The sequence below is a fragment of the Pocillopora verrucosa genome, chromosome 8, assembly GCF_036669915.1.
Source record: "Pocillopora verrucosa isolate sample1 chromosome 8, ASM3666991v2, whole genome shotgun sequence".
NCBI lineage: Eukaryota > Metazoa > Cnidaria > Anthozoa > Scleractinia > Pocilloporidae > Pocillopora > Pocillopora verrucosa.
In genome coordinates this window covers 14982591-15043999 of record NC_089319.1, presented here as the reverse complement: position 1 = coordinate 15043999, position 61409 = coordinate 14982591, and the positions used below count along the sequence as shown (strand labels likewise).

The window sequence follows — 61409 nt, the reverse complement described above, 5'->3', positions numbered from 1 at the left end:
ACATCTTTAAGGAACAAAAAACAACATAAAATGATTTTTTCACATCTTTAAGGCACAAAAAATTCAAAGTCCAGCTAAACAGTTCAAGGAATTGTTCAGTTTGGTTTGTTACTTCTCTGCACCAAATTAACCCTCTTTTGCTTTGAATTACCTGAAAACTGCATTTATCTTAACCAGTCAGAACTGAGTAATTTTTGTCATGTATCTCATTAAAAATGTTATTCAATTGATGTATTTAATCCTAAAGCTTGACTTACCTGTCTGATTATGTTAACGGATTCCTTACATACTGTATTTCCTCAAATAAGCACCCCTCTCTCTCAAGTTAGTAGGGATACTGTTGGAAAAAACCTGTTTCAATGACCAATTTATTTATAATTTTTTTACCTTCAACTACAATGTAACCAGTCTAAGAGAATAGTTTATTTTCTCCTTGCAGTTAATTCTATCTCCACGTGCTTACAGAGTTCCTTTGATTGCATTATCTATTCTTTTGTTTTTTTTGTGTTATTTTGCGCTCTGAGTAAATGCAGTTAACTTTCCAAGCACAACTAGACCATTCTCTATCCTTTGGTGACCAGTAATTTCTACAGTAATAAAGTTAATGAGATGCGTTTGAAGAAAACAGTTGATAATGAGTTACAGCTCGATCGAAATGTGCCCAGCAAGCTCAAAGCTGTCAGTGCCATGCATAAGACTCACTTTTTAAATTCCAATTGCATTGTCCGGTTATACTTCTTTGCTTACTCCATGTCGCTTTTTTAAGCAAATATGTATTTCCCTTGTGTAAACAGACGAAAGGTATTAAAAATGTTGAATCAACGTCTTCGTGGATAATGTTTTAGTTTCTGTTTTTCTATTTACGATTTAACCAGAGTAAAGTTGCAGTTCGTTTAAAGGAAAACTCGATAAAATTTTAATTAAGCGCCTAGATGCTTATTCAAGGAAATACGATAGACTCCAAACAAAATAGACCATGCATTTCGATAGAGTGCCGTAAAACCGGAAGTAGAGTCACAGCGATCCATTAGAGTGAATGAGAAGGTCCCAAGGAATCACTATATTCAGATTAGAAACAAGCCAACTGACTGAAGCACAGGAAATCGCGAATGACCAAGTTACCATTGTTGTCAGTTTGGCAGCATCTGATTAGTTGAGAGGGTGGTCCAAGTTTTCTAAACTTATCACGAAGCGAAGTAAAGCATATAATTAAGTAAGTGAGTAAGTAAAACCTTTATTTAAGTGTCAATGTCTTTAGCCTAGATGGACTAATTGGGAACACCAATAAAATAGTAATACTAATTAACATATGATACTTATATTATGTGGTATTATATTATACTTATATATATGGTACTTATATATATGGTACTTATTCTAGTGGTTACAAAGATTACAGCAATTGCTGTCGTTGGTTAAAATGTCCGTAAGATCCAATTTTTTCTTATCTTTTTAATAAAAACGGGTAAACTGGGGGAATTCCTCTGATTTACGGTAAGTTTTGACCATAAGAAAGACCCAAGATATCTAAAAGAGTGTTCGCCGTATCGTGTAGTTCTAAAACGTGGTAATACGAAGTCACCATTAAGCAGCGAGTGTGTAGAACTATTGCAGACAAATATATCGGAAACGCAATAAGGTACGAGACCATGTTTAACTTTGTACATAGGTGTAGTGATATCTTGAAGCCGTCTGTTATATAAAGAAGGTATATCAGCACGTCGTAAAAGTTCTTCATATGGGTCAGAGTGGGATTTATATATCACCCTTAGGGCTCTTTCTTGTATTCCTTCTAGCTTCCTTTTGTGGGATGACTTGCAAAAATGCCAAGTTAAATGGCAGTAAGTTAAATAGGGAAGTATAACAGATTTATACAGTAGTGGCTTAACCTTGCAGGGTATTAAGTTTTGAAGACAAGAGAGTACTCCGACTTTCTGGCTTGCCTTAGTACATAATTTGCTAATATGCTCAGTAAAATTGAGATTATCATCTATGTGAACTCCTAATAATTTGATTAGTTCCGTGTTCGCAATGTCCAGATCGTTTATATTCAGCATCTTGTCTCTCTTGTCCTTATCGAGTTTCCACGGATTAATGTTTAGAGACTGAAACTTGTCTGGATATAAAAACAAAACCATCATAAACCCCCCTTGGTCTCGTCGTGCAACATTCTCTCCCCCACCTAATTTAAATTTACAGACTATCCGCTGGTGATCGGCCGAAAACTTGGTTACCTGACAAGAAACGAGCTGTGACTAGAGAAGAAGTCTTCGCGCGGCTAGATCGAAAAACTATCAACCGCAACCTTATTAACTACAATTGGGAAAGGAATGTGCATCTGGTTTAAGAAGCTGTCGGTCGGGAAAAGAACGTTGCGCGACGAGACCAAACGACGGCTCCGAAGGAGAGTACCACAAGGACAAATTCTAAGCACTCTCCTTACCCTGTGAATAAGGAAATTATTACATCTTGGGTGACGTTGATAGAGTCTTGATGAATAATTGAAAAATATAAGTACCACTCTCGGTTACGAGCACTGGTTATTATTGAGTGATGAGTTGTACTTTGTCAGGCTCTTGTTTTATTATCAAAGAGCCATCTCTTAGGAGCCTGCCAGCACCAATCTAAGAAACGAATGGGTCGACAATCTCTTATCTTTTTCCACCATCCTGCGCACTGGATCTTGTACTTGATTTCGCCCAGGACATCCAGCCAGAAGTCGAACCAGATCAGCCGCATGAAGAGGATGAGCAGTAAATGTATTGGAGAGAAAGTCCCAGACATCTGGTACCGCAGGTGCTGTAACGCCTTTTCTCGGTATTCTGGCTGATTTAAGCGAAATGAACAGCTATCGTATGGAGCGCATATCGCCGTTATTGCTTGACGCGGATTTCTTTTGAACATTGTCCAGAAATCAGGGAATATTCCGCATAACCTAGCGATGTCATCTCCGTAAGTGTAGGCTTCCACCAAGGTAGAAAGTCTACGGGAGGAATCTTTAAAGTAGTCGTCCCAAAATAACTTGTCTTTCACAGCTATTCTCTGCCTTTCATCTCGGGAAGGAAGCTCACACAGTCCCGAGAAAACTTTCGCGCTAAAAAACGATTGAATCTCAGCCAAAGTGATCAACGATCCGAGCACTGGCCGAACATATCCGATGAAAGCCAATGTCGGGTCCTCGACGTTGAACAGATACTTGTAGTTGTGGGTGAGAGGAACCGTCTTTATTTCCGCGGGGAGCATGGGAAATTCTGCCTTATAACCTGTGCACTGAATGATAATATCAACCTCTTCTTCTGTGCCGTCACAGAAATGTACTTCGTTACCCTTCACGCTCTCAATTGCGCCTTTTGGAATACAACGGTTGTAGTCAACCATATCAAGCACATGACCATTTTTGTTGACGAAACACTGAAAAAATTTGGTGTCATTTTTCCACTCGGATATACCATGGCCTTGATAGGCGAGTAGTGAACCGTTTGACGTCCACTTACATACCCACGCCAGCCCTGCAAGGGAAGGAGAACTAACATTATTGGGAGCCAAATAGTGGGACGAACCGACTAAAAAACGATCACCTGAAACATCCCCGATAATTTTGAGGAGTTAAGATAACATTACGTTGTGTTTTTCAATGGTCACTAGAGCGACAGGGAGGATACCCCTCCAGAAAATAGGGACAAGGAAAGAGGAGAAAGCGAGAAAAAGAAAGGTGAATGAAGATCAAACAAAATGCAAGAAGTAAATCTGTTAACACTGATATATAATCAAATAACAAATTCACATTAATCCTACGTTATTATAGTCGTGCTTTCAGCAAAATGACCCATGAAAAGAAATAAATGCACAAACTTTGATCTCTGTAAACTCAAGAAAGAAAATCTAAACTCAAAAGATGACATATTAGTTACTGGGATTACCTGGTTTTCCCTTTGTGAAAGGAGCGACGAATTTCATTGCACGAGATGAAGCCTTGTCCAGGACTTGGGGCTGTCGGTTCGGCAGAATCTTTGCAAACTTACGGAAGAAATGCATTCCACGTGGTATACTCCAAATAAGGCGATCTACGTTGTCACACCATTCTTCAACCACGTCACTGGCAGTCTCGCCTCCACCAATTACCATCACTCGTTTGCCTTTATGCTCAGGGACAAATGACTTGAGCTCAGAGCTGTGGTAGATTTTGCCAGCGAAATCTTTAAGGAGAGTCTGTTCCAGAACTCGATTAGGCTTCTGTACACAGCCTGTGCAAATTATCAAGAATTTGCTGGTGAACACGCTGCCGTTCTCGCATTCAACTCGCCACAGGTTGTCTCTCTTCTCTACTGACTTCACTCCGTGATCCAGTCGAATGTGAGGCCACAACTTAAACTCGTCACAGTAGGATTTCAAGTAGGCGAAGATGTCTGCGTGCTTGGGAAAGCATCCAATCTCCTCCGGCATTGGAAAATCTGACATTTCTGTCACGGATGATGATGAAGTCGTTCTTGTAGTCTGCATGACTGTGACAATGTTAGGGTCCTCTGAGAAACACCACAACCCACCTACCTCTGAACGTTTCTCTAACGTGGCAACAGTCAGTCCAAACTCCAGCATGTACTTACACGCCATTAACCCTGACCAACCAGCCCCAATGACGGTCACATCGTGAAAAATTGACTCAGATTCAGACATAATGATGATTTTGCTCTGCTAAAGTAAAGGGAAAATTTCTAAGTGACTACTTCGGTTTGGATTGGCAAACTCTTAGAGTGTCCTGTTACAATACAGGCTGAGTGGGAGGACCAGACAGGAAATATTAGGCGCGAGGTCTTTACTCAAAGAGCGAGCGCAACGATGTTCTTGCGTAATGACCGAGGGCCAAACATTTTCCCGTTGGTTCCTCCCTATCAGTCGATAAGTATTTCTACATACGGCCACTTACTCATAAAAATATTGAAATTACTTTGAACCTGATTAGGGTGCGATTACTCATTTAAGCCTAACGCGCGATGGGCAACTATAAAAAAGGTTCCATGAGAGAAAAACTTCATTCTTTTTTTTTCAAAAACTAGACGCTCACAACTAATCGAAATCACAACTTGTTTTCTCGATTCGAAGGCTGAGGAGAGGAAATATGTTTCCGATGTCTTAAGGGCGAATGGCTATGCAAAAACTTTTCTCCGCAACTGCTAAAAACCAGTTATAACGAGTAGCACTCCTGATGAAAGGGAACCAGCGACTGGTTTTGCTGTTATTCCTTACATTCGGGGTGTTACGGAAGCCATCAAGAGAATTTTGAATAGCCACAACGTTAAAGTTGCTCAAAAACCTTTTCAGACTTTAGGGCATATTTCTGCCAAACCTAAGGATCCTGTCTCGAAAGAACAACGAACCGACGCCATTTATTCTATTCCTTGCAATGACTGTGAGAACGAATGCATCGGACAGACCAAACGTCAGTTTGGTACACGTTTGAAAGAGCATCAAAGAGTGGTTTTCTCTTGCAAAAAAGAAAATTCAGCTTCATCGGAGCACACATGCCTAACTAACCATACAATTGGATGGGACAAGTCTAAAATTATCACCACTAATCGGCGTTACCACTAGCGCCTTTGTTTGGAAGCTTGGCATATTAACTCCGCCCACGCTCCTTTAAATCGTGACGATGACGGCTTACTTCCTGACGTCTATTTACACCTCGTCGCAAAAAAGGCAGCTAATTAGTGATCGTATAAAGGACCTCTTGTTGCGTATGTAAACTCGCATTTAGCTGACGGTGTCTGTCAAAAATTTGTGAGGTAATTTGTATGAATACCGGTAAGGTAATAGGCATCATAAAACCAAAATTTGTTGAGACGAGCAAGCTATGGTGCAGGTCATTCAGAGAAGCCGGAATTTCAAATATTCTTCCTTATACTGAATACACATGATAGGTGATGAGGTCTAAAAACTTCATCACAGATGTTACAATGGACTGGATAAAATGAGACCACGGTTCTCCTCCAGGCCTGCGTTTGCATTTGAACGTACCAATACCAACGTTGTTTCCGAGGGCGACAGTAGAGAAGCGATGAGAACCGAAACATCACATTACACAGGGCTCAGTATAAAGATGTCGTAAGACAAATACGTTCATTAAAATTGCTTCAGTTTAGTTTCCTACCTTCAAATTTAACGGATTAATTGGGTAAGCGCGTGGTCGCCAAAATTTTGCATTTTCTCTTGCAGGAAAATAAACAGAATTAATATGGATGTTTTCCATGTCTCGTACTAGCTAAACATCTTCTAAACAGAAGTCCACAGCTCTCCTATGAGATGGTGCATCACTTTAGCAGTTTATGGCTCAATCAATTTTGCGGTGCATGCTAACTTGTCCAAGTTGAACTTTCCGTTTGCAATTTTTTTCTTAAATTTCAGAATTGCAGAAGCACTCAACTGTGACTTAAAAACATTCTTGGTTTGAAAAGGTCAAGACCGAAAAAAGATATACAGACAACGATCGGCCATTTTACTCCTCGAATGCCTAACTTCCTCGATCACTGAATAGCTTACACCGTCGTACACAGTGACGACACATGTTATATGTGTGCCCGGTGAAAAAACAAACTTACTATAGAGACTGTGAAGCAAACCTCCTGCTAATAATGTGATCTTGCTTGATTTAGCATTCAAAACGATCTGTCTGCAACGTGAAATAGTTTCCTTGTGACCACGACTTTAGCAACTAACACACTCAACTCACTTTGCATAATGTTGACAACTTGCAACCCTACTGACGATGAAGAAAATTTGCTTCCAGACCTATGCCCGTGAGTATCATGACCAATTCAGACTTTTCGCTGTAGACTCCCTCAGTAACCTAGCCCGGTTAACAGCGAGTGCATCATTAGTCATATATGCAAACTAACTTACTGTTCGAACCTCTTGACGGTATTTAGCACCCGGGTCTTTGTATGGTGAGCGTACGCTCACCAAAACTTCTAATTCAGCCATGATTCAAAACTAGATGCAATCTATGGCCTCAATTAATGTTATGGGCCGTTTTTATTTTTTGAGCGGGTGTACAGCTTCAGGCTCATTCTTGAATTGCCGTACTATTCTTTTTTAATATTTCACCGTATCTTAAAAATGCGATTTTACATTTCCAACGCGTATCAAAGTGATGTTTAGGTTAGATAATTGAGCTCCAGCCAAGAACTGCTTCCCCTTTAAAAGAACCCCAACCTCTATTCCTGGTATCATAAGGGATATCATTCACCTAATGCTAGGGAGAAAAACAATGCGTAAATTCGTATTCTAGGAGCCTAGAACCTTTTACGACCCCATAAGCCCTCAGAGTCGACCCTTCTTCATATTTGTTTACTTTTAAACACAAGTTTTTGTTTTTTTTTTTTTTTTTTTTTGCGTGTGCGTGTGTGTGTGTGTGTGTGTGTGTGCAAAATTGTTGTCAAACCTTCTTGATAATGACCATTCAGAGAAGAGCTACAACAATCCGTTTCTTTAAATACATTTTCACCCATTTTGAAACCATAGTTGGAAAGTTAGCAAGCGTGTTACGTCAACGCAAAAAGAATGTGTTGGATCTTGAAATTTTCCTACCCACTTCTCGCGCTTATTCTTTACCCATTCCCAATATTGAACATATGTTTAAGAGTGACAAAATCATTGCAGGCCTTGCTGTTTGCGTTACAATGCAAATATCAAATGCTGATACCTGCAAATAGTAAAATAAATCATTACACCTGACAAAGTAATACTGGCATGCGTTATTACCTATCCGACAAAACTTGGCAAGTTCCGTCAGCTTATACAGATTACCCCTAATACCAAAACAAAACATATTCCATAATTCATACTGAAACATAAGACCCGGAAGGTAGCCATAAACATGAAATATAGCTTTGGCTCGTCTCTACAGAATCGATTACATTGTATGCAGCATTACTTTGTGATCTACACTTACTGTTGATCGATTGATCTGAATATAATTATTTAATTTGAGATTAGATGATAGGCTCGATGATAGTGCTTTCTGTTGCATAACTCGTGACTAATAGCTTTAGTTCACTCGAGTTACTTTTTCTCTGCCGATCTATTCGCCTTTTTTCAAAGATTCAATCTATTTGAGATTAATTAAACTGTTAAATTAAGCCCTTATTTTATCAAATTTCAATAATTATGAAATGTTATCGAGGAAGAGAGTTGTTCATGCTGATGTGATTTACGTTGTGTCTATATTATTGTCCTTAGAATTTTGGTTCTACAGAAAAAGTGATAGGGTTATGAACAGATCTTGATCTTAAATATAGTTAGAACTGCCTTACCTTGCAAATAATTTTTGGAAGAAATATCTTTGTGTGAAGATGGACTTTGACGAAGTTTGACGTCAGTGTTGGTCACAAATGACTTTCGGCCAGCTTTGTGTGTTCTTTAAAGCTCTTTCCATGATCTGCGTTTCGACATGTTCCTTCCACTCATCTTGCGGTATGCTATTCAATAGTTTCTTCCTTCCTGATCGTGCCTGCCTTGGTTTTTTCCTTCTTTTCTAGTAAGCGCTCTTTCCATGTGGAATCACATGCTCCGCTTTTTGTTCGAAAAATCTGCTCAGTTAAGGGACTGAAATAATCAAATAAATTGATCCTTTGTTTGATAAATCAAGTCAGCTGTTCAACAAAGGTCATCTCTCTGAGGGTCTCATGAATCTTAACTATCACTCATCACCCTGCTTCTTCGCTTTCGGCGTGTACGTCATAAGTGTGTGCCGGCGGTCAGCCGTTTCAGCTGAATCGACAAGACAAACATATAATCCTGAGAAGAAAGTAACGAAATGAATTAAAACGAAATAATGAACTGAGAACTGAGACAATTTCAAAAATTTTAATAATCATAAAAAACATTTAGGTAGTGCCCACCAGATAATGACGTTTGTCAATTTCAGCACAGGCGGCCCAAGCTCCAGCTGTGAGATGATCATCTTACGCAATAACGGTCATGGCGGAATTTTAAGAGTTTGTATGGGAATATTTACGAGCGCTCTAAGGAATAAAAAAATACGTCAAATTCTCAAAAAAAATACCTCACCTCGCTTCCACAGCGTAGTGCTTGTTATCTGACCTGAGGGAACCCGTGGTTCTAAAACAATTTATTGATAATAACGGACGGTGTGGTCCCCGGCGAGGCTCAGTTTGAAAAGGAGGTAGGGTTTCAACGGTCGTGTGTCAAGGTTGATGTGGTCGCGGGCTGTTAGAAACCTCTAAACTGGAAATTTTTGAAGCAAACCGCGGCTAAGCGTCGGTTGCACGGGGAAGATTGAGTTTGTAGTGAATTGAAATGAAACTACATTATGTGTGCTTGGATTCTGTGTTGGATTTGTGGCCGCCCTATCATTTTGAGCTTGGATTTTTCGCTTCTCGGATCAGGCGTTCGGAAATGGAGTGTTTAGCCTTGGGCTTTTCTTATGTACGTTGAAAACCTCGAAATGAACAACTCGCTCAAATGGGCTCTTTTCATCAAAGTAAGCGGTCAGATAACAAGCAATACGCTGTGGAAGCGAGGTGAGGTATTTTTTTTGAGAATTTGACGTATTTTTTTTTATTCCTGAGGGCGGTCGTAAATATGCCCATACAAACTCTTATAATTCCGCCATGACCGTTATTGCGTAAAATGATCATCTCACAGCTGAAGCTTGGGCCGCCTGTGATTTCAGTAATCGACACGATAGTTTTTTTGAGATGGAACTGTTGTAAGACAATCAGACCTTCTTGGGAACGGACTGAAGACTTTTCCCTATGATGGACTGATACAGTTAAGCAGGATCATATGGTCGGTTTTGGCCTACGAAACATCTCATCAAAGAAAGCTCTTTCAAGAATGTAATTTGTGGACTACTCTGATGACATAAGTAATGTCAAGTCGGCTTACATAGATGAAAATTGATATCATAAACCAAAACCCCGTATCGTGATACATAATAACATAGAATGATAGCTTAATAACAAGGATATTTGTAAATGCGATGTTAATCTTGTAACTGTCGGTCGTTTTCCTGTAGCCTAGGCAAGTACGCCTCAGAAAAGCCGTTGCGGGACGATCATTTAACAGCCCCCCCCCCCCCCCCCCTTTAACAAATCCTGGCTACGCTGCAGTCTAAAAGTTTAAAAGCACTCGAAATATACAACACGAGGGAAGTTTTCGTCAGTAAGCACCCTAATAATATAAATGTTTTCAGTTAAGGTTCGTAAATTGTTAGACTCTTGCTTTATTATCAGAGAGCCATCTTTTAGGAGCCTGCCAGCACCAATCTAAGAAACGTATGGGTTTCAAATCTCCGATCTTTTTCCACTATCTCGCGCATTGAATCTTATACTTAATCTCGCCCAGGACATCCAACCAGAAGTCGAACCAGATGCAGCCGCATGAAGAGGATGAGCAGTAAATGTAATGGAGAGAATGTCCCGGACATCTGGTACCGCAAGTGTTGTAACGCCTTCTGTTGGTATTCTGGCTGACTTAATCGAAGTGAACTGCCATCGTAGGGAGCAAAAACCGCGGTCATAACTCCACAGGGATTTTTTTTAGCATCCTCCAAAAATTAGGAAATATTCCGCATAACCTAGCCTTGTTGGACGGTTGGATGTGTCTTCGGTAGACTGGGTCGATTGAGTTTTATCGCAAGTACTTGATATTTCAACTCTAACGATCGAGTTTTATCATTAGCGATTGAAATTTTAGCACTAACGATTGAGTTTTATCACGAGCGATTGATATTTTAGCACTAACTACTGAGTTTTATCACGAGCGATTGATATTTTAGCACTAACAATTGAGTTTTAGCACAAGCGATTGATATTTTAGCACTAACAATTGGGTTTTATCACGAGCGATTGATATTTTAGCACTAACAATTAACTTTTAGCACTGGCGATTGATATTTTAGCACTAACGATTGGGTTTTATCACGAGCGATTGATATTTTAGCACTAACGATTGAGTTTTATCACAAGCGATTGATATTTTAGCACTAACGATTGAGTTTTATCACAAGCAATTGATATTTTAGCACTAACAATTGAGTTTTAGCACTGGCGATTGATATTTTAGCACTAACGATTGGGTTTTATCACGAGCGATTGATATTTTAGCACTAACGATTGGGTTTTATCACAAGCGATTGATATTTTAGCACTAACGATTGAGTTTTATCACAAGCAATTGATATATGACTGACGAGTTTGAACATTCTTATCTCTATTTTCTAAATGTAAACCACAGTTGAGAGCAGAAATTGGGTGGAGGGGGGGCTTGAGGGGGTTGAGGTTATAGCAGAACGACCTTTTTTTAACTCAAGCTAGCTTCTCCCGCTTGTTAACCCCCCCTGGGCTACTTTGTAAAGACTGACGCCTAAGTATGCCTTTAAAAATTTCACTGCAAAATACAAGCGCACGTTGACACATAACAAATACATCTTCAAGCAGATAATCTGTTTACTGAGAACGAACATGTGACCTCATATGTCCCCGTATATTACTAGCATTGAATTGAAAACCAAGAATTCCAAGAATTAACTTTCTCACTTCAAAGAACGGTAAAATAAACAATAGAGTAAAGTGACAAATGAACACCTTAGTTCAGAGGCACGATGCCTCCCTTAGTTAGAGCAACATTAAGAAAAATTAAACAATCCAGTTTGTCTATTCAGACACTAAACATTTATACTTTCTCTTACTATGTTTGGTCCGTGATGAAAACGAGTCAAGTCACAAGAAGCCAGCAGCTTATTCAAACCAACCCCCTTTTCTTAGTAAGAAAAAAGGGACGGTAAGAGAAAGGAGGAGAAGGGCCAAATAAAAATTAGTTTAAAAAATTGAGTAACAACATAAAGAAGATATGACCGTGTTGGTCTCCAAATTTGCACAATGTTAAGGTCGCAAATGTCTTCTTTCAGTTCTTTTCCTCTCCATCTGCAAACGAAAAGAGATTATTAATGCGAAAGGGTAATTAATGTACAATCTTCGCCAGTCCATTCACAAGACGTCCTTCCACAGACCTTCCGACGAAGATAACATCATTTAAGCAGAAAAAGTGTCCGCTATAGGTGAAATGCACTTAAAAGAAAAAAACAGCAGGAGTTTGTTTGGTTTTCAGGTGACTAAAGGTCATCTATTTTTTTCAATCTCAAGGCTAATAACATCTTATGTTTATGGAAAATAACCACCTATAACGTGCCAAATAATTTAGCATCTCAAACGGAATATTCAACGCACCTTTATCGTCGTCCTCCTCTTCCTCCTCATCGTCGTCCTCTTCGCCGCTTGATTCAAACGTATTATCAGGAATGTCGTATATTCTCACCACACCCTTAAAATTCAAGGAGGAACATAATCAGCAATGCAAAATACAATGTAATGCAAGTGTCGAAGGCCCGCCAAAAGGTTCGAGGTGACGGGGGTATGGAGATATCCACAGTAACGCTCTTGTGATAGACTGACACAAGCAAGGATCAACGCCCAGGCGTTGAGAACTTGGTGATTTCGGGGCTTCGACTACGACTTTGAATACCCCTTTGAAGAAGACTTCCACTTCGATTTCGACTAAATTCCTATTTTGTTCTTATATGCGACCCCCTGATCTGACCAAGCCTGCTAAAGCTAATGGCAACACTTTAACTTGCAACAATTCCCTCAGTTGGCACAATTACCAGGCTGAAAGATTTTTTTAATTTCAATGTTTGTTTCATAGAGGAAGGCCAAACGATCAACTCAGTTGGAAAAGTCTTGTGTTGGTAGCTAAGTCGAAGTGCGAATATAAGATAACTGAAGAAACAGAAAAAAAAAAATAAATGGATGAAACAGCACTACAAGACCTGTTTCTGGATTCGATATCAAACCATGTCTGAAAACTGTCATGGATAGCGAAAGGATCCAGAATTGATTTCCCTCGAATTTATGATCACCACAACTGAATAACCGTTTGTGACGTGTACCATCCGAGGAATAACATAAGAACAGGCTATATATGGTAAAGACGTTAACTTCACCAGCGTGGATTCTGCCTGCATTTTAATAATACAGTAGCACTGTACAATGATGGACATGAAGTTACCTTTAGGGGGTCTTTTAGTATGAGGTACTTTCCGTCATTTAATTTCATGCAGGTGTCAATGATACATCTCAGTATTCCCCAGGCATTATCCATGTTGAGGGCTATCTGAGTTGCAAACTCCTTAGGACGGAATTGTTGTGTACCAAGGATCGAATGCTTTGAAGAATCCATGAAATTTACGCGAGACACATACCTGATAGGACAGGAAAGAGAATTTTAAAAAGTACTCGGTTAAATTGTTAAAGCTACCTCGCAAAATTCATAACACTCTGAATAACAGACTAACAATGATCTGGGAGATCATGGGGTGCAGAAAACAGTCTTCAAAAGCACTGCTATTGGTTACAATGAATAACTTTGGAAAAATCTCAGCTGGAGTCATCATGTGACTAAGAGTAAACAGAAGAATTGATTGCCTTAAAAAGAAGATCTTAATTTTTGACACTGAATGATCAGCTACGGCATGCTGTTAACATTAGTTGTGCACAATATGAGGATGAAGACATAGAATTTACTTATTATTAGGATGAACGTTACTCCTGGGCTCAAACAATTTAGAGTGAAACAGTTAGCAAACATTCAGATAAACTAGGACCTTTAACTTGGGCTCAATAACCAGTGGCTGTTCAGGATATGAGAAAAAGCTTCTCCTCTTAAGAGGGAGTAGTAAAGAATGAAATTAAGAGGGTCTCCAAAGCCTCTTTTAACCCCCTCACCCCTTGACAAGATTCTTGCAAGTATTTCTCCCCCCCCCCCCCCAAATAAAAGAAACTTGAAAATATAAACTTCCAGACTGAAATGAACAAACTATTTAGCATAATACATAGTTGAATCAATTTACCTTACATAAAATGAAAAATGTCTTCATGTACATGTACCAAGATCAGTGGTAAACTCTGTTTCTGTCACTGGCGATTTCATTATTGCTTTCCAGGTGACTTATTGATTTATGGTGGGGTTATCATAATCATAAGGGTTAATGATTCCCTCAATAAAGCAACATTAGGGATTGAAAAAAATAATTAATAAGAAGAATATGCAGGCACCAAGTAACTTAAACCTTGTTTAAGACCTGGTCGAGTCTGATTTCTCAATAAACATTCACTATACAAACAAACAATTATCCTTGTTCCTTACAGTTAAGGCTTTGTCTTACCCTAGTTTGAGATATTCTGATCCAGCTAGTATGGAACTAGCAGTCCACTTTGCCAATTTGCAGCTGTTGTTTCTTAATGCTGTTGCTAGTACAGCACCACGCTGAGAATCCAGCTTCTGACGCCAATCTACACCAATTGCCTGCCAATTTTAAATCATTGCTCAGTCAGTAGTACAATTTGACACTATTCAGAGAAAATATTAACAAAACAACAGAACAACAATAACAGAACAAACAGTGATAAACTTATGAGATTTTAATGATAAAGATGACTTTAAATCACAGCTTGCTAACTTGAACTGAGAAATATATAATACACAGAGTACAATGTAATTCAATAACAATGAAAGAATCTAACCCATGGAACAGTTTTGGTATATCTACAGGAAAACTACTAGTGATTATGTTTATGTCACTAGTACATGTAGAAATCAGTGTTATCACACTGCAATGCAAAGAAAAAGGATATAATTCTAAGTAACCTAACTTTGAGGTTTCTTCTCCATTCTCAGTAAAATTAACTGAAAAATTATCCCATAATGATAATAATCAGTGAATTGATGTTAATGGATAATAAAAGCACATCAACATCAATTAATATTGATAATCAATGATCATCTATTTATATATTTATTGTGAGTAATTATGGTTATCCATTGCCAAACATTGATGAAATATTGGTGTCAGTGGCCTAAGTGGTCTTTGAGGAGTTGCATGATAAGTTTTCTGTTATGTTTGCTTTCCATACTCAGTGCCTCAGAGATTTTTTCTTAAGTTGAAAAAGATGAGTATTAGGAGGTGAGGTAACCTGCCTAGCCGTGGTCAAAAGACAAAATGCATTTACATGCAATCATACAACCCTGGGGTGTTGAGGTTGTTGTTGCGTTTGCAATTAAGGAATTTGCGGAAAGGCATCCCAAGTTCACATCTCGAAAAAGATGAAAGATTAACTCTTAGACACATATGTATTTATTCATGAAAGCATCATGCATTGTTAAGCGGTGTTTGGTTTCATGAGGAACCATTGACTTAATACATTATATGGAATAGTTTGGGAAACCAAATATGGTCGATTTACAATGCTAAATATTCCAAAATGTGAACACTTTATACTCCTTGTGTGTCCGTTGTGGTTTATGGTGATTCCTGCTATGAGATGGCTAGGAAATGTACTAAGTTTTAAAACAAACATGTTTCACTTTTGAGCTTTTTGCCATGAACATAACCCCAGCTAGGCGGTTACCCCACCTTTACATGTTTACGTGGCAAATTGTCATCCCAGCTAACAGTGTTACCCTACTTGGCAGACCGGGCAACCTGCCTAGGCAGGTCACCCCAACTATCATGTAAACATGATCAATATAAAATAAGAAATTATACGGACAGGCAGGTTACTCCACCTAGGTGGGTTACCTTACCTAACTGGGGTCCCCCACCTCCATGTGAACAAACGCTTAGTCAATGTTTTGAACAAAATAAAGTCTTTACCAGATAATCAGCCAATTAAAGGTCTGTTTTTGATTGCTCATTGATTAAAGTTCCCAAACTACTCTTACATCATTAAATGCTACCTTATCAACAATGATTACATCTCCTTACGAATTCTTCACTTAATTAAGTGAATTGTGCTACAGGGTAGGTACAGGTGCAGTTATTAACCACTAACCCTTGGATCCCATTCATTCAATGTCTTGATATTGATGTACGCTTCTTCTCCATTTGGTCCCAGCATTACAGCATCATGTTCACATCTCACAATCAGCTCAATTCCATCGCCCAGGTTCCATTTGCGATACCTGAGTGACCAGAACATAATTTATCCTTACAATGAGAATACAATATCAAGCAAAGAAGTGGTGGAAATAAAGAAAAATACCAATAAGTCAGGGGATGATGGTGACTCCAATACCAGATTCTCAAAAATAACATGAAAAGAATGTATGACAGACAGTAAGGAAACTACTGGTGAAAGGGTTGATTTCAAGAAGCAAAATCAAATAAATGTTCAATGAAATTATCACTTAGGGCTTTTTAAAACAGAACATAAGTAGGTCAAACAAATCCATGAAATTTGTTTCCCTGCATGACACTTCAGAGCCAAAAGCACTTGTTACAGTGTACACATCACCAAGAGACACAATGGAAACCCTTAAGAATGGGTAGAATATCCTCAGAGAGAGAATGAAAAAGAAACAATATAATCAACTGACACAAGACACTAGGAGATTGGCAAAGGGGTTTATACTTGTCATGTCATTAAGGCCAAAACTAAAGCATGAATTTTACAGAAAGGCCAGCCTGATTCATAAATTCATGAACCAGTGTAAGGCAATATTTGCCTCCCTGAATATATGTGACTCATGAATTTTTCTTTCATTACATGAAACTTAAAGATTTCCCTGAAACCTCCCAGGTTGAGAACCTTGTTAAGATCTTTTATGATCATGAAAGATCTTGGATGATCTTGTCAAGATCTTTATCTTAGAAGGATCTTGCCAAGATCTTGGCAAGTTGAGACCACTGAAAGATCTTGCTAAGATCTTACCATGTAAGATAGTAAAAAATCTTGCCAAGATCATTCCCTTGCAAATCGAATTCTCTTGACAATACTTTTAGTAGAAATTTCATGCTGTAGACAAACAAATTCAACACCTAATTAATCTTTCTTTTTTCATGATTGTTGTTGCTGCTTTTTTTTCAGTTTTTTTGCTCTATTTTCATGACTAATTGCTGTAATTTGTTTTACTGTTTTTATTCTTACAAAACATTTTTGTAAGAGTTCCAATACTTGTGGATCATCCACACACTGCAAACATTTGGCATGCAGACAAGACAGAGGTAGTCAATGTTCCCTTTGAGGAAAAACACCTTTTATATGACGTCTTCAATTTACTTTATTTGAAACTCTGATCTGAAAATATTTGTCAACAAGACTTGTTAGTAGTGAGAAGTACCAACCAAGTTTCCTTTCATAACTTAATTTCTTAAATGTCCCAATCACTGGATCTCCCAAAAAAATATTACATCTTTTTATTTTTGGTGCAAATTACAAGTCCTTCTTTATATAAAAATGAAAAGTGCTAGTCACACTTCAATAATAACAGCCCTTAAGTTTACTTGTTGTTCTTCTCTGTCGGTCAGCTATCAACAAAATTGTTTTATACTTCGGGCAGTGCATAACTATTTGTGGACCAGAGTTCCAACGCACCTCTGTAATCGCATATAGCTACTCCTGTCTCTTGTACAAATGTTTCTCCTTTGTAAGACGCACTCTAATCTGTTGTCAATACTGCTTTAAGTTCAGTGGAAACGACTGACTGAGGAATCGAGATGGCGGTGTTGGAACGTGTTGCTGAACGCTTGCTACGGTAAAGCTGTGTAAATTTAGGTACTGGTACACTCAGGGATCATCTATGTATCTCTTATACTTCCGAATGTGGTATCCTTCTTTTATAAATATGAGGGTAAAAGACGATTTGTAGTCGCATTCAAAACTGTGATTGGCTTGTGTTATTTCGCACCTTTGCCATTAACACAACTCAAGTGAGTTTTGAGTCTTTGTTTCCTTGACAACTTTCGGCCACAAATCGTGCATTTGTAATACGATCGATTCTTGTCGATTATTTCTACATAGAGTGAGCTCACATCTTTATTTATATCACCAAGCTATCCATTTTCTAGAAGCAGAGAACTGGTCGGAGAAGTCAGAATAAAGTTGGGCGCTTCTCTTAACACTGCAATCGGCAAGCCAGCGGATTCACTTTGCTAGCCAATGACAAGTCCTAAAAGATCCACGTGATCATGCCCGTGATCGGAAACAAAGAAGACTCCATTTGGCGCTCATCTTTGAATGTACTTTTCATCGGTTGATCGCTTTTCTCAACTGTTTTGCTTAATATAACATTTCTAAAGATAGCTATTATTGTGGTTCAATGGGAAAACGAGAATAGCGTGAGTGTTGTAAAAGAGAAGAAAGTCGTTGGTGCCGTGGAGTTAAAAGAAGGGACAACAGTTGACATATGGACTGGTACAAACAAGGGTCGAGTGGCCATCTTTAAAGCTACGATTTTGAAAGTTTGTGGTGAGTAAAAATTGCGATATTCGTTACGTGATCAAAATCTTATAAAAGAATAGATGTAGCGGGTTGAATTAAGCTTACATAACGCTCGGCGCAACTGAAACTAGAAAAATTCTGAGAATCGAATCGGTCACTTGCATGCCGCAGTTTCTTAAGCTTATGCTTTACAATGAAATAAACCTATCAGTAAGGTTTCAAGATTCCTCTAGTCACGTTTGGGAACATTCAAGATTCATAACAAACTTTAGTACATAGAGAAGCCCTCCTTGGTAAAAACAAAACAATGTATTCAGCCCTTTTTTAGTAAAATCCATGAGAGAGATGTACTAACTCCAATATAAAAGTCACTCAATATAACAGAGATTTCTCAATTTGAGAATCCAATGAATGCCCTTTTCCTCATAGCCATCTTAAAAGCCTGGTCTGAGCTTTAAACATACATATTTTAATATATTATTTTTTTTCAAATTCAGATGTCAAGGAATCCAGATACAAAATGGTCACGGTTCTTGTTGACAACCTCATTCAAGGCCAACTCATTGTGAGCCCAGGAAAAAAAATACAAACAGTATAAACAGCAGCTAAGTTTGCAGTTTAGGATAACTTCATTCTAATTTATTGTTACAGTTACAACAAGATTTTAATCAAAAAATCAATTTTATTTGTCTGTAATTAGCCCCTTCACTCCCAAGAATATAACTATATAAATATAACTTAAGATAAATTGTATTTTATGGAAGAGAATCAACAGATTTTATTCACAATTTGTGTCAAACCAAATTTAATGATTGATTAGAACTATTTTATATGAATAGCTGTAATTGAGGATTAATCCGTATGAAGTTTTCAAGAAAAGAAAAATAAATCAAATTCCATCCTAATATTACCACACATTGATGTTAGTAATTAATCAAAAATATTTTACATGTAAGCCTTAATTAAGCTTCTAAATAAATTTCATTGAATACTTGAATTTTAGCTGGGTTTTTTTAATTTAAAGTATTTATTTTATATCATTAGCCTCAAATTTTTGCTTAAAATTCCCAGTAATTCTTAAACATTCCTAAAAATTCCCAAAAATTCCCAGAAATTCCCAGAAATTCCCAGAAATTCCTAGGAATTTTTTAGATTTACAGCTTTTCAGGGAAAGTCATCGGTTCTCTGAGTTGGAATTCCTAGGAATTCCTAGGAATTCCTAGGAATTCCAAGTCCTGTTGGCTATAAACTTGGAATTTCTGGGAATTTCTGGGAATTTTTGGGAATTTCTAGGAATTTCTAGGTTTTTAGAACCAGAGTTGTCCAAGTCCAATTCCAAGTCCTGTTGGCTATAAACTTGGAATTTCTGGGAATTTCTGGGAATTTTTGGGAATTTCTAGGAATTTCTAGGTTTTTAGAACCAGAGTTGTTATGGTTGGGAATTCCCAGTCCGAATTTACCGTGAAAATTCACACCTTTATTCCTAGGAATTCCTAGGAAAATCCTAGGAATTCCTAGGAATTCCAAAAGCCATTTCGCAAGGGTTGTAAGATCTTGTCAAGATCTTACCATGATCCTGCATGATTTTACAAAAATTTTGATTAGATCATAACCAAGATCTTGACAAGATCATTAAAAGATCTTGTCAAGATCTTAGCAAGATCTTAAAAATATCTTTCCAAGATCATTGAAAGATCTTGTCAAGATCTTAGCAAGATCCTGCAGCTTCTTGCAGGATCTTGTCCAAGATCTTACATGATCTTACCAAAGGTCTTGCCAAGATTTTATCAAAGATCTTGCCATGATTTCACCAAGATCTTGTCCAGATCTTACCAAGGTTTTCAACCTGGGCTTGTACACAAGAAAAGACATTTAAAGTTTTCCCTTTTATATACATGTATGTGACATGTGAATTTCTCTAACATTTGTGCATGAAACAGGATTAGGACTCCCCCCTTCGCTAGGTCTTGCAAGAGAAAACTTTCAGCACTTCAAACATCCCAGCTGCCCTGCTATGTGTCACATTTGCCTGGCTTAAAAAACAGCAAAGTGATCTAGTTGGTGTATCACTGTTTACATTGCAATATGAACATGTCTAATTTATTCAAATTCAAATTTTGTTGAGACAAATCAAAAGATTTGACTTTTAGGCAATGTTAATGGTACAATGGTAGGCATTAGTAAAGATAATTTTAGCTTGTCTTTATCATAATGGCCTGTCTCAAGGTCTATATGTAGTATGTCTGTATTTTATCAAATATAATGATCAAATGTCTCTGAATTATACATCACACCCAGCTGGTAACGGTCCCAGGTATGTGAAAAGATCCAGACTTCGTTATTCCTCAGATATGTAATCACTGCAAGTATTGATAACCTTGCAGTGAGTAGCTGTATGAGGATAGAGAGATGTGCAAGTACTGTACTCCATAAGAAGAAAGAAAAACCAATCCAGTTTACATGTGCATATTAATTTAAAATGGCTAAACTCTATCCTTGATCTGTCTGTCAAATTAACTACACCTACCTGTATGCTACAGACGCTACTTGTGCCTCATCCTCATCAGTAACAAATGGGTTAGAGTTGGGAAATACTTTTTTGTCTTGCCCTTTCTTCAGACACTGCTGTGAGAAGTTTTGATTGATGAATGTTGCTTCAAGGCCAAGATTTGTGGGAGAATTAATTCCATTTCCTTCATCAAAAGCCACATCATGTGCAGTCTCACTCACTGTTAGTAAATCTAAAAATACAGAGAAGTCAATGGTACACAATCCATTTGGCTGAGGGGACCTGCAAATGCTAACAAACCCCAAAGACTTAAAACCTATGGTGGAGAAGATGTGGATAATGTACATGAAACAGGTACTTAAACAATACTTTCAAAGACCATAGCCAAGTGCAGACTGTAAGTTTATTACTACATTATATGCTGTCATGTGAAGAAAAAAGACAACAACAACAAGAAAAAAGGGCATAAAGAGAATATAGGGCACATGGTGGTTCCTTTTATTGACAGTCTGTAGAATGGGGTTGTTAAGAAAATGTGTCAATCAAGAAGCTGTGATCTTGATTTAAGTGTGTTATGGATAGCAGGGAGAGTCCAACAATTAGATTATTTTCTATCATACAGAGACACAGCACATCTGGTAACACTCTTCACACAGTCCCAAGAATTTAATCATCATTGTTGTGAAATATTCTAGTCTTAAGTTTATCAAACCAAGAGGTTGTACATTCCAAGTAAATTTATGTGATTGTATTTTGCAGCACTCTTTGTATCTCATTTGTGCTATATCATTCATGGTAACATATAAAAACAACTTTCTACAACTTGGAACCTACCAAATTCAGAATCATCTCTCTTGTCGAAAAACAACTTTGATCCAACTCGCTATAAAAAATTGACAACTATCAGGAAACTGACAAAAAACTATGCAGTTACAATCAAAATAATTATTGATGTGAATTGCATTACACCTCTTTCTGTTATTCTCTCAAGGCTGTGCATTGTACCCCTGGTGGTCTGTGACCATTGAAATGAATAAACTTATGTAAAACAACAGAATTATTTCATTTAAGTTTCACCTAAAAAGTATAATTGAGTATGAGTTGAGTACTTTTACAGGTAACTGTTTAAACTGAGTAAAACTGACAAGGTATATTCTACACTGCACAATGATTCATGTTACACATCAACCAAATGTAAGACCATGCAGTGGTTATGCATTTGGCTGGGGATACCATAAAAATTGAATAGGATTTATTGGAAGTTATTTAAATGTTTTCTTGTTACTCAAATGAACTCTTTCATGATAATTATAGGGCTATTTGTTTTTTTGTAAAAGCTGAGCATGTCTCCTTGGGAGAGCATTTCATTGTGATAATTGGTACCTAAAGTATAATTTTATATAGTTTAAATTCATTCATTTACAATACCTGCACTACAACATCCCAGGAGTAAACAGATCGTGTTGCAGTCATGAGTGTAGCTATTATTGCATCAGTAGCAAAAACATTTCCCTTGGAAAGCAACTGAAAAGAAAATTATACAATTACAGCTTTTGCTAAAATAGTAACAACCATACAACACTATGCATTCATGCCAAACTTGCAATGAACAGACATATCTCAATTATACAGATTGTACATTACACCAAGCTGATAAAGTTCACATTGTCTTGAAAACCAATGGTCATTGGGTTTAAACATACCTTCCTGATGATAGGGTCATCTGTAGTTGTAACTTTGTGGAAGATTCTATTCACTCCAGCTAAAGGCACCTCATTCTTTGTTGTCACACGATCATAACTTTTTTCATAAAACTCTAAACTACCACACTCATACCTGAGGATGGAATGGAGGGATTTAATGACAACTTTATTGTTAATCCTACTTTAAACCCTTCATATAGTCCTTTCATAATCATGTAAATGACAATAGAAAGTCTTTAATACTCACAAATCTTCAGGTTCCTCTACGTTTGGCAGGTTCAGCTTGGAAAGTCGCGGAAAATCCATTTCACCATCCTCCAAAACTTTCCATTCCTCACGAACTGCTACAGAAGGTGCTCTTTTGTGAATATTCTAGAATAAGCAATGAGACATTGTGTTCCACTTAATCTATAGGTTGGTTTCAAATGTTTCTAAGGAATCAGATGGTAGAGTAAATACAGTCACTGTCCTGTACAGTACTTCTTTACATCATAGGAACCTTAAGATTGTGATGGGAAAACCCAAAGCTAAAAGGAGAGGATATTTCAGAGAAGACACTCGTCTACATAAATTTGATATATATTTGACATGTAACATTACTCCTTAAATAAGTTTGATGTAATAGAGTCAAAATAAGTGACTGCAGCCTTTCTTTACTCTTCCTTTTACTTTGTTTCTCAGAAAGAGAGATCATGCACAAGGCTCTCATTTTCTTATATAAATAAACCCAGGACGATGAATACTTACAGCTGGTTTTCTATCATGCCATTGTCCACGTCCATAGTTCCGTTGCATCTTCCGTGAGAATTTCTGCCGATTCTGGTTCTTTGACAGACTTTGCATTCCCCCTGCTGGATATCGCTGGTTTCGCTGGTCCCTCCTCATGTTTCTCTACAATTATTCCAAAAAAAACACTCAATAATTGACTTGTTTGTAAAGCATTATAAAAGGTACCTCCCATGAATATTAAGCTTCTGGATTTTACCCTATAATATTTATGGATGGTAAGCTTCCACTAACTTTTCAATTTATTTCACATCAAGTCTATAAACTGTTCAAGAAAGATAAAACAGTCTTTCTCTCCTAACTCACAGGTGAATATTTTCATCCCTTACCATTCTGGAAAGGATACAATGTTTAAATTTACTTACCTGTCCAAACCTGTTCCTATTTCTCTGGTAAAGGGGACGCTGTGGACGTGAGGTGTCCACTAACTGGAAAGATGATTCATCCTCCTCGTGGTAATAAGAGAACATTTGATTTCCTGCTCCAAACTGAGACTGGTATTTATCTAAATGGACAAAACTCCTATTACTGAATATGTCAAGCATCTTTGAACCCAAAGTAGGTTTGTTATTCAGCTATAAAGAGTTTCACTGAGAATTTTTCATCCACAAAATATTTTAGTGAAAAGTTTTACCCTTGAGACATGTTTCTTGAATTTCCCAAGCTTGACATTGATTTCTTTAGAGCACTGGGACAGATGGGTGCAGAGGTGTAACAAGAATGAAAAGCTGCACATAAACAAAATACAAGTATTATGCAAAGTGGAATACTCACTCATGTATCTCCGATCTTGATAGGTGCCACCAGTCCAGTCAGATATCTTAAATTTAAAACACAACTTAATATAAGAGGAGACTTTGTTCACATTCTTTGAGTAAAAGATACCCCTTCCCCTACAAACATTTCTTCTTTCCTTTCCTCTCTCACTGACTCTCATACCATGTCCCTAACCTAAACACCCTGTTGACAATCACTTATATGTACATGGCTATTTATACTACTGTTAAATTGCCCTCTGTTTCTAAAAGTAAATTTTTGATAATTGATGCTGACTTCACTGATAGTTTCAAGTCAACACTCTATTTCTATTTTCTTAAAAACAAATGTACATTTTTTAAATCCAAGTACAGTCACACTCTTATCCCACCAGAGCAATTCGATATACACACGTATCTACCTACTTATCCTACATCACTGCTGAATCAGGATTCTTCAACCTACAATTATCATCCTCAGTTTAAGATATCGTATCCCATACTTAAGAAATATGATCACAGTGGTTGAATTTAGAAAAAGAACTGACATCTCCTGAAAAGAAGATCACACAATTCAGGAAAAAAGTCTCCAAGTAAGAAAGAATGGTTTTAACAACAAGAAATCGAGGCAATTTTCATCATTTGAAGTGTTTCTTAACTTGAAAAGTTTCCCTTATTTTTAGAACGTTTCCTTGAATAAAAACATGAAAACAAGAGACTGGAGCCCTTAATACCGGAATCAAATTGATTCGTTGAATAAAGAAATTTGTTTTAGAGCGTATTAAATAAGGACTGAAATCAGAAAGCGACGTGGCATTTCCGAGCGAGTTCAACCCAAAAAGTGTTCATTTTACCTTGCCGAGACGATCTCCTTTAGAAAATGGCTGATATGGTATGTCTTTGAAAGCAGTCGGAATGGCACAAGGGCCCCAACCATCGGGATTATCTTCTATAACCGGCGGAATAAAAGATGCCTTACCCGCCATAATGGATTTTTAGGTATCACGTGGAAATTATTTTCTCTGACGTTAACACTACCATAAAAGCGCTGCCTAAAGAAACTGCTGTCTCAAGAAACTGCTGTCTCAAAGTATTGGGTAACTTCATTGCACGTATTCGTCTCCGCACCCACTGGGTATAACAATGCTTAAATGCAACCTAATATTTCTAATCAAGTTCCTTTTTCACCACGTCAAGTTTTCCAACAGATTCCCTCAATTTCCTGTCATGTTTTTTTTCCGGCAATAACTCTTTGAGAACAATTATTCCGACACAGCTATTTCCGGCACAACTTTTTGCAGTACGACTTTTAAGACGCGACATTTCCTGATAAGACTTTTACGGCATGATGTTTCTAACACTACATTTCTGGCACAACTTCATGTGGAGCGACGTTTTCTCCTTTTTTATCCCTTTTTTCAATTTCCTTGGCAGCGCGGGGATCTACGCAGTAGGTCACCGCTAATCAATCGCAGCTTCAGTTTATCAGGATTCAGAGTTGAAGCTATTCTCCTTTGGACCCTTAAAATGAAGTGTACCTCAACGATAAATATGGGATTTCTCACCTTGTTTAATGAACCTACATTCACGGACTCCGCCATTTTGTTGTGATTAATACCTGAATAAAGAACATCCACAGCTCTATAGTGTCAGTTCTTGTTTACTTTTTTTCAAATTTTGTTGTTGTTTTTGTCTTACCTATACAGTACGTACAAGTGAAGACAATAACACCACTGAAATACCTATATCGAGGATTGTAAAACTAGTCTAACTTGCAGTACTAGGATTAACTTTCTTACCTACACACACTGGTATGTGTACATGTACGCATGTACACATACCACATCTAACTCAAACAATTTTTCTTCCTCTCTTACATATCAAAATAATTACTAATATTACAATCAGTTCGACATTTATAATACTTACGAAATCTTCGATACTAACATCGCTCACAAAAAATAATGAATTGATAAAACAGAAAAGATATGGAAAGGTAGATCTTGCTGTGACCTAACGCTCCGTACATACATTTATCTAAGTAAACAATACTTACGATACCAACCTTTGCAAACCATGACGTTTTTCGAAGAAAATTTTAAATTGAGTTTGCCCAATTTCTCTCAGTGTTTCGATTTTTTTCTCAAGTTACTTAAGAAGTCAGTATCACTCACGCAGAAAAAGTAATATTTTGCCATGTGATTCGCACGTGATCAATAAAGTTAACTATCTGTAAGTAACTTTTGGGTTATCAGCCATGGCTAGTGTTATGAATTTTTAAAAACGTTTTGGCATCCTAAAATATGTTTTTGTGTGTTAAAGCGCAACTGATACAGTGGCCGTATCCTTAGACCCCCCTCATATTCTTACCTCGTCGAAGTGACTGCATAGTCATCTTTAGGATGACTAATGATGACTATGATGACTATGATTTAGGAAGACTTTACTTAAGATACAATCTTTTGCAAACGGTTATAAAGGCTATTAGCAATTTCCTACTAGTACTACATGCGTAGTTAAACATCTGCTCCAAAGTCAATTTTTTAAAAATTGGGACGGCAAAATTACTCAACTCCTCACACCAATCCCTCACACTGGCCTCAATTTACGGTCTCATTTAATAAAAGAACCGCCAGACTCTCCGATTTTTGTATGCACCAGCCTCCTGTTGACAATAGCGGACCAAATTGAGATCTGCGTTTATTTCGAAAATTAAATAGAGACCCTTAATGAGAGGCTGGGGTTCTGGATACTCTAACTTTACTCTCTGGATAAGCCTTCGGTGAGGTCAAAGTTTCGGATCGTAACTACGTGCAAGATGATTGGCAAACTATAGGAAAGTAAAGTAAGAAGATGTGAAATTCATCAATTTCTTGGATAGCAAGAACCTCTCTAGAAGAATATTGATCGAGAGGGGTCCATGGTTTAACCTTTTCTTGAATCGCTTTTAGGTAATAGTTCAAACGACAATTTTCTCTTTCCATCTCCCCTTGGTACGTTTTTTGTATTTAAAAGCCTTGTGCTTGATTTGATTTGCCCAATCATGTCCACAGACCTTGCTGTTGAATCTAAATTCGAAGTGAACATCCACTAGAATTTGACGTTCAAGTCATACTGTGTTCTTTTTAATTTATTAATTTATTTTAGCTTAGCTTGTCGCCCATTTCTGTTTGAAGTTCATGAGTTCCATAAGGTTCCTTTTGCAGCCAATTGTTGTATTTGATGAACTCAGAAACTTTGTTAACAATTATTTACTTAAGTGGAGGTGAATAGAAGTGGATATTTACCGAGCCGCGAAGCAGCGAGATAAATATCCACCACTTTCACCGACACTTACTACAAATGTCAGTACCCTTAAGTTATTTGAGCTAATTTGGGACACCATGAAATAAAAAGATACAAATGCACAATACTATATAGGCCTGACACTAAAAATATGAAATAAATATAGACATGTATGTTTATAAAATTAAATTAGATTAAGTAAATAAACAAATAAAAATTTATAGGGTGCACTCCGGCCCATATGACAGAATATTTACCATAGGTTATCGAGTTATATCTTGGAATCACGATGTCAGAGTTACGTACATTGTAATTAGTGTCCAGTCTTTAAAATAACTCAGATATATGCTCTGAATACATTCCATCGTTCAACTTAAACATCAAAATTGCTCAATCTTGCTGTCTTCTGGCCCCAATCGTTTAAAGGGCGGATGTGTTAACCAAATTTATTGTGCTATCCAAAGTTTAGAGATTTATCCAGTGGATAGTGCTATCCACCCTAAGAACAACCGGAGTTTGGTGTATAAACTAGGTAAGTTGGTCTTCTTTAACAAGTGCTCATAACTTGATGCACTGTATTTAAATACAGTCATTAGACCCTTCTCTTGCAGTCTATTTAGTTTGCATTTGTGGGGTGCTCTTATCACAGAAGGCATCACAGATCAGAAGGGATCACAGATTCGAAGAGACGAAACTTGAAATTCTTAGGAACAAGTTTCCGCATCCTCGTCAAATACCAATTTTAGAATTAGCTTTGGAGCACACTAACGTGATATGTTCATCAACATTGAGTTTCTTAACTATAACGACTCCTTATAAACTTAGAGAGTGTGTGTATTCATTCTCCTCATCGTCAACAGTAACTTGTATTTCCGATGAGTCTTTCGCTCTGGAATCTAAGAACAATGCTTGAAACATCTTTATTTCCTGATAGGAAATTTCTTTTATACCAGTTAGCCACTAACGCCGCCTCGTTAATTAAGGTTGACCTAAATCGCTGAGCGAGTGACTATATGCACACAGTTGATGATCATCAGCCTTCAAAAATAGGTCACGTTTACTTATGCTTTAGTACAGGTTATTTTGAAATACGTTCCATAGCAGGGGTCCAAAGCACGAGCCCTGGGGAGATCCTTTCCTTTGATCATGCTAAGCACCAGTAGAAGAAGGAAGTTTAACTTGCCACCACAACAAACTCGCCATCACTGAGAGTCAAATCGCCCCCACTCGTTGACGATAATCGTAAAAGGTTATTCCCTAGATTTCTCAAACAGTTTAAAACTTTTTGAGCACACCCTTAGTGGTATTTCCCGAAATGCCGTGCAAAGTTTTAGCTGTTGAATTTCCCTAAGTCAGTGGCGACAATTGATGAACTGACAAGTGCCCAAATTTCCCAAAATGCGCTTCGAATTCACTTGAAAACTCTTTCTCTAGGTTTAGTTATTCGACCGTTGTATGAAGACTGTGTACCGCAGAGCCCAGGAATCGAGAATGAAAAATTAAATTTCGCTCTGCAGCGAAATTTATCAAATAATTTAACGGATGCGGTTATCGGAGGGAACATGACTGACATACTTGACATACTACTTGTTGTTTTAATAAATTCAAAGTTTGATCCGTTTGCCCTTCAGAGAGGGACGCCAAGTCGCTTTCTGGAAAAAAAAATATGAATAAACCTCAAGATCTAGGCTTTCATATGATATAAGTTTCATCAGATTTGATTAAGAGTTGTGTCCATCAGAACGAAACTTATGTTAAAGGTCAAGTCGACTTTCTTTGTACTTAAAACAAAGAATACGGACTAACTCCTTTTCTGTAAACTTCGCTGTATTTGTACGCACTTTTAATGCATATGTCGTTATGTAGCACCACATCTTATACTTCATTTGATGTAAAACTCATACGACTTCATAAACAGCAGCGAAAATCACTGGGCGAAACTCACTCTGGTTTCGCTGTATGCAAACTGATTATACTCTTCGTGATATCAACATGTTTTATGTCATTTAATGGTTAAGGTTCCACGATTGAAATGGTTCACATAACTTCTGAGTCCCTTTTTCTTTTCGCAATATGCTACTACATCTTAGCTTTCGTTTAACAGGCTACACATACAATGGCGGATCCAGGGGGAGGGTCCGGGGGATCCGGACCCCCATATCAGACCTAACGCTTACAACTTTGAGACTGAAATTCTTACATCGACAGGATCGTATATCACTTTTTAACTGGACGATTTTTACAATGAAGCGCGCGTGGCATGTTTCCACTAAACTAAATTCCAGGGATATTAAAAAATGTAATTGTTTTTGGGTACCATCTTATGATCTGTTCGCCTCTGCTCGCAAAGCAGTATTTCCCGCGCCAACGGCGACCGGCGTTCACAGATTGAGAAACACGTGGTCGTCTCTGCTTTCTCAGCTGGTCGAAAATTATGGCGACAACTCGGCTGATTACCACGTTCTTTCAACCAGTCAAATCCAGTGAAATTGAAAATGAAGCAGTTAACGGTGAAGAAGCTGAAACTGAAGCAATGGAATTTGAAAACGGTAAGTTGTTTTATGCTTTTATTCCATTTCCTGAGAAATATTGGTGACTATGGTTTAGAAGTAAACATTTGTACGTTTGTCGTTTTAGTTGAGCTTTCTGATTGTTAGAAGAATTACTCCCTAACACTCGGTTCAATTTTCTTTACTTCCTGGTTGAGCTCCTGGTACAATTCTTACTCTCGGGAACTAGCCCAGTATTGACCTTATTCACCGCAGTTCAAATTATTTCTTTCGACATAAGTCCACACTGTTCTACTTTGCTATATTCTCTGATTGAAAGATGCTGTGTTTATAAAGTATTATCAGTTGAGTATCAGTATCACCAGTTTATAAAGGTGACACCAAAGATGACACTTTTAAGCTGTCAATCTTCTTACATCGCGATCGCTCCGTTTCAGCCAGCGAATCACGTTAGAGTACGTACGACAGTTCCTGCATACTAAGTATGCACCTTCGAATTGTTTACTGAATCACAAAATTATCTTCTACCTTAAATTTCTTAATTTTACGGTTAAGACCGGCCAGAACGAAGGCAAGATTGATAATATAAAAATTATAATTAATCTATTGGCAGAATTGAAATTACGCTTGAAAAGATATTTTACGAGAAAATAGCCTTAGAGGATTGTTATATAACAACAGAGTAAACAGAAAATTCGGAGAACAAGAGGCGTACCCAAGGTACCGCCCCTAAGAAAACTACGTGCTATTCGCATAAGTTATATAATTACAAATTCAGTGCGGAGATGAAAAAGCATAAGCTATTTATAATCAGAGTCACCTTTTTTAAAAAGAGGTGTTGAAGGTGTTAATTTGAAATTTTAGAAATATTCTGGAATCGTGAATTTGACTTTAGTATTTGACCAAAAAAAAAAAAGTCTGATAGTAATCAATAGTATAAGAAGCAAGAGGTTCCAGGAATTCCTGTGTGAGGTTAACTTTTACCAGAGAGATTTACAACTAGCAAATTGACATAATTAAACACATCTAATCACCGTAGAAACGGAGCAACTGTTTCCGTACCAAATTCACAACCACAATAAGAAAAAGGTGAAAGAAATTGTACTTAGATGAGATCGCCAAAAGGAATAAGAAATAATCAACCTGTCTTATTATAATTTTTGTATCGAATGGCTTAAAGTAATATGATATTTCCATTCTTTTTCCCAACACCAATATATGGAAACCCTTACAATATTTCAGATTAAATATAGTTCTATTTTTATCGTTTAACACGATTTTGATGCCGAAGTTTTAGCGGAAGGTCCAGTTTCAAGTGGTGTTATCGAAGGTAAATGCTACATTGAAATTCGTTTTGTTTTTTTTTTCGGTGAGGGTACGTAAAAATTAAATATCTAAACAAGCCTGAGGAAAACAAAACCGACGCAGCCAATTATTTACAGACTCGGCGTCTGAGAAGAATTCAGTATTAAAATACATTTTAACTTATTTTACTGCTTATAGGAACAAATAACGCTATTAGTTAGGTACTTTTCGCTACTTTATAGTTGAATATCAGCATCATGTTTACCTTATTATTATTTTATCATTCTTGTGCGGTTTATCGAAAATGTTTTACATTTTCACTTCAGACTTAAGATCCAAACGCGGCATTTTGTAGTGCCGCTCGGGCTTGCGCTTGCTTTACGAAAGTTTGTCAAACGTGCATTTCATCGGTCTCAATACACGTAAAAATCGCGTCCAAAACGAAACAAAATAGAAAATAAATAGAAAAAGTGTACGGACGGCTTGCGTCTGCAGAAAAAATTGAATGTGGTTCAACTCTTAGTTTCCGCAGACGCCAGCCATCACACACGAAAAGCCAGTTAAATTCACGCTGTGAATGACGTGCGTAAAATTACGCGACAGTGGAAATCCACTTTTAATTTCTCATGATTTCTGTTATTTTTACTTTGGTCAAAGAACACGACGATCTCAGTTAAGTTTTGTGGTCGAAGCCAATCTATTTCGTAATCTTTTCAAAGCATTTCTTTCACTCTTCATACCGACAGCGTATCATCTAAAATTAGTTTTCAGTTTTCAACAAAGCTTTAGCCCCATAATTTGACAATTTTGATTTTTCTCATCACAGCGTCACCAGATGAGCTTCTAAGTGTCGTATTCAAGTATTTCAGTCCTAAAGAGATAATAAACAAGCTAAGGCTCGTATGCAGAAGATGGAGACGTATCTCTGAAAGTGACATGTTGTGGACCATTGTTTGCCTTGATGAATGGGGCATCACTCATTTCAGCGAGGATCAGTTAAAGACAATCATAAAGCACGCACGGGGTTTCAGAAATTTCTCAGTAGCCTATATTGATGTCAACAAACATCGATTCAAGGAGACACAATCTACAGCTCATAATATTTGTAAAAGTCTATGTTTGTCTCATGGACTTAATTATTTAAATTTGAGTGGCCAGTTGGTATCTAATCTGACCTTCTTGCAAGGCACGCGCCAGTTGGAGTATTTGATCCTAAATTATTGCACTGTATTGAAGGACATATCCCCGATTTCTTTTTGTAAAAATTTAACTTTCTTTTCGCTTAAAAGGGCAGTTATTCACGAGGGTGAGCTCTTGCAGTCTGTACTGCCGCTGTCAAATCTGTTTTTCCTAGGTGTAAAGGGAAACGAGCTATCTTTAGAGTCACTTAAAGAAATGTGCAAAACACTTTGCAAGCTTTCCGTTCTCAACTTAGACCTTAATATAGTAAATCAATCAGAATTTTTTATCCTTAGCAAGCGAATTTGATATCACTGTCAACAATGCTTGATTAAAGGATGCTGTACGTTGACTCAGTTAAGAAACATTTATCAGATGAAGTAAACATTTAGCTTGTCAGTGTTCAGTTTTCATATCACAGTCTGTTAAAAATGACGAATTTGACGATTTATCAATATACGACTTCCTTGGTTTATAGGTGTTTCCCAGTTTTTCTTCCACTGATCAGCATGTTGTATTCTACTTTGATGTCGGGGATATCGTAAGTGACAAAGTTGATCCAAGAACTCCTCAGTCCCACGAAAAAATTAAATACCTTAAGAACCATTTCACTCCGCCTCCTTCATATACAGGCTTTTTCTCCAAGACTGTGGTTAAGGGAAAAGACAAACGTACCGCGAAGCTTGTGTTTCAGCCCTCATGGTTGGAAAAGTATACGTGGATTGTATATAGTCCTTCACAAGTGGGAGGTTTTCGCAAATATTGTGTGATGCATAATAATCCATCAGATCCTCGAGCACAGAAAAGGCCTCTAGTAACTGCTCCATTCCAAAAGCTAAAAAAAGCCACTGGAAAAAATGGGGCACTTGAGCGTCATCAGAAAATGCAATGTCACCAGTTGGCACTTGAAGCCGGCATTGCCATAATCCGAAGTTTTCAAAAACCAAAGGAAACCTTGCCATACAGGATTTCCACGAAAAACCAAGAGATGTTTGAAAAAAAACATGAACGCACTTAGAGTAATCATAACTACCATAATATTGTGTGGCAAACAGAACATCCCTCTTAGAGGCCATCGAGATGACAGCACAAGCACGGCATCCAACAAAGGCAACTTTCATGCCATTCTTATGCTATTGGGAAACTCTGATAAAAATCTTCAAGAACACTTACTTACTGGTAGGAGAAATGTTACAAGCACCTCAAAAACTGTACAGAAGGAAGTCATTCGCATCACTGGAGATTATATTCGGGCGAAAGTTACACAGCCGATTCAGAAGGAAGACGCTTTTTTCTCAATCATTGGCGATGAGGTAACAGATAAATACGCAAACCAAGAAATATTAAGTGTTTGCCTTAAGTTTTTAAATCTAAACAACGACGTTTCACCTAAAATCAGAGAAGTATTTTTCGACCGTGTCAACCTTGAGAAAAAATTGGTGAGAGCATAGCAAACGCTATTTTGTCAAGTTTGGCCAAGAACAACATCGATGTGGCGTTTGCCATGTCCTCAGAAGCATGTGGTGTGCAAGGAAGAATAAGGAGAATAGCACCGATGGCACTGTACACTCATTGCAACAGTCACGTTTTGAATCGCAGTGTTGCAGCCGCATGCAGGTTAACTTCAGTCAGAAACATGATTGGAACCTTAAATGAAACTTTCCTTTTCTTTCATTTTTCACCTAAAAGACAGCGATTTCTAGAACAAGTTTTGGAGAAGTGTGGTTTTACTTCCAGAAAGGAGAAGTTAAAAGGCTTATGCAAAACCCTATGGGTGGAAAAGCATGAATGTTACGAGACTTTCTACGAACTTTACGAGTACGTTTGCATAAGCTTGAAAGCGATAGCTGATCATGAGTCGCATCCTCATGTTTATTCCTCGTTATCGTTCACGTGGGACAGGGAGACTAAAACCAAGGCACAAGGTCTTCTGGCAAATCAAAGACATTCGGATTCATTTTCACCTTTTTTGTCACAAAGAATAGCCTTGGAACACTCAAACCTATTGCAGCTAAGCTTCAGAAGAAAGAACAAGATGTCTTCCAAGCGTATTCTATGATTGACGACACTATTAAAGCAGTTGCCAGGGTGAGGTCAAACATAGAAGAGGAATGTCATGAATGGTTTTGAAGACGCATCTAGACTGGCTGACAAGATTGGGGCTTCAGTCTCAGTGCCAAGAATCACTGGGAGGCAGGAACATAGGAACAATGCACCTAGCGTAAACCCGGAATCGCATTATCGTAATTTTTCGTTCTCCATCAAGTCACGGAAAATCAGGTAGAAAGGGTGATTAGAAGCCTACCATCTAACAAAGCTCCTGGAATGGACAAGATATCCTCCAGAATTCTTAAAGACAGTTTACCCAGTACGCTAACAACAATTACCCACATTGTGAATAACTCCTTTGTTACCAACACATTTGCACGTGCATGGAAAACAGCAGAGGTTACACCTATTCTCAAATGCGGTAATCCAGATGTCCCTAACAACTATCGCCCCATCTCATTATTACCAATAGTCTCAAAAGTCACTGAAAGGTTGGTACATGGACAACTTATGGAGCATCTAATTAGAAATAATAAACTGGCAGCACATCAGAGCGGAAATAGAAAGCTTCACTCGACAGAAACAGCTCTGTTGTACGTTACAGATCAGTTGCTCCAGGCTATGGATAACAAGAAAGTTTCCATCATGGTCTTATTAGACATGTCTAAAGCATTTGATAGTATTCGACACGACATCTTGTTATCCAAGCTACAAAATCTCGATTTTTCCCAGGGTGCGTTGAATTGGTTTCAGAGTTACCTTTCTAACCGACAACAGTGCGTTCGAATAGGTGACGCAGTTTCTAAAGTACTCCCACTTGAGTTCGGAGTTCCGCAAGGCTCTATTTTAGGTCCGGTTTTGTTTACAATCTATGTTAACGACCTCCTTTCTGTTCCTAAACGTTGTCTATCTGCCTCCTATGTTGATGACTGTAAATTGTACTTGTCCTTTTCACCTGCCGAATTACCCACGTCCATCCTCGCCTTAAACGAAGATCTCACGAGAATATCTCAATGGTGCTGTAAAAACTCTCTTTTGATTAATCCGTACAAAACTAAGGTTCTAGCTGTTGGATTACCACAACTTTTAAAGAAACTGTCATCATTCAGTATAACACTTTTTGACAAGGAAATAACACCTGTGCCTGTCGTTAAGGACTTGGGTGTTCTTCTCGACACACACCTCAGTTATAACCAACATATCACTGAGATTGCCTCTAAATGCCTTTTTAAATTGTACCAAATTAACAGAATCAAACACCTCCTGGATAGGAAAACACTTCTGTTAGTAATAAATTCTTTTGTCTTTAGTAAACTCCAATATTGTTCAACTGTCTGGAGTAATACCAGCAGCAGCAATATTGACAAGTTACAAAAAGTCCAAAACTTTGCCGGGCGAATTATTCTGGGACTAAGAAAGTATGACCATATTTCGGATGGGTTGCGATCGTTGAAATGGCTTCCTATTAGAGAGAAACTCATTCTAAATGACGCTACTATGATGCACAAATGTATTAACAAGCTTGTTCCAGACTATCTTGCTGATATGTTTAAATCACGTTCTCAAGTCCATAATAGACAAACTCGATCATCTGGTGCTTTGGATATACCTTTATGTCGCCTGTCAACAGGGCAGCGGTCCTTTGCTTTCAGAGGAGCCAAACTCTGGAACTCCTTGAACGATAACATTAAGTCTTTAAAATGCCCCAGGAATTTTAGACGTCATCTTGCAAACGTTTTATTAAGTTGATATATTATATTATTGATATATATTTTGTAATTATAATATTATTGTATTTACATTCTCAATTAATTTATATATTTGTATTTTTTTTTTTCTATTGAGCTGAAAAGCCCACTTAGGGAGCATCAATAAAGTATATGTATGTATGTATGTATGTAAATCTTATCGAGTGTATAAAATATGCTGATGAGGATATGTACCCCGACGTACGAGTTTTGCTTATTATTGGTTGTACCCTTCCTGTAAGTTCTGCCGAAGCTGAGCGTTCATTCTCTGGCTTGCGACGAATCAAGTCATATCTCAGAAACAGGATGTCTGATGAGCGGTTGTCAGGACTTGCACTCATGCACTTACATCATGACCTTGACATTGATGTCGACGAAATCTGTACAATCTTTGTAACCAAACACAAGAGGAGGATGTTCCAAGGGTACATCCTTTACAAGTAGAATCCAAGTAAACGGCAAGCCGGCAAGGAATTATAACGTGCAACCGCGGCTGGTGGGAGGGGCTGTGGGGGTATGGGGTGTGTGGGGGAGAAGTGATTTGCCTCAAAAGAGTCCAACAGTCCTTTCTGAACCAAAGTTTGGACCCCCCCGAATCAAAAATTCCTGGATCCGCCTCTGACATAACGTCTGAGTCAGATCGCCACCAGCAGCGATTTGACTTTCAGAGGTGGCGAGTTTGTTGAAGTGTTGACCGGATACTGCTAAACAGAACATCTAGAGCCATATGCGCGAGTTAGTGCAAAAACATACAAACAGTAACGCGTTGAAGCCGAGAAAGGACATTCTTGGTTCGTTACTGTTTTCATTCTAAGAGATGGAGGGCGGTTAATTTGTGATCAGTTTCAGTGAAGATTGCGTGTCTCGAGACATTTTATGTGCGTTACACGACACATATTCTGCAATAGTACGCCCGTGATACACTTCTTGGATAAATAAATCTCGAATCCAGGGTCATTTTGACTCCTTGTCAGCGGTATGGTCGCCATGGGTAAGTACGTCATGTGTAGGTCAAATAAGTCATTATTTGGCAACTATACCGCTGACAAGGAAGCAAAATAACACTGGGCTCGAGAACGGGGTAATCTGCATTAAAGGCGCGTGAAATCGACATCCATAAGAATTTGGAAGCATTTTTGGGGCTGTCCTGGTGTACCGGTACACAGGGGAATTCTTATTGTTTTCATATCCATACATGGAGTTGTTACGCATTCGTTAATGTTTCGTTCCTTTGTGTACCGGTACACGAGGACACAACCGAATTTTTTGGGTAACACTACCACTACTAGTCACAAGTAAGACACAAGACTGTTAAATTTAATTATGTTATTGGCTATGCCGTAAGACAGTCGCAAATTGCGACAAACAGTCGAATTTCAGACGTAAAAGCGAAATGTTTAGTTGCGAATGAGCTCGATACGGGCGCAATTTCGAGCCCAGTTTGAAACTCACCGGGCTTACTCTCAGTTCTAACTACATCCCAAATGAAGTAAAATTATTGGAATGGTTTTGATTTTTTCAAAGGAAACCTAGGAGATAGCTAAGATACAGTTATCAATGGCTATGATATAGCTTTCAAAGGGCGAAAACTGACCATCTGATTGTATGTTTAATTTGACCCAACAGATTGGCTAATGTTGTCCCAAACTTCACAAGTGTAGAGACTTGAGAACTTGCCGTTATCAGAATTTAATGCTTCAGGCGGAAGGTGGTCCTAAGTACTAGTGATGTCCTCTTTGGTCAATGTTGTATGTGATTCCTTCAGCTTACCCTTCACAGCTTTGTGAAACCGAAACCCGTCAAGCATTCATTCAAGTCCATATGGATGACAACGCCAGGGATATGTTAGTTTGAGGTAATTCCTCATTCTTTGTAATAATATTGTGGTCTAGTTCTTTTTTATAGAAACACTATCTTTCCAAAGATAAAATGACAGCTTCTAGTTGGGAGAACAGTGCTTTCAATAACGTTTGAAGTAGTTGGCTACCTCGGTAAAGCACCCGCCGGAGAATTGTATGAAAAACAATTTCGCTCTCGTTGGTCCATTATTTCCATCATAATAAAATGGCTTCAAACAGAGTTTTGTGTGTTGAATTTTGGTAAACGATCTTAAATATTAGTCTCCTTTGTGACAACTGTTAACTGATTGTTTCTTCACAAAATCTTCCATTTGCTGCTTGCAAGACTGCTACCTGAGTTTCACACAAAAAGTCCTCTGAAAGGATATGTGGTTACTAATTACTAAAATTTGAGGCAGTATGTTCTTGTAAACTCAAAATCGTGAAAAAAGACCGGTGAATTGATCGGGTGTCAGGTACAATTCCTTTCAATAATTTTCAAGTTGAATAAAGACAGAAATTTATATGGCGTAATTGAAGCTGGGGTGGAAAAAAATTCACTAAGGTGAGTGCTTGTTTTAGATTTAAAGATATGAATAATATTCAAACCCCTCCTACTGATTTTGTAGTGATTCATCTTGGCCTGATTGTTTGTAGGGGGAGGTATCAAGCCTTACAACTTTTGCTTTGCTTTGACAGTAGAAGTGATAACAAGGGAGTTTGTTTTTTACAGAGTTCCAGCAATGTAAAAAAATTATTTTCCTTTTGGATGTGTTTATTAACCTGTGGGGATTGGAGGGGAGAAATTCAGAAATGCAAATAAAACAGTTCAAAACTTTTTGAGTTGTGGATGATAACAATTCTTTTGGAACATAGATTTTTTTATAATATCAAGTGCTATATCTGTAAAGGCATGTCTAAAGCTCCCAACAGTAACAAATTACGCAAATCTTTTGAGTAGAAGTGGATAGTAAACTTAAATTTCATAAAAAGTTTAAACACAAGTTCATGGTTTGTAAAGTTGTTCAGATGTAGAACAAGAAGGCAGAAACAGTTTACAATTGTGTTGTTTATTCAATGCACACACACACAGGTTGAAAAACGTAAAAACAGAAAGCATGGTCTCCCAGTTATCAAGGCATTAGTGACGTAACATAGATCGGAAATGAATTAATGATTACATCCATATTATTACATCTCCCCTTCTTACAAAAAAAAAAAATATCTCAATGTCACAGTCTTATGCAAAATAAAGATAAAATAAATAAAATAAACTAAAGAAGCGACTAGCCTTGTTCATTTACTCTTGACCATACACTCTTTATGACTGGTTCTGTCCATTGACTTTCAACAGTACACTGTTTATGACTAGCAGTCTGCAAAACACAGTGGGGGTTGGACTACTAGTCTGTTTCTTGTGTACACTCATCCATCCTCTGGTCGGACCTGGTAAAATCAGATGTCAACTTTTCCTTCAACTTTTGCAGGAGTCTACTCCTTCTTCTTTCCTAGCTAAGAGCGTTGCAGCTGGATACAGACTCTGTCTCCTGGGTGCAACTCATCCAGTTCCTCCTCAACATTTTTCTGAAGTTTTGGCTTCGGTAGTTGGTTAGAGGTGGGTAGGAGAGTCTTGGTTCTCCTCCCAAACAGATGCTGTGCTGGTGAAGAGTTGAGGGTTTCTGTTGAAGGGTTTCTCCAATCTAGCAGGGCTAGATATGGGTCTCGTCTAGACTTGGCTAGAAGAAAGGGTCAAGTCCTATAGGACCTTCTTGAGGAGAGACTTAGCAGTCATGACTGTGTTTTCTACTTTCCTATTTGACTGGGCACATGTAGGGGAGCTTGTCATGTGTTCAAAGCTGTAAGTGCTAGCAAACTCACCGAACTTGTCTGGCACAAATGGCTGTCTGTTGTCAGATACAAGTTGGTCTGGTATGCCTTGTCTGGCTAAATGAGCTTTGAGTTTCCTGATGACTTCATCAGCTGTCTTGGTAGTTAGACTATCGACTTCAAAGAAGCTAGAGAAGTAATCAGCAGTGATCATGTAGTCTCTACCATTCAGCTCAAACAGGTCTACTGCAATCTTCTCCCATGGTCTGGTTGGTATCTCATGACAGATCATTGGCTCTTTAGTTTGTTCCACTGGCTGGCTGTTACAGACAACACATTTGGTTAAGCAGTTCTCAGTGTCTTTGTTTATTCCTGGCCATAACCACAAGGTTCGTGGTTATGGCAAAAGGCAACTCATTATGATTTCTTGGGAAGAAATACTAGTAGAGTTGAGGATTTCGCCAGTCCTGACATCATGTAAAGTTGTTTGGATGTAGAACAAGAAAGCAGAAACAGTTTATGACTGTGTTGCTTATTCAACACACACACACACACACAGGTTGAAAAGCGTAAAAACGGAAAGCGTGGTCTCCCAGTTACCATGACATTCATGACATAACATAGACCAGAAATTAATTAACGATTACATTCTCATTACAAGGTTCAGTTAAATCTTCTATTATAATAACATAAGAAACATGGCTTTACTGTGCATGCAAGGAGCCATAAATATTCATCTTGATCACCTCTGTGGAGGTCTGCCTGTTCCAGCCCTTGGTCTCTTTGAGTCTCCTAGCAGAATAATTGCTGTCAGGATCATCAAAGAGATATTGTTACAATGTGTGGTATGGCTAGAGGAAGGTGCCAGACACATTCACGCTTGGCAAATTGCAGACTCATAGATTGTTTCCACTTGTTGTATGTGTACCTTACATCTTCTGTGAGAGTCAGTTTTTACCAGATGGTTAGCTTTACACAATTGAAGTTGATATCTGGTCGCTGAGTAGCATGTACTGACAAGTTACTGGTATCTCTTCCAAAACAATTTCCTGCTATAAGCTGATCCACTAGTTTCTCTTTGAAAGAAGCAAGGCTTATGCCTTCTTTACCAACTCCCTTGTACCTCATGTATGTATTTAGAGTTGTTACTTCAAGTATATGATTAAGAAAAAAAAAATTGTAGTACCAAATATTTTCTTTTGTAAGCTTTTCATAAGAATTGTACATTTTAGTTACTTTTTGGCTTTGCAAAGGTCTTTGGTTGCCACCATCCTGCAGATCTGACTTTCCTTTCCACCTTGCCAATTTACAAGCCCTCAGGAATGGTTGACGGCAGGTGGACAAACTTCTTGTCTTTTCATGTGACATAAACTAACTTGTGCCTTTGATGAAAGAGAGATTCTCCTCTCTGAGGTCTGATTGTTGATTTTGTTGCTGGGATCACCAATGTCTTTTGGAAGGAATTTCCTGGTTCTCCACATAGTACCCCAAGCTAGTATTCCTTTTCTTTCCAACTCCTTAAAAAGTGGTACTCTGGTATACCAGTTGTCAACAAACAATCTGTCTCTCTTATGAAAATGGGGTTTCATCAGCTAGAGAACAACAGGCATGACCAAGTCTCTGCCGCTCACAGAACCCTCCTTGCCAGTGCAAATCGTAGTGTAGAGGACATAACCAGTTGCAGAATTTGCTATGACAAAACCTTTCAGCCCAAATCAACTTCTTTTCAAAGGCAAAAACTGCCTAAATTGTAATCATCCCTTGTATACGATCAGAGTCTCATCAAGAGACAATTATTGCAATGGTGCATAAATTATTGCAAATCTGGGCAGCAAGGCATTCAAAAATGGCCTGGTTTTCCTAAGTTTATCTCAGGCCTGGAGCATTGTGTCAACAAAGTGCAGAATTTGGAGGTAGCAATCTCTCAACTCTGTGTGGGGAAACAATGTAATTTTGATTCCTGAATTACTAGACCAGTAAAACTTGTAGTTGGGTTTTTTCACTAAGCCCTCTGCTAAGGTGAGATGAAGCCATGCCTTCAGCTCTGGAACAGTCAAATTGTGGAGATGACCTCACAAATTATTATCAAGTTGGGACTTTTGGTGTTTGAACCAGATAATCTCATTCACAATACATACATACATACTTTATTGCATAGCTCCCCCTTGGAGGCCCTTCTGCCATACATGAATATTAAAATATCAAGTTACAAAGCAAAAGAAAAAAATTTACAGATAAAAATATAGCCGATAAAAACAGGTTACATTTCAACAATAAAGTAGAATCTTATGATCTATGAATTAATTTCCCTGCAATATCATCTCAAAGAAATGTAGTATTATACAGAAATCGCAGCTGCCTCCAAAAGGTGAAACAAGCACTCAAAACCTTGACACAAAGACTATATAGTTGACAGCATCGAATATGAGAACCATGAGCAATTTGAAAATAATGCTGTTGATGTAAACACTGATAATACAATTTAGAAAGACCAAGCTTCCTAAACTGAAGTTTGTTCTGAAGACCAAGCTTGTCAAGTAGGTCTCTATGAATCAAGATCTGAAGGATGAAATTGCTTCTTTAAAACAAGAGATTGGATCACTAAGGAAGGCCATCAATAAAAAAAGCACAAAACCAAATTTGACATTGATGATTTTAAACACAGCAATAAGGATATTTTGTTTTCACTGGCTTTCCCAAATATGAGACTTTGCTATTATGTTTTGATTTGTTGAAAGTAAAGGCTGCAGATCTATGTTACAGTGACAATGGGAAGACACACTTTGCTTCTCAATATAAGAACCCAGGAAGCAAGTAGAAGCTGACTGTCTGGTAAGAATTTACAATGCTATTATTGAGGTTAAGACTTGAGCTATTTGAAATGGATTTAGCTGAAAGGTTTTGAGTATCAGTGTTCACTGTTTTAACTGTTTGAAGGACCTGGATTAAGTTTATAAGAAATGAACTTCAGCCCATATGCATTCAATGGCCATCCAAGGAACAGGTTTTGTATTACATGCCTCCTGTTTTCAAACCATTCTATTCCATAATTGACTGCACTGAACTGCAGATGGAATCACCTTCCAGTCTGAATAAAAAATCATTATGCTACTCAAGCTATGAGTCTCGAACAACAATGAAATCTTGCATTACCCCTAATTGTGTTGAGTTGTATCATTTTGTGGTGGTCTGTATTGTGGATCTATTAGTGACCCTGACATTGTAAAGAAGTGGAGGTACTTGACACATTTAGACAAAGGAGACCTTATTATGGCTGACACAGGGTTTGTAATACAAGATGAACTCGCCTCTGTAGAGGCCAAGCTTACCTTACCTCATTCCATGAATGGAAAGAAACAGTTTACAAAAGAAGAATCTGATAAAAACAATAAGATAGCAAGTTTGAGAGAACATGTGGAAAGGTGTATGGAGAGACTGAAAAACTGGCATTAATTTTCTTTGACAGACCACTCCCAATAACTATGTCTGATATAGCTTCGGATGCTTGTATTGTGGTTGCATGTTTCTCAAATTTTCTTTCACTGATTGTTGGCTAGTTTCCTACATGTGAGGAAAAGAATATTTTTTTATGTCAGGTCAGAGTACAAATGAACAATGCAAGATATTCATGAGTACTTTTTTGGTTAGTACATTGTGCTACCCTTGATTGTAATCATTATAAATACAGTTCTTTTGAAAGTGAGTTTATTTGATATGGGTCTTGCTGTAATAAATATCCCCACAGAAGAAACCACTACAGCAATACATGCAGGTTTATCTATTATTTTAAGAGGGGTAATGGAATGGCCAGTTAAGTAAAGCTCCATCATTCCAGGCAATACTACTGTATTAACATTAACAATTCAAAAAGGAATTTTAAGACTTCTGAAATAGCTTTAGTTGGGCCTGTTTATTTTCTTTCTCTTGCTTTTTAACTTTCTGTTACCCTTGGAAACTGTAGGTCTTTGTTCCATCTTGATTCTCTATGTAGAATATGTGGATAAACAAGTTCAGGGAATATGTTATCAAAATAGAATTTGTTCAGTTTTGGTAGCACATTCTCCCAAAATACAGTGTCAAAAGGAATTTTTTTGTGTGACTTCCTTTTTCACTTTAAGCAATAAAATAGCAAGTGCTTCTATTGGAACAATAAAGCTGTTGTTGGGAAATTCCACGCAAGTGGTGTCAGAATCCAGGGTTTTAAAAACAAGTTGAACTTGAAATTATACTCTGTGCTACAATGCTAACAAGTTACACCACACGGAAAAAATAAATTCCAGCTCCCTTGTGACAACCATGTATTCAGGGGGGGTCTCCAAAGTAAGTGTCTATTTTTTTATGACAGACAATGAGCAAGAGGGCACATTTTAACCTGCTACATCAAACCTCAAAAATATGAAGGGCTGCAAACACTTGTATCAGGAAAAATCCTTTAATGGAGTAAATACATATGGGATATAAATTTCACCTGAACTTTCTTTTAAAGTAGATATAACAAAGGCAAGTCCCATCGCGGATGTTATGTAATGTCCACAGTATTTAAACAATCCTTTTTCTTTCCTAAGATAACTATGTGAAAGATTTTAAAGACATTCTTGTCACACAGCTAGATATCCAGTAGAAACACTTTAGTAAAAAGGAATCTCTAGTAAACTGCAACATTTTCAAAATAATGACAGCAAAACTTCATTCCGGACGTTACATTGTGGATGTTACACTTCTTGAACATAAGTTAAAACACTTGAAATGGTTTTAAAAAGTCAAAATATTACACCACAAGTCCATAGGTTCTTCTAGATATGCTTTAGTTTCACCTGACAAACATTTTGAAACAAACAACAGCTTTCAAGGTTACTATTTTGACATTTCAAGAATAGAAGAGGTTCTACCAAAATTTGATGAACATAGTCATTTCTCATAGCTTTGAAACCCTTGTATGTTTCCTAATTACTCCGAAGAGTTTTTCCACAGCTGGTTGCGCTGGAATTTGAATGGTCTGCTAATAAAGTGAGGAACAGTAATAGGACCAGCAAAAATATTTGAAAGGTGGAATCTGTCCATATCGTCTCGCCTAGGCCAATGATAAGTAGTTGCGCTGACTCTGTGCAGGGACTTGAATTGAACAAAACTGTCATTTTTGTCTATTACTCAGCCAAAATAATAGTTTTTTATGTAATCAACTGCATATTATTCCCCTGGTTGAATAGTTGGTTGTGGGATTGGGCATAGCCCTTTCTGGTGCAATTCTTGGATCAGTAGTTGCCTGTATGTTGGACCTTCAGTTTTAGGGATCATTTGGCATCTGGTGGCCAAACATCTTGCATACAGACAAGTGAAAATACCACAGTCATATTATTGTCCTGTTGTGGAATCTCACCAGGCCTCTTTGAAAAGAAAGACCACTGGTTGATGTCAATCGACTGGTCAACTTTCACAAGAAGTGACACCATCTTTTCCACTCATTTAACACAGTTGGCTTTATGAATTTCCCTGACAGGCTGTCAAGCACCACAATGCACATTTCCTGGGGAAACATCACTCCAACGAACCAATGTTTGCTCTGAATATCATTGCAGGGAAAGAAAACTGCATCTTGTCATCTTTGCCTTTCAGAAGATCTTTCAGGTGTTTCTTTTCCACTGCTTTTTCAAATTTTTCCCACCCAAAAACTTCAATGCAAAGGCCCTTTTCAGTACTTGTTGTCTTAACCAGCTGTAAATATGAGTCAACAATAAAGTTTGTAATCCACTTTGCTTCATCATTTGTGGCTTTTCCTTCCAACTCTTGTAAGTCACGAGCATTAATTAAAGGATCACCCTCAAAATCAATGCTTTTGCTAACAATCAGCTCAGCTAGTGGACCGCTGTAGGGAGGAACTTGGAATTCAGTGCATTGGTTATTAACAAGTGCTCTGATGTTGTGAGGCAAGCCTAACTGAATCTGGATATTGCTCTCCTCTTTATGTCGTAGTTGTCTCAGCTGGTGATGGAGCATGTGTACATAAAGGAGTGTCATTCCCATCATCATTGACAAAATCAGTATCATTGCTGCAACATATATCATCATGACTCTCTTCATCTACACTGCTGTTACTGGAACTGATGGTTGTTTCAATGACTGAGGTAACACCATGGGTTTCTTCACCATCACTTGATTGTTCAGTCTCATGAATGGTAGATGGCTGACTTGAGTAAAGGTGGTGATGTAGTTTACCCTTCATTGCTGGCTCTATGCAGTGGATCTTGCTAATTTCCGGGATAGGTGTGGCTTGTTCAAAGCACTTGTCCAGTTCTCAGTGGTTGCTGTAATCATCAATGTCTTTCTTAAGACATAGTTGAATGTTGACTGACTTTCAAAATTGTGCTGTGATCTTTGCAAAGGTCACTGCATCTTGCACATTTGACACTTTCCTCGTGGACATTGCACCCCACACCATCCTTTTCACAGTTCCTCCCAAGCCATCAATCACTCCTTTACCATGGGAAGTGGCAAAAAAGGGCCACTTAATTCTTAACCCCTTCTTCTGAAGAGTGTGGTAGAAGCCAGCCATGAACTTGTTTTTAAATTGGGAGCTGGGCCCATCAGAAAAGATGTTGACAACTCAGACCTGTGGAAAACTTTTCCTGACAAAATTGTTAACCACAGTATTCATAAAAAAAGCCACTGATTTCTTGTCATGGCTGAGGTCATCACTCGCTAAAACATACAAATTGCACGCTGTATTGTTGGCAGAACCTTTGGCCCAAATTGCAACAGTAAAGAGTGTAACTTTTTGTTGACTCCAACGGGCTGCTTGAATTTAATCTTGGTGCTGACAGGTGTAATTTTCAGCAAAGTCAACCCGGACAACTGCTTCATCTGGTTGCAGCTGTGCTTTGCACTCTTCAAAAAATGCAGCTTGTTTTCTCTTTACAAATACATGCTCCAAGAAAGAAGGTATTTTATGTTGAAGACAATGTAAGGCTTCTTCAACAGTTCCCTCTTCGATCACTTTCTCCATCTTCTTTACCACTTTCAACTTGCCTTGTTTTGACTGAACTGGATGAGACACTCTTTCCCACTGTTGCCACTGCACAACTTCATCAAAAAGAGCATCTTTCATGACAATGTCAAGCCAGGCAGGGCATTTATCACATTTGTTCATCGTACATTTTTCTTTAGTGCTGTCACAGACAAAGTGATCAACAAATGACCCAGAATACCAAAGAAAACTTGGTACTTTGCATTCAAAATATATTCACAGAGCATCTTCACATTGTCATGGTACTGGCAGAGGCAAACTTGTTGTGGCATGGCTGCTTGCAGCAAAACATTTTTTGGCCTCAAAGAGTAGAATTTACTGAACCCCATTTTGACATGGGATTTTTCCTTTTGAAACATTCCAAATGTCTCTTTCAATGACCATATTAAGGGCCTCTTTTAGAGCTTAGACTTCTTTCCATTCTCTTTAACAATCACAAAGTCTCTGCATCTTGGTGCTTGATGAGAAAAAGAATCATGGAAGTAGAATTCTTGAACAGAATCTACTGTGGACTTGGCAATGCATGTGTTACCATTTGACTTCTAGTGTTTACTTGATACAGAAAGTCCACTTGACTTTGCAATCTTTGTAATAACTGCTTTTTGTTTCCTTGGGCTGTTTGGAAGAAAGGGGGAATCTTTGTGTACTGCTTTACCTGAAGCTTGGGGAGATTTGTATGCAAATTCTAGATCAGTGCCATTAGCATCTTGTGAGGTGGACAACTTTTTTCTTAGCCTGTGTAATCTCACTCTTTCCCTACATTTCCTTCTCTCTGCAACAGCTTTCCTTGGACTGGGAGCTTTCATTCTACTTTCCCTTTTCCAAACTCTTTCTTTCTCTTTGTATGCTCCATACATCTCTGCATTTGCTTCGAGTTTTCTGTTACTTTTGCTTCTTCCACTCCAGTTAAAGGCATTTTTTTAGATTTATGATTTCAAAAAAGGCTCAGGTATACATGTGTTTTCCAGGAAAGGACCTTATGGACCAGCAGATGGTTGCTGGCTCAGAATGCAAAGATCGAGCATGCTCAAATGTAGGTGGTATTTCATGTAAAAACCATGTTGTGACCAAGAACAATATAGAATAGCTGATTTATCTTCTATACTTAACAATAATTCACACAATGTAATGTCCGCAACATTGGTTGTAACATCTTTGATGCTGAAGTTCAAGTAGCCTGGTAAAACTGTGAATGTCAGTTTAAATGAAATAAAGCTTTTTTAGTTCACACAACCACTTAACTGCAGATATTTGGAACAGTTCATATTAAAAACCCTGATGCTTCACAGGAATTTTGACTTAATGCTAATGCACTTGATAATATGTCAGTAGGCACAAACATGTTCATCAATGGAAAACTGGACAACTCCTTATTTATCCTTTGTCTGTGTCAAATTAAAGTTTCAAAACTGAGTCTGAATGTAACGTCCATGACAGTGGAATTGCCCTGTTGTATCTGGTAATAATATTTATGATTCTTGTTGATTCTCAATTTACTGCCATTTTTCTTGTAAATTCTAAACCTACTCATTCCATCATTAAGAGACTCTCCCTCCTTCAATACAATCTTCTTGACATCAACAATCTGGCTGTCATTCATGACTCTCTCAGGAGACACAGTCACCTAATAGAAAAAAACCTGACTTGTGTACCTTCTGGACAGTCTCATTTTCAAATGTTTGGTTGATACTTGATTCTGATTCAATACCATCTCTAATGGCTTTAGTTTGTACTTGCTTAGAATAAAAAAGCACCTCTGAAACAGCTTTAGTTGGGCTTGTTGTTGGCTTTAACAAACATCTGTTGCACGAAGCAGTTCTGCATGGTTTTGGTACATCAAACCATGTTCTTGTTTCATGTTGACCTTTTGTTTCCTCGGCAGTTACATTTCTTTTCCTTGACAGAGTTATATAACCTCTCTCTGGATCTGAGTGTCCTTTGCTTTATGTCTATCATTGAAAGTGGAGCACGCTTAGTAGGGGATACTATATCCCACTTAGATGGCATCTCACTGTCAGTGCTTTCAACTTCATCCAGAGGTATAGCATTTTGAGAAAGGGCATGTGGAATGATACAAGAGAGTCCAATTTTTTTTCCTGTCTTTTCTTCCATGTTTTTAATCTTTTCAAAAATAAATTTGAAATCTGTACTGTGCTGTTGTTTGTGAGAAGCACCCAGTTCACTAGGAGAAATGTTAGTTGAAGCCTTGTCATCTTTCCTTTTTTTACCATAAACATGCTTTTCAAACTTAACTTCTTAAATAACTGTTGGTTCATGCTTTCTCTTACTTGAGACATTCCAAGTACATGGTTTTGATATGCAAGGAAGCTGGTCACTTAGAGTCTGTTTATTGTTGGCTGATTTGTTGAAGATGTCTTCCATACCAAATAAAGTGGCAGCTAGGTGGTTACAGCATCTATCATTCCCAGTTGGACAAGGGCAAAATACTCTCTGAATTTAAGAGTATGGAGCCTATCATGATTTTTACAGTATATGCTGGTCCAACCTTGGAATGTGAAGGTAATACTTGGCTTTTGATGAAGAACAGTCCATTCTCACTTTTGCTATATAACCCAAGTACTTTACCAGACTTATAAAAGTTGTAACCTTTCACTATGGGTTTTTCCAGACAGTTTCTTCTTAACCCTTTCCTGCCCAAGGGAGTCATGTGCAAGGGACCCCCCTCCTGCCCGAGGCAAATCAGCCATGAACCACACATTCACATTACTGCACAATTTAATCAGTTGTTCAAAAACTACTAAATATTTACACAAAAAACATGAGAAACAAACCTTGTTCTCAAGATAACAAGTTTTTTTGCTACAAAAATCACCTTTTTCTAGGTGTGCATTCTAGAGATACTATAGTAAATTTTAAAAGAAATCAAACCACTGAGCTTCTTTTGAAATTTTAAATTTCAGTTTGATGATAGCTTAATTTTATTGTAAAAGAATGATGTTTCTTAACTGTAGCATTTTTTTGAAACATCATATGAAACTATATTTATATTCTTGTTGTGAGGAAATGATGAAATGTTTCCTACCATATTGAAAAAAAATTTTAACTGCAACATTGTTACTAACAAAAGTGTTGTATACATCTGTTGTTGTGAAGTGAAAATGGCAACAAAATGATCAAGATATTTGTATTAGTAAAGTACTGGCAAATGGTACATTTTTGTGACTAAACTTTAGTTAAGTAGCTGGAAAAGGTGATATTTTATTGACTGAAACATTTTGAGTTGTACAATTTGGTACTTGAAACTCTTATGATATTCTTTGCTGTGAAACAATTTCCAACAATATGTAAAAACAGTGAACTGTAACATTCTTACTGACATTAATTGATTGTGCATAAGAATGCTATCCTAATTTTCTCTTGTTGCTATGTGAATGGCAACAGTCATAAATATTTATTTTGATTCTGGGAAAGGAAACATTTTATGTCTGGTGTGTCAATCTTGGTGACTTCACATGCTTGTTTTAGAGAGAATCTGAGGTTGACTTTGGGGAATGGAATGTTTTCAATTGATGTGCATTTGTTGAAGAATATTGCTCTGGAAGATGCTGACTGAAGGTTTGATAGCTTGACAGGTTGGTTATGCAACTTGTCAACAAATAGCTGACGTTTCGACCCTTCTCCTCTTTGGTGCATTACTCAAACCACCTTGAACTTATCAATTGAAATTTGAACGGTTACATCAAAATAGAGGTTAGAACTTGCTTTGCTTTGTTGGTCTGTAGTGACATGTTGTATGTACAGTTGTCAATGAAGACTTGATATTAGAAGAGATGTCTGTAAGTGTCAAGGGGACGTGTATGAAATGGAGAACATAAAGACATGCTTATGCTGTAGAAAACAGATTTTTTTTTTTGCAGTTGATTGGAGATTTCCATTGTGAAGTGTTGTAAATTGTGTTGATTTGTCAGCAGTTGCTATAACAATCCATGGTAGATGCCAAGATTTTTTTCCCCATCATTTGCATACAAAATTGTGTTATTTCAGTTTTACTAACTTGTGCCACCCACCTGTTTTAGACAGTGATGCAGGGGACAATGGGGAGGAACACACTCCATATATCATTGCCTTAAAGATGCTACTGTGTTTTGCTCAAATTATTTAGTCTTGTTTTCTCTAACACCTTGAATTTATAATTTGAAGTTTTTATAAGGGATTTCAGTCCATCAAAGGTCACTGGTTCTATAACAAGATTAAAAATTTCACAAAATCTGGTTAATGTGTATGTAAGTCTTGCTGCTCTTTCAGAAGGACCTAAATCTATCCATACATCATTTAGTGTAAGACCTTGTGCTTTATGAATGGTTATTGATCATGCAAGCTTAAGAGGGTACTGCTGCCTTTCCAATTTTAGTCTGAGAGCATCAGAGCAATTTGTCACTCGATACAATGGAACACAGTTTAGAATGTCAGTACAAAAACTTGGTCTTGAATAATCCTTCTCATCAAACTGAACAATGATTACAACTGGCAAAGTTGGTGGTTTACATCCATCAGTATTAATTACATCAAGAACTGTTCTAACTTCACCATTACAAAGACCTACTTCAGTCCACAGATTGCATGTAAGCATAACTCCAGCATTTTTTGACAGGTAAATTCTAGGCTTTAAGCCTCCCATGTCTTCTGCACTTAAACTTTTTGCTTGGTTGTTGTTATGTTAAGCATCTATATGCCTTGGATTATTGGCAGATCTCTGGCAACTTTCTCATTTCCAAATGAAAGTTTTACAGAACAATTTTCAAAATTTTGCAAGTTTTCAACTTTAATAGGGTTTCTTGATAAAAGTAATTCCCAATCTTCTAAAGATGAGTGACCATCTCTTACTCACATATGTAGTTGCCTAAATAAGTTTTGTTTACTGTCATTGCCCTCAGCTCTAACATTTTCATGCAACTTGACAACTGTTTGAAACTTGAGTAACTCTCAACAGCCATGTCATTTTTTTGGCTTGTTTTGGTGAAGGACCTGGTCTGTTACTGGAGGAAGTTGAGCAACATCTCCAACCAATATTACTAATATCACTAATAATCCTCCAAAAGGGTGTGTATTTAGGCCATTTGCTTCTTTCCATCTTCTTTTTATCCAAGAGAACATTTTTTGGCCCAATTACTGAAAATTAATCATTAAATAGATATTGAACACCATTTAAGTTATTTTGCAATTTTGACAATGCTGACGACTTTAATGGGCCATTTTTCTCTCTTTTTATAGGCAGTTATTAGATTGAATGCAACATTAAATGCTTCAATTCCAAAGAAGGTGGAGACTTTGAATGAATTCTTTTGCAAATCACTGATTGAATCTATTACATAGCTTTTTCCAGACCCAACTATTCCACTGATAATCATTAGTATTTTTACTTCCCTATGAAAAAACACCTTTCTGATTGCTTAAAAATAAAAAATCTCGTGTATTTTTGTCATTTAATTATACTTTAGACATAGCATTCCTTTATTTACTCATTTACAAACGATATTTACAAAAATACATTCTGTTAAAAAGACGAACTCAAATAAAAGCAACAATTTTACATCATTAAATATGTGTTTCTTACTTTCTTACAGTTTAAGTAAAAGACTTCATGCTAATCCACCAGGGTCTGACTTATCTATCGATGTACAACACGAGGTAGAAGATTTAACTAGTGTTATCTAAACAGTTGAACTATTTTTCCTGTTAAAAAAAGACATGTTCCCGGCCTCTAAAATTCAAAATTTTCAGTTTAAAAAAAAAAAAAAAAAAAAACCCTATATATATATAAAAAAAACCCTATATATATATATAGGGTTTTTTTTTTTTTAAACTGAAATTTTTTAATTTTAGAGGCCGGGAATATATATCAGTATATATATATATATATATAGCTGTTGAGTCTAGGGAAGCCCTGCTTGACCCTTCTCTATTTCTAGATCTCTGTCCTTAACATCTAAGTTTCTCCTTCTCGGTCCTTTCTGATTACTAATCCAATAAGGTATATCTCCAATCTTGTGATGTGTATTTTGCTCAACCCATTTTCCAGTATTCATCTGGAACAGTAGTAGTTTTGTCATTTTTTGAATCACAGTTTGATGTAAGGTCAGCAAGACACATCCATTTTTCTCTCTCACCAGTTTGTCTCTCATTTACATCATCTTCATTTAAAATAGTGTGTTTAATGTGTTGTGAAATGAAATCTAGCTGAATAGACCAATTTGGAACGAGTATTTTTGCTTCAGTTTTCTTTAGAAAAGAATGCTACTCCTGAATGTAAACAGAATCAGACCCATCTTGGTCTCCCCAAGAATTGTTCATGAAAGTATGCCAAGGTTTATGCTTCAGTAACTGGTTTTTACAGAACAAATCATATGAAGGTCTTTTTGGATTTGATGGATAACTTGGGTATGTTTTAATTTCAATAGATAATTTTCTTGTGTTACACCATGTTTACCCTTACAGAAGTTAGATGCAAATTGTACAAAATTCAATGCTGATATGCCAGGAAAATCACATTCATTCACCTTTCTACTTGCAAGCAAGTCAAGAAGGGATGGTTCTGTTTTAAGTGAATTGTTTCAACTGTAATTTTTCACAAACCAATCAGGGAAGGGTTAATTACCTGGAATGATGAACTCACAAATTTTATTGAAAGGAGTTAGTGCATAACTTCTTGAATACCCATATCTCTTTGTCCAACAGCTTTCATCACTAACTTTTGATAATTCCACTATTATCACTGACACATGAGGTTTCATTCAGCATTGAAATAAAAACATCTCTATCAACTGATAATATTTTCTCACCCTTAGAGGCATATTTGGCAATTTACTCTAAGCAAGAATGGTAGTCTATAATGACCTGTATGTTGCAGTTTGCTCTCCAACCTTGTAACTGGAAGCGCTGATGATTACTGAGATGAGTATCATTTCGTTTTGTGACTTCTTTTACCGTGTGTTTCATTGTTTCATCTTTAGTGTGAATTTCTTTAAATTCTAAATGAGTTTTTTCACAGCAATCTTTTGGAAAGCCAAATCTACAAGAGTATGTGTCACTCTGTTGTTTCTTATGCATACAATAGAGCAGTTGAACATTGTGTATGCCTTTGAATTAAATTTAGAAAGTTTTTATAATCTTCATCCAGTTCTTCCTGTTAGACATCTTCATGATGCTTTTTGCATAGAGGAAGTGTTGGCTTTATCCAATCAGTATGATCAGGATTATGAGGATGCTGGGTTGACATAAGGTAAACTGCAAAGTTACAAATAGCAGTTTGTGCTTTGTTGCCTTGTTTAATTAACCATTTCTTTTGCAATGGCTCCTCCTCTGAAAAGCTGTGTGGGCCACTAGTTTCCAATGATTTGCTTGTGAGGTAACCCTTTGGTGCTTTTTGAGATTGGGCAAAAAGATCTGGATCACTTTTAAGTTTTTGTAACACCATGACAATGGATTGTTTCTCTCTGAACAGCATATTCATACCTAAACTAGTGCCAAGTTGTACCAAGAGTTTTTTTTAGCCAGTATTTGACAAATGCTTCAGTATGCCTAGTGAATAACCAGTCAAGTAAATTAAATGATGGTTATTAATTACATTTTCTCTTCTTTGTGTATCAGATAGTTTTTTCACAGGATCAAAGAGTTCATGGAATTCTGGCCAATAAAAATCAGCACAAGACAAAGTCCAAAATATTTTTAGAGATCCTTTTTGGTTTATGATTGCTTTCAAATTGATTCTGATATCATTCCAATAAACTAACAAGAGCTCCCCTTTTAGGCTTGGCTCAATCTATATATCACATGGGGACCACTATAATGCCTCTTTGGGTTTTGGCCTTGGGGCCAAAGCCCTACGGGGGCAACTTGTAGTCTAGTTGGAGTCTAGCAGATGCGTTAATGAGTAGTTAAAACTAAAACTAATTGGCAAGCTCCCCAGTGTCCTTTTTTCTAATGCCTTTCTTGAAACTACTTAGTGTCCTATACTGTATTGGATACCATATCAGCAAAGTTTAAGATATGAGCATACATTGGGACTGGTTGCAATATATCATGTATCTATGCATAACTGATAAACAAAAGGTTTAGAAAGTAGTTAGTAATAATAATTATAATAATAACTCTATTTGAGTCTCAGTCTTATAGCTGAGCATAAAGCTTAACTAATTGGGGAGACCCATATATACAACCATAATTGAAAAATGTACATAATAATATGTAGAAATTATAACAAAAACTTGAACTTTTATGGAAATTCTGTGGAATATGAAAATTAACAAATATGGAGTCTAGCATATGCATTAATGAGTAGCTGCTGAGACTAGAATTAATTGGCAAGCTCCTCAGGTTCCTTTTTTTCTAATGCCTTTCATGAAACTACACAAGGTTGGTAGGTGTGCATCTTGTGTTTTGACCCTAAATAGGATCCAAAGTACCTTTAGTAACCTTCTCCCATGCTTCACAGTTTTAAAGTGGGCAGGTTAAAATAGGCTATATTGACCTGTAAGTACCTATTAAGAAGGACTCTGAGCTTTGCCCTCCTAAGAGGTTCTTTATAGGGGTAGTTCCAATCAAAGTGGACTACCCTATAGCTATGACCTGTTTAGTTAATTTGTTTTTATTTTGTTCTTGTCACTAGCTCTGTAGAGGTGCTACTCAGTGCTATTGTACTGTAAGGGAAGAACTGCTGTCCTGTAAGCCTGAAGTTTTACCTTGGTTGGTGTTAATTTCTGTGGTCTCATCAGCACCCTTATCATTCTGCTGGTATCCTTGCTGTTGGTAGCAATCTGGTCTGAGAAGTTGTGTCCGCTGTCCAGTGTTGTTCCAAGGAGCTCTAGGTTCTGCATGGAGTATAGTTTTATTATGAATTTCCACTTTGATTGCTATCTCTTGACATTACCATTACTTGGTATTTGCTGAGGTTGGCTTGAAGGTGGTTGACCCTATATCAGGTAGCAGTAGTTTTGCTGTTTTTACCTGGCTCTTGTACTGTAGGTTAAGCATTGAAGAGAGTCCTTGCCAATTGAGAGGGTGACTATTGAGGAAATTTTAACTTCTGCAATAGGTGTCAATGATATTGTGATAGTATTGTGATAGTGGAGGTAGCCTTGCAGAAGTATTGCAATAGTTCTGATATTTTATATTTAAAACAAATACTAAAAGAATTAGAAAAACTAAGAAGAAAGAATTAGTTGTCATATAACGTATTGTATGACAACTAATTCGATCTTCTTAGTTATTCTTATTCGGATACTGTGAAACACAATGCAGTGGAATTTAATCCGTTTATTGAGAAACTAAATACAATAAAATGTTTAAAAGACATCACTGTTGTTAGTGTTGTAGTAGATTCATGAGCACTGGAACACTGCAGTAGAATTTAAACAGTTTGGGGTAAAACTGAATAAAATGTCGAACAAACACTCAAACAATCAAACTGTAGTTGGACGTGTTTGTTTTTAACAACAAAATAAAAAATGTAGAAGTTCAAGAAAAATCTTAAAGCATGCAAAACTACAATAAGTACCATTATTCTATCAATATTCTATAAATAACACTTCTACAACTGAATATGTAAGCTATCTTTGTAGTAATTAACACCTTTTGAGCAGTAATTAAAATAAGGCCTGAAAAAAGCTTAGGCCTGTACAGGATCTAAACCCATGACGTTTGTGATACCGGTGCAATGCTCTACCAACTGAGCTAACGAGACAACTGGGAGCTGATCATTTTGTTGGTGTGAACATAATGTAGTGGTGTTCATTTCTGTGAAGACGGCTTTCATATTCACTTCTTTATCTGCCTTTCACATATTTGTTTTTCATGTATTCACAGTCACTTCTATAAGTAGCCATGGGGCACATAGTTTATCAGTCTATAGCAATGTATGCCTTTTTGTATGGTTTTACTGGTTTGGTTTCCAGCTTGTCTACACTTTCAGTTGGGACAGATGTTGTTGGAGTGCATAAGTACTTCTTTGCAACAAGAGCCAATGATGGAAACTCATACACTGTATTAATATTAACTTCACTAAGTGGGGGGATTCTCACTGGCATGTATCGAAGGCTCTTTCTGGTAGAGTGAAACTTCTGCCTCACAGATATCCTCATTTGACTTTGCTTTTTGTACGTTGATTATATAGACATCTGCAAACAAGGTAGACATTGCAGTTGGTTTAACAGCATCAGCCACTGCAGTAGTCACAGCATCATGCTCAGTGTGCTCTTGGGTTGCAACCAGATGGAACTCCTTAGCAACAACCAGCTATCAAATAAATCCACACAGTTCAGTGTGATTTGTCTGTATGATAACAGGGTCTAAGTGTGAAGAAATTTCTTATTGTGGCAATTCTTTTGGATCATTTAATGTAAATCAGTTCTTCTTCACTTTTGACAAGCAAGCAATAGGACCACAGTACACAGAGTACTCGTAACTCTGTCATGCTTATTCTTTGCAAACAATGAAATACTTTTTAAAAATAAATCAAAAATGAAATGAGACTTACCTGAAGTCGAAGTTTGATTGGGATTCTACCAATTCAAGTCATCCATAAAATAAGTCAATTGAGAGAAGCACTTCCCTCCCAAGTGATCAGTCTTGTAAGCCATGGGTGTGCTAATCAGGTACCCAGTAGCACAAGAAGCCACGGTGGGTGTATGAGTGTACACAAATTGCACATTGTTCTCACAAACAGTACCACTATTGAAGCTGTTATCACACGTCAAAGGTGATTGAGATAGTGAATCTGCTGTGTTAGCCTTTCCTGAAATATGTTGAATATTACTAGACAAGGGATCAAACATGCTCGAAAGAGGTTTGTTGTCCGTCAGTAGTGAACGAGTGAACTTTATTTATAACAGGGTGGCACATTCAGCGATGAGGCAGTCGTCCATAGGGGTGCTGAATATACCTAAAATCATCACAATATTATAATCAATTACAATACACACTTGTAGTCTAAAAACTTGTGGTCTAAGAGAAACTAAAAAAAAAAGCTGCAATATTTATAATCGGATTCTAATAAACACTCGTAGGCTAAGAACTTATAATAAAAAAAAGCTAACAAATACGCATGTAGAACTGATCTATGTTACAAGATAGAAAATATTTAAACATTGGCACTTTGTAAAATTGTGCTTTCTCACTAGTCACTCAAAAGCCTTCAAAGAGGCTGCCTTTTTGTATATCTCAGGTAACGAGGGATATAAAATTGCTCCAGAGTATCTAAAAGTTCTCTTCCTAAGGCTTAGTCTTGAAGGATGAATGTCGTCATGTCTTTGTGCATTGCAACTATGGAAACTATGGTTTCTTCTGAAATAATCCAAAGATACTGCAGCACTAAATTATCGAGACATTTGGAGACCAAAATAGACCTGTTCCTTTTCTTGATAGTTTCTAACTTAGACCATCCTAGTATCTTGAGAGCTTGACTGGTGCTATCTCGTAGGGTTTTCATTAACTTTTGAAGTAGAAGGGCGCTGCCCTGTGAGTAGACAGGTACCTTATAAAATTGAGGACTCAAGGCCTGAACTTCAAGGGGGGTCCAGGAACATGCTTTCCCTAGGAAAGTTTTAAAGTTAAGTCTTGGAGAAGCACATTTTCCTGCAATCTGGAAGAGAGATCTTGCAATGGTGTGTACTTAATCTAATTATAGTGGAAAAGAATGGTACTACATAGCTACATCAAAAGACTGTTGTTTTTCTCAGAACCTCCTTCCTTCTTACAGTTACAAGTTAACTTTAACTTATAAACAGATAAAGAGTGAAACTGACAGCACTTTTTTGTAGTTTATGAAAACTCAAAGTCAGAGCTGTAATCAGCCCCCTTAGCATCAAAATCTGGCAGCTCCAAGGCTTTGGAGGTTTTCTCTACTTTTTCCTCAACAGAATTGAATAACTGGGTGTCATCATTAGTTCCCTGTACACCCACATCAAGTACAATAACCTGAAAGAGCCACCTCTCCACTTCTTGCACATAGGCAAGGCCCTCATTTGTGTTGCAACAAGAAAGTGATTGCTTTTGACAGATGCGATGGATGCTGAAAAGATTCCTGTTTAGGTCTTTCAGCTTTGCTGCAACCCCACTGTTTTTCCCAGTCATCACTGATACCCCATTGGTGCAAAGGGCAATTAAATGATCCACTGGCAATTCAGTTATTTAGTTCTGTCAAAAGACAGTTGAAGATAGTTTCTGCATTCAGAGAATCATATTCTGCTAGCAAATCATTTGCACTCAGAAACTTGATTTCTTTCCTTACTGGAAGTTGCGTTCCAAAACTACACTAAATTTTCTTATTAATCCTTGACAGAAATAGCAGTCACCTCATTAATCAACAGCCTAAAGAACCCTGATTTCTTTGATTTATGTTTGATGGAACTCAATACAGTCCCAATGTGCAGGAATATTTCTCTTATGGCACCAGGCGACTTGTGGTTAAAGTATTGCATCTTATCTACACACACGACATGAAACAGCTTCAACAATGAAAAGGACTTAGCATTGGCCACTGCCTCTTTAGTGAGCCAGCACAAGGTAGCAAAGGCATTGAAAACAACATTGTTGCAAACAGCTTGCTTTTCTTCATATTGTGATTGAAACAGGGACACCCTTGGTTAATGTTCAATAGCAGCTTTGTGCATCTTTGTTGCTGCATGTTCCCGTAATGCCTCTTTCCAGTATCTTGTACCTGGGCCGCTGCTAAATACTGCAGCAATGTTCTGGGTATTAAGGGACTTGTGTTTTTGAACAAGAAAACAGAAAACGGCTTGGTTTTCTGAGAACAGCAACCACCAAATCCCTGAGGTTTTGCAGTATGCAAGATCTTTCTCTTCTAGCCAGTTGTGATGCATCCTTCTCTTCTCTGATAACTTTCGTCTGGCCTCTTCCTTTAAGAATGCTCTTAACAGCTTTAATGTTTGCAGTTATAGAAGTTATGGAGGTCGGCTGACTCCATTTGTTCTATTGGGGCAAACGTCACATCATCTGGTACTGCCTTTGCCACTTCAGATTTTGGCATGCTGGCTATTGCCGAGTTTTGTTTCTCAGGCTCGAGCAGAATCATCTGATAAGCATCTTTTACACTGACATTCATCTCTTTATTCTGAGATGTATTTCAGAAAAAAACAAGGCGTTTTATGAACAGTTTAAATAATGGAAAGCATTTCTCATTTTTCAAAAAAACCATTTCAATGGCTGTAATCCAATTAAAATTGGATTGAATATTATTTATTTCTTATTATTCGCAAATTGACATCTGAATATGATCAAATGTGCCTTACAACTATAACTACTTGTAATAATTACAATAAAGTATATTTAAGAATACCTAAAATTTACAATCTAAAATTAATCAATCTAACTATAACAGCCGAAAGCCTTCCTAAATATGTAAGTCTTTATTGTTTGTTTAAAAACCAAAAAGTTATCGATGTCTCTGACACTTGCAGGCAGACTGTTCCACAGCGTAGGGACAGCTATTTGGGATGATCTGTCACCCAGAGTTTTCTTTGTTTTTCCCATGGGCAACTGCAATGGTAGTTCTTCAGAAGATCAAAGCTGGTATTTACATTTCTCCTTTAATGGAACTAGATTGCAGATATAGGACGGTGCAAGTTGATATATTGCTTTAAACGTTAAAATTAGGATTTTAAACTTAATATGGTAGGCAACAGGTAGCCAATGCAAAGAAAATAAGAGGGGTATAATATAATTAAACCTTCGAGTTGAGCATACAAGCCAGGCAGCACTATTCTGAATGCATTGTAACTTACTCATGTGTACTGTGGGAACTTTATAAAGAAGACTATTGCAGTAATCTAAGCGGCCTATAATAATAGAGTGAAAAAGCATTTGTGTGGCATCATTGTTCAGGTACTTTCTGATCTGCCTTATATTGTAAATATGAAAAGACGCAGCTGTACATATCTTGTACAAACCATAATCCCAAGTTCCTAACTGAAGTCAAGGGAGCTATAATGCTCTCATTGACACTAAGACCATCAATGTTCACTTTAGCCACTTGCTTTCTGGTTCCTATAATCATGAACTCCATCTTATTATCATTCAGGCGTAGTTTATCCTTGATCATCCATGGTCGTATAGCCTGTATGCATTGCTCCATTGACTCAACTGTATCATTTTACGAAAAAGCCGAGTCAGCATTGAATGATAGATACAGCTGAGTATCGTCTGCATATTTGTGCGCTTGTGGTAGATAGTTCTTAATAACCTGAAAAAGCTTACTGGCATAGATGGTGAACAGCAATGGACCTGGGCATGATCCTTGAAGAACGCTGCAGTGCAAATTGAACTTCTCCAATAAATTTTGGTCAAAAGACACACGCTGTGATCTGTTGAGAAGGTAGGATGTAAACCCCTGCAATGCCGATCCCCCAACTCTAAAGCTTGTGCTGAGGTGATTCAATAACACTCCGTGGTCAACTGTGTCAAACGCAGCACTCATCAAGTAACACAAGAATGGTAACATGTTGAGAATCCAAGTCCATTAGGATGTCATTTTGCACTTTTAAAAGAGCACTCTCAGTGCTATGGCACTTACCATACGCTGACTGGACTGGAGGGTACAAGCCATGTGATGTCAAATTTTTACTAATA

General features: G+C 37.4%; 2 protein-coding genes, 1 long non-coding RNA gene and 2 pseudogenes across 9 annotated transcripts; 2 read left to right on the top strand and 3 right to left on the bottom strand.

Moving 5' to 3' along the window:
• Nucleotides 1-1232: 1232 nt before the first annotated feature.
• Nucleotides 1233-8822, bottom strand: LOC131785065 (4-hydroxybenzoate brominase (decarboxylating)). 5 transcript variants are annotated; one of them, XM_059101912.2, is made up of 3 exons: nt 8307-8822; nt 3921-4692; nt 1233-3509 (listed from the first exon to the last, which is right to left on the bottom strand). In XM_059101912.2, exons 2-3 carry the CDS (start codon nt 4672-4674, stop codon nt 2569-2571), a joined length of 1695 nt encoding a protein of 564 aa, XP_058957895.1. In that variant the 5' UTR covers nt 4675-4692; nt 8307-8822; the 3' UTR covers nt 1233-2568. The 5 variants fall into 5 exon arrangements, with proteins under 5 accessions (XP_058957895.1, XP_058957896.1, XP_058957897.1 ...); XM_059101913.2 differs by having other exon boundaries at nt 3921-4689; XM_059101914.2 differs by lacking the exon at nt 8307-8822 and adding an exon at nt 6725-6955.
• Nucleotides 8823-11447: 2625 nt separating this feature from the next.
• On the bottom strand, nt 11448-25040 carry LOC131785052 (eukaryotic translation initiation factor 3 subunit D-like). The gene is made up of 14 exons (XM_059101899.2): nt 24901-25040; nt 24066-24111; nt 23657-23796; nt 23253-23396; nt 22753-22877; nt 22506-22638; nt 22231-22326; nt 21637-21685; nt 20821-21034; nt 15906-16035; nt 14240-14379; nt 13084-13276; nt 12246-12339; nt 11448-11942 (listed from the first exon to the last, which is right to left on the bottom strand). Exons 1-14 carry the CDS (start codon nt 25030-25032, stop codon nt 11923-11925), a joined length of 1656 nt encoding a protein of 551 aa, XP_058957882.1. The 5' UTR covers nt 25033-25040; the 3' UTR covers nt 11448-11922.
• A 12186-nt stretch (nt 25041-37226) lies between these two features.
• LOC131785055 (uncharacterized) lies at nt 37227-56248 on the top strand. 3 transcript variants are annotated; one of them, XR_010718621.1, is made up of 6 exons: nt 37227-37417; nt 37749-37977; nt 52394-52457; nt 53045-53207; nt 53615-54048; nt 55435-56248. It is a non-coding gene; the product is annotated as an uncharacterized lncRNA (long non-coding RNA). The 3 variants fall into 3 exon arrangements; XR_010718620.1 differs by lacking the exon at nt 55435-56248 and adding an exon at nt 54417-54575; XR_009340254.2 differs by lacking the exon at nt 55435-56248 and having other exon boundaries at nt 53615-54575.
• Nucleotides 42558-43344, top strand: LOC136282821 (uncharacterized; annotated as a pseudogene).
• Nucleotides 43719-49476, bottom strand: LOC131785029 (uncharacterized; annotated as a pseudogene).
• Nucleotides 56249-61409: the final 5161 nt, after the last annotated feature.

What these genes read in the sequence shown, in the direction of transcription:
- LOC131785065 (XM_059101912.2), bottom strand. Translation starts at nt 4,674, where the DNA reads ATGTCTGAATCTGAGTCAATTTTTCACGATGTGACCGTCATTGGGGCT. An exon ending in TTTCACAAAGGGAAAACCAG is followed by an intron (nt 3,510 to 3,920) that starts GTAATCCCAGTA and finishes CTTCCCTTGCAG; the next exon opens with GGCTGGCGTGGGTATGTAAG.
- LOC131785052 (XM_059101899.2), bottom strand. Translation starts at nt 25,032, where the DNA reads ATGGCGGGTAAGGCATCTTTTATTCCGCCGGTTATAGAAGATAATCCC. An exon ending in TCAAGATCGGAGATACATGA is followed by an intron (nt 23,797 to 24,065) that starts GTGAGTATTCCA and finishes TTGTCCATTTAG; the next exon opens with ATAAATACCAGTCTCAGTTT. An exon ending in GTAGCGTCTGTAGCATACAG is followed by an intron (nt 16,036 to 20,820) that starts GTAGGTGTAGTT and finishes CTGGTCACTCAG; the next exon opens with GTATCGCAAATGGAACCTGG.